The sequence below is a fragment of the Chiloscyllium plagiosum genome, unplaced genomic scaffold (assembly GCF_037043375.1).
Source record: "Chiloscyllium plagiosum isolate Xiang-an unplaced genomic scaffold, Cpla_swu_hap1 HiC_scaffold_45, whole genome shotgun sequence".
Classification (NCBI taxonomy): domain Eukaryota; kingdom Metazoa; phylum Chordata; class Chondrichthyes; order Orectolobiformes; family Hemiscylliidae; genus Chiloscyllium; species Chiloscyllium plagiosum.
The window spans coordinates 103,921,222-103,993,310 of NW_028270183.1; the positions used below are offsets into that span (position 1 = coordinate 103,921,222).

Sequence of the window (72,089 nt, forward strand, 5' to 3'; positions counted from 1 at the left end):
CATTGGATAGGGTCCGAAGAAGGTTTAAAAGAATGATCCTGGGGGCAAGAAATGCTTGTCATAAAATGTTGAAAACTCGGGGGCTGTACTTGATGCAGTTTAGAAGTTTGAGGAGAATCTGATTGAAACTTAAACAATAAAGAGAGGGGCAATTAAAGTGGCTGTGGAGAAGTTTTTTAACTAGCACGAGAGACCAGGAGCCGACTGCACAGTATAGAGAGAAAGGATGACCATTTTGAAGTGAGATGCGGAGGAATGTCTTCAGCAAGAGGCGAGTCATCCTTTGGAACTCTGCCGTAGAGGGCTTAGTGGTCAAGTCATTGCAATTTTTCAAGACAGACATAGATAGGTCCCTGATTGATAAGAGGATCAACAGTTACAGAAGATGGTAGGAAGCCGAAGAATGAGGTTGAGAAACATATCAACCATGACCAAATATTGGAGAGGTCTCGATGGGTTGAATGGCCGAATGCTGCTCCTTTATCTTGTGGCCTTCTCGCTATTGCGTGTGACTTCAACCTGCCCATAGACTGAGCAAGTCAGATCAGTAACAATACTATGGAGGAGACTTACGTGGTGTATGTATGAGATTGTTTTCTGAGTCGGTACATTAAGGACACAAATGGAGGACAGAGCATCCTTGATTACGTACTGTTTAATGGCTATTGGTGAGCTAGCTTAGTTGGCTGGTCGACGAGATTTCGATGAAGAATGACAGCAGCAGCATGTGCACAGTTCTCGTACTGGTCTCATGAAGTCCCCACATTTTCACCTTGTGCCTGAGGCACAACTACTCTCAGGTTCAAGCACCAACAGTCAAATCGCGCGATCTCTCTCTCTCTCTCTCTTTCTCTCTCTCTCTCTGTCTCTAATGAGTCAGTAGGCCTGGGAATATGTCAACTTTGATTTCAAAGCTTTATTTGTATATATGTCAAGGAATAATTGACAATCTATCTCTATGCTGTCCCTCAGGAAGAGTGAATAAGTCAGTGAGAGAACTCTTCATTCAGGTGGAGAGTGATAGAGCTGACTCAGATTATGAGCCGAAATCTAAATAGAAGAAATGATACTGATATGAAGCGTGAGCAGGGTACAACGAATTGGGGAACAGAACTTAAAGGGATGACAAGCACTTCAAAAACATTTGCAGGAACTGCAACTGCTTCTCACTCCTGTCTGACACAAAGAAACCGGGAAACGTGGCCATGTCATGGCTAACAAGCGATATTAGGCATAGTATTGCACTCAAGGAGCCTTACAAATTGGCTGAAAATAGCAGCAAACATCAGACATCAGCAGACGATGAAGAAAGAATTAATACAGAACGAAAATTTCGTTTAACAGTAAGCATATAATGAATTGTTAAACTCCTGAAGGTATATGAATTGAGAAAACAAAAAACGATTATTGAAAACAAATCCCTTACAATGAGAAACAGAGGATGTTATAATGCGGGATATATATATAGCACACCAAATAAACATGTATATTGGTTCTGTCATCACAGATGATAAAAGTAATATTACTAAAGTGCTGGGAAGAAAAGGAGAGAGAGGAACTGAAAGAAATCAATATTATCAGGGAGATAGTGTTGTGGAAATTGATGAGATTAAAGACAGTAAATTCCACCAACTGCGAATCAAACAGCAATGTACATGAAGTCACCCTAAATGCAGTGAATGCGTTCTGTAAATAGAGTGTGGAGTCTACATAGAGTAAATTAATTGTCATATTTCAATATTCTATCGACTCTGAAACAATATCTAGGGCTTGGAGGTCAGTTAATGTGACGCCACGATTTATAAAAGGAAGTAGCGAGAAAACATGGAATGACAGAAAAGTTAGCCTAACACTGGAAAACAGTAATTGGATGGGACAGAGCCAGCATGAATTTACGAAACTAAAATAGGAAAGGCGATCTCGTCTTCTTGTACACAAATCGCTGAACGTAAGCATGCAGGAGCAGCAGCAGGTGAGGAAGCCAAACGGGGTGTTTGCCTTTGTACTGAGAGGATTTGAACACAGGAGCAGGGAAGACTTGCTGAAATTGTGCAGGGTCTTGTTGACAGCACAACCGAGAGTGCAGTTTAGTGATCCTTATCTAATAAAGGATGTTCTGCATTCGGAGATGGCACAATAAACGTTTACCAGACTAATTCATGGGATGACAGGACTGACGTATGAGGATTCGTTTGGATGAAAATCACTCAAGTTTAGAATGAAGAAGTAGGATGTCACCGAAACGAGTAAAATTCTAAAAGGTACGTACAAGGTAAATGCAGGAAGGATGCTTTCAATGACCAGGGCGTCCAAAACATAGAGGGTTGGGAGGTGGCGTCATTTCTAAGAATATGGGTAGCCCATTTAAGACTGAGATGACGATTTTATTCATTAATCAAAGACTGGTCACTAAGTGAAATTTGATGCCACGGAACGTAATTGAAGCCAGAATGTGGAATGTTGACAAGATGAAGATATCTAAAGTGGTTGAGGCAAGAGGGATCATAAGGTGTAGGCCTAAAGAAGGAGCAGGTTACTGTGCGGAATGATCATATAAGATCATATTGAATTATAGAGAAGGATCAAACATCACAACAAGCCAGGCCAGTTCTAATATTTCATATTTCCATTCTGTTAAAGGTGGGATATGAAAACCAATTGTTTTAACTGACACGGATATCAGTAACATATTGTCTAGATTTAAAAAAAATAATTCTGTAAGTACTTATCAAACAGTAATCGGGGAGCAATTTTAGCATACGAACTTTAGCAATTCGAGGAGGTGCAAAGTAACTTTTGAGATTCGTACACTGGCTGTTCTATATCTCAATTTCAATTCAGTTCTCAAATTGCTGAATGTTCTGACAAAAGCGAGACAGAATGTAAGAATTAAGTAAACGTCTTTAAAATGTTGCTAATGCTGGGTGGAGGGAGTGGTAGGAAAGTATGGGGAAGGGGAGCAGTGAGAAAAACAATGGGTCGGGTTTTTGTTGAGGGATTGGCCACGGATGACCCCAAATTCCAAAACTCCCGCGACCCGCTATCCTGCTCAGGAGTCTTGTCTCTCCACTTCCTGCTCCATTCTTTCCGTCTCTGACAAATTTACAGCAAGGTCAGTGATAGAGGTGTTCATGGGGTACACTTTCCCACCAATTCCAGTCACTAATACACTCCCAAGCGTCTCCCAACAACATTACATCCTCATGGACCACCGCAATCATTTCAAACAATATCACTTATTTTCAGCTCTTCACACTAAAGATAGATCAACCCACCGTAACCTGATAAATTTTTAAAAATAAAACTGAAACAGGAATAGCGGTCGCTGACGGGGGCCTGTTTCTGAGAAGAAGACTCATGCTCTCTGTGGCTTAATTGGCGATCCCAGATAAACTATGTTTGGTTCCAGAATCATTTCATGACCAAACCTGTAACCTCTAACTGGGCTATAGCATCTGGCGCTTCCCTCCCCTTTAGCCTTAATTAACGATTGTCGATTGGAGACAACAAGATTTCGTTCCATTGAGCACTCGCCGCGAGCATGCTCACAGTTCATGTTAACCCTATGCATCCTGCAGGATCCATCCCAAGTGATGACGTTTAATGTTCAACAGCGAAGAAGAGGCAGTCCTACAGGACCAAGCTGGAGACACTGGTCCTCCAACCAATCAGAGAATCTCATGGGCTCGCTGGGCGGTCTGATAAATCAGAGAATGCTGTTTGTCTAAAATAATCTAACCAGAACTTCCACACACCAATGCTCAATCAAAGTTCGCTTGAAAAATTCTTCCAGTTCAAAACACAATTGTTAATGATGACTCTGTTCCCTTTCCCGCAGACGAAAGTGAGGACTGCAAATGCTAGAGATCAGAGTCAGCATTAGAGTCGTGCTCAGAAAGCACAGCAGGTCACGCAGCATCCGAGGATCATGAAAATCGAAGTTTCAGGCAGGCACCCTTCATCAGTAACCTTTCACGCAGCCAATTTATGATCAATATTGCTACTATCCCTTCTATTCCTTCATCCCCAGGTTTCATTCACAGCGGTCTCAAAGACAAAAAAGAACTTTTGTCTTTTGTTTTGCAAATCTACATTTATCTGATCGCTTTGGATTAGCATCATCAAGACTTCTTCTTGTCTCATCAAAAAAATCGACAGAACGTTCACCACAATTTTCCATGAACTATTCTATTTTAACTTTCCTGAATGAAACACATATTTCTTCACGGGGCACCTCATCTTGTCTGATATTACCGTTTGCAACATCTTTCATACAGCTTTAAATGGTTATCCTGTCAGTACTGAATTAATTGACAACACGTTTCTCATGGTAAACTGAAAGCGTGCATACATTTTAAAGATGAAGAAATGTGTCTGAATGAGTTGTGACTTGGACATTAGTTATCGTGAATACAAAGTAATGACAATCAGGTTGTGATGGTGTTAACCTCTACCACACTTTCAGAAGCTGCCAGACAAGCTGAATACTTCCAGCATTTTCTGTGTTTTTTAAAAATATATATCAGATTGCCAGTATTTGGATTCTGCACTTGAACTTGGGACAAAAGGGATGAAAAGTGGGTCGGAAGCAGGAGCAGTCACCTCCTTCAGTCATGTAACTCCCAGCTCTTCCTCTGGTTTTGTAGTTTTGTGACAACACTAACTGGCTTGAATACTGGATATTAATGATCATCTAAGTATTTACATGTTACACTTTTAGCCCAAACATGGAAGAAAAAAAACATCAATTTATATCAATTTCACAATTTATTTGTGCATGTCCAGGTCATAATTCTACTTTTAAGGGGAAGGCAGCATTTCATATTGGTAACAATAAATGCTAACGATTCGCAGGCCATGGCTGTGAGAGCACGGAATCCAAATGACTGGACCTCCAGGGACAGTCGCTGTTTCTATCAACATGGACCCTGTCTGATTCGGCATTACAGTCTCCCATCCTTCTGCTCATGATGCCTTCAGTTCTGTCTTGGTTTTTTTCCGACTGGGTTCTAATGCACGGGCTATCCAATCATCTATTATGTTGCTTTTTCTAAAGAGTGAGGATCCTTCTCTCAGAGCACACTGCCTCCGTAGTTCACTGTTTAGATAGGGGAGGAACACGGACAGGGGAATGGCTGAATGCTTCCTTTCTTTGCTGCAACCAACCTCTGGTGTTGAAATTTGAAATGGGACAAAATAAGCCAATTGAGTGCAATCCTATTTTCTGGCTGATCTCTCCTGAGGCCACAGTCATTTCGCCAGAATGTGTCTGTGTGTTTGCCTCTGTAAGTGAAATGGGGTTTAGATCACCGAGGGGGTGTAAACACAGGTTATCCATCTTAAACTTCAGTCGGATACATTGCAAAACGTGCCTGGATGATAGTATTACGACGAGTGCTTGAAACATTTGAGAACACAACGGGAGAGGCCAAGAGCTGAAAACTTGGATGATGGGCCTCTTTCCATTCTGTAACCAGTCGATGACTTGCTCAAACTTATGTACTGATAAATTAAACGCCATATGCTTTGGCATTAAAAAGCAGTTCAACAGCTTGCAAGAAGCACTGGCGGTGTATTGGTTAACAGTTGGTGTTTTGTTCACTGCGGGCAGGGTTGGGTGCCTGGTCAGGGAATCAGGTTATATTGTTGCTGAGAGTGACAACAACGACAGTGGAGCAGCTCTGATGGGAATGCTTCAATAACTCAGATCAGTTCATGCCTCGAGAACATCAGAGTTCATGTCCCTGCTCCTTCAAAGTCTCTGCTCATTCGGTCAGTTCATCCTTCATTCCCCTAAAGATTCACAGAGTTGAAACGGGGCTCTTTTTAATTGTTTCCTTAAAACTCCCACGGGTTGCAGGTATTGGATAGATTTGAAATTGATAATGTGCACAAGAGCAGCGTGCGAGACGCTCCTATCTTCCCCTCCTCTGACAGCGCTGTGAGGTTGACTCTGATATTCTCGGTTGCATTCATCGATCGGAGACATTAATCGGTATATTAAAAAGTGCCACAAATAATTCAAACAGAATGAAATTCTTTCAAATGTTCTGGCTACAAAGTATTCAGTAACAGCTCATTTTTGAGAGATATTTAGGAAAACCGAGTTTAAGAAGATAAACAACTTGCTTTGCAAGATGCTTCCAATGAAGACGTCAATTCTTTTGAACGATTCGGTGGAATTTTAATTCTTTCTATTACCACAGACACATCTTGCGAGAGTGACAAATGCGTCAGTAGTGTCCGACTTTCAGAAAATTAGGAATTTAACCATTTGGCTACTTCTTCCTTCACTTTAGACTTGAAAACCAGAGCCTGTTTATGTAAGCAAAGATGTAAACAGGCAGCAGGCTTCCATTCGAGGACAGGCCAACCCGTTTAGAATTGATACACGCTGAACGTATCCCTCCTGAGGCAGCCTGGCTTCTTGTAATCTCCCATCATCGTGCCTGTTTACTTTGGATTCCTCTAGTTTGTTGTTGTTACATAGGAAGAGAAGCATTAAGCCGCTTCCCGTAAGTCTCGTCCCCAACTCTTTCCCCGTTACTCTATGGCTTCTACTCTCTCATGTTGCTCTTCCTGCCAAACTGGAGCATTTTTCGCGTCAGCTGCTTGTTATCCACATGTCCCTCGAAGGAGAAACACAGAAGTGGAATTTCAAACTCAAACAGCTCAGCCCTGGAGAAAACTACTTCACGCTTTTTCATCAGAAATAATTACCACCCTATCTAACCCTATGATTATCTTATATGTCTCTATTAAGTCACCACTCAACCTTCTTCTCGCCTACGTAAACAGCGTCAAGTCCCTCAGCCTTTCCTCGTAAGATCTTCCCTTCATACCAGGCAACATCCGAGGAAATCGGCACGCTTTCCAAAGTTTCCACACCCTTCTTATAATGTGGTGAACAGAACTGTACACGATACTCCAAGTGCGGCCGCACCAGAGTTTTGTACAGCTGTCGCATAACCTCATGGTTCCGAAACTCGATCCCTCTATTAATGAAAGATAAAACACTGTCTGCCTTTTTAACAACCCTGTCAACCTGGGTAGCAAATTTCAAGGATCTCTGTTCCTGAACATCTCCACTTCCAAGAAACTTACCATTAGCACAATACTTTGCACTCCGGTTACTCTGACCAATAAGAATCACCTCACACTTTTCCGCATTAAACTCTATTTGCCACCTCTCAGCCCAGCTCTGTAGCTTATCACTGTCTCTCTGTAAACTACAACATCCGTCGTCACTATCCACAACTCCAGCGACCTTAGTGTCGTCTACAAATTTACTAACCCACCCTTCTATGCCCTCATCCAGGTCGTTTATTAAAATGAAGAGCAGCAGTGGACCCAACACCGACCCTTGCGGTACACCACTCGGTACTGGTGCCTAGGATTAACATTTCCCATCAACCACCGCCTTCTGTCTTCTTTCGGCAAGCCAATTACTGATCCAAACTGTTATATCTCCCATAATCCCATTCCCCCGCATTTTGTAAAACACCCTACTCTGGGGAATCTTATCGAACGTCTTGCTGAAAACCAGATACACTAAGTGAACCGGTTTACTCTCATCTACCTGTTTGGTCATCCTCTCAAAGATCTCAATAAAAGTTGCGAGGCACGACCTACCCTTCACAAAACTGTGCTGACTATCCCTAATCAAATTAATATTTTCCAGATGATTATAACTCCTGTCTCTTATAACCTTTTCCAACATTTTACGAGCAACTGAAGTAAGGCTCACTGGTCTGTAATTACCAGGGTTGTCTCTACTCCCCTTCCTGAACAGGTGAACCACATTTGCTATCCTCCAGTTTCCGGCACTCTTCCTGTGGACAATGACGATTTAAAGATCAATGTCAAAGGCTCGACAATCTCCTCTCTGGCTCCCCAGAGGATCCTAGGATAAATCCCATCCGGCCCAGGGGACTTATCTACATTCACACTCTGCAGGATTTCTAATACCTCTTCCTTGTGAACCTCAATCCCACCTAGTCTAGTAGTCTGTATCTCAATATTCTCCTCGACAACATGGCCGTTTTCGAGGAGATTAATGTCGAAAGATATTCATTTAGTGCTTCCCCTGTGCCCTCTTCTCCACACACATCTTCCCATTACTATCATTGATTGGCGCTAATCTTTCTCTTATGTTTAACATGCAGGTTCTGCTGGCCGTTAGGAGAGTAAATGCAATGTTGGCATTCATTCAAGCGAGTTAAGAACCAACTGCAGAGGTTTGCAACTGACGCGAGAAGAGGCTCCCGTCAGACGCATTTGGATTGTCTGGAATAGCTTTTGCCCTCATGTCTAAGGGGAGATACATTATGAGTGGTGGATAGGAGGTTTACAATGGCTGACACAATGGTGGCACTGCTGTCTTCCAGCCTCAGCAACGCTGGTTCAATTTCTTCATCGGGCGACTCTCTGCAGTTTGCACGTTCTTTCCGTGTCTCCGTGAGTTTTCTCCACAGAAGGAAAATACGTCGTTGATGTCATTTGGCCATGGGAAATGCAGAGTTACAGGAATCGGGTAGAGGTGTGAGCTTATGTGCAATGATCTTCGAATGTTTCATGGGTTCTTCTTGGGCTGATTTGCTTTTTCGCATATTGTCAGGATTCTATTAGAACAACGTTGATCACAGGGATGAAGGACTTGTCGTCGAAGAATTTATTATTTTAAAAAATCACAGTTTCCATGTAAACATGCGATCTCAAGTCAATCTCTTGAACAATATGAGGAGTGGAGGGGCATTCTTCAAAGGAAATCATGAAGGCAAAGCGAGCATATTAGATAGCCTTAGCACATAAATTTAAGGATAAAGTAAAGATATTTTATAAGTACATTCAGTGCTCGAGACCAAATCGGATCCCAGGAAGATGCAAGAGCTAACATTTGTCTTGTACCTCAGCAGATGGGAGAGACACTAAATGTTCATTTCACGTTAGTGAACGAAATGGAGGCTACAAACATTTATGTTTTGAAAGTAGTTTACATTGAAAAGAGGAAGTTCCGGAAGACTTGGAAAATATAAAGTTGGATATTTCTCTGGGATCTGATCTCGTGCAGCAAGGGCTTTGTAGGAAAACAGGGAAATAAACTGTTGGGCCCTTGGTAGAAATATTTGCATCACCTATTACTGCGAGTGATGTGCCCAATAAATAGAGTGTAGTTTTGTTGAGGAAGGGATGAATGGAGAAAACTGAAAATGATATACTTGTGACGCTTGCTAAGGTCGTGGGTAAGTTGTTGGAAGCAATTCTGAGCAATCGGATTTATATGTATTTTGAGAGACGAGTAATGAATAGGGCTAATCAGTTTGGTTTTGTGCGAGGGAATTTCTGTCCCAGAAACATGGTTGGGTTATTTGAGGACGTAACCAAGACTATTGATGATGACTAAGTGGTAAGCACTGTTCAGTTGGAATTTAATAAATCCTTTTAAAAGGTTCCACAAGGTTGATTAATTTTTAACATAGAATTCAACGTAAGCTTTACAATTAGATATAAAATTAATTTAATGGTAGAAGGCATGAACGGGGATGGAAGGTAGTGTTCTGACTGGAGGACTGTTACCAGCTGTGTTCCACAGGGTTCAATACTGAGCCCACTTTCGTTTTTCATTCATACAAATGATTTAGATAAAAATGTATAAAACATGGTCAGTGAGTTTGCAGATGAGATCAAGATTGGTAGTAGAGTGGACAGTACAAAAGATTTGGTCAGATTGTAACAGTAGATTCTCAGTAAAAACTACAGAAGTAATTTATTTGATTTATTTGATTTCCTCTTGCTAATCAAATGTTGGACCCGGCAGCTCGAACGAAATCAGAAGCACTGTGGTCAAAGCAAACGTTCACACTTGAGGAAATACCCGGGAATCAGGGTGATGTTACTGAGCAATTGCCTGTGTGTGATGACATCACCCACATGAATACACAGCATTTGGGCTTGCGCAAACAGGTGATCTCGACAAAGAATGTGAATGTCTGTGGAGAAATCGAAAAGGAGATTTATCAGAACAGTCAAAGAAATACGGAATATTATATCTAAGTTCAGGGTGGAGGAGTTGAAGTTGTTCTAAAGAGATCAAAAACGATTCAAATGTGATTTGTTCAATATACCAAGGTTTTAATACGTTTAGGAATTTAGAGGAAGAGCAGCTGTTCCCGTTTCATGGGAAACAAATTTATGATATTGTGCAAGAATTACTGCGAGTCAGAAGGTAAAACTTCCATGTTGCTTTTGTCTTAGCAAATAAAGTGGCATGATTTAATCTTGATACATAATTTGATTTCCGTGTTCGAATCTGTAAATCCTCCCCTGACATGGTGTAAAATAATTTTGCAAAGGTCATCTTAGTCCGGGACTGAAGTTCAGAAAAGAAGAAATATTTCTGTTTTTTTTGGAGCTTGCTGTGTTTACATTCTCCCTGCCTCACTCTGTGTAGAAGGACTTATACACTCCATTCCTGTCAGTGCAGGTGAGACATTCACAAAACCAGCAAATATTATCACCCACAATGCTTGACTTCAATTGTCACCACTTTGTGACGCGGTACGTTTCGTTGGCAAAGAAAGCACATTTATCCCCATGAAGTTTCCTTTCACCCTTTGTCTGCCCGTCCACTCAATTTGATCACTGCTGTTCTGATAAATTTCACCTCTACTCTCCCGTTGTTCGACGGGACCTCGAACGGAAACCTAACTTCATGCTAATTTCTGGTTGTTTATTTTACATCAATGACCAGACCAGATCAAGCTTGCAGGAAATTGAATAACACAAAAAAAATTTAAAAATATCCTTCCAGAAAATTAACCGACTGCAGTGTCAGAATATGAGAAATGTCAGAGTGCAATGATATTTAGTCCATTTCATAATGCACAGATTCTCCCACACGAGCTGAGTCTTTGCAAAATGTTTATTTACAGTTGTGACAATTCCCTGGGGAAGATCCTCCCTCAATCCACAAAAATGTATGCTGCCGAAAACTATTTCAGTTCAGATTGAAATGGCTCAGGGTACTTTCCATCAACCCAATGTTTCCTGCACCATGTCAATTGAAGTGTATCCAGATGAGGTTAGAACTCCCAGCCTCTTCTCCCAATGCTCCCTATTCCATGTCAACAGAAGTTGCTCCAGCCGAGTTTGGAGCTCCCAGCCTGTGCGTTTCACGCGCCTCTCTGCCTTCATAGAAGGAATGCATGCTCACGGACTTTGTCACTTGCAGATGGAGGAGAGATCCATGCGTTCATTCCACTCCCAATTTCCGATCGGATCCTCGCCACTGCGCCACTAAATTTCTCTGATTCCAGACCTGGGAACCGGTGTGATGTGAGTGTTCAACAGTTGTTACTACGTTGTACCGCTGCACTGATAAAGTAACGATGTGAAACTTCGTTGTTTTTGAGACTTACATTTCAACAATTTGTGTACTATCGCCTGTACATTTAATCTTTGCTAGAAATCTATTGAACTCAGTCTTCAACATTCTCAATGATGGAATCTCCACAGCCAATGAGGGCATCGAAGATGACGATTCATTCCAATCTCAGTTCGTTGTCCTCTTGTGTATGTGGTGCGGTTCCTCGCCAATCTCAGCCATTGCATTTATTGCTTTTACTGTTGAGCTTTTCATGTGATCGTATAGTGGCTCGTCCTCTGCATTGTGGCCGAAGCAACCTCCATTCAAATCCGAGTATCAGTAAAGCGCATTTGTTCCATGTTACTTCACATAACCATTGCAAAACAAACGCAGAAAAGAAACAATCAATTTTAATGTGAAAATACTCTCTAAGGTGATGATTTATTTGCTTCAAACTTTATCTGCATCGAATCTCGGAGAATTTTCTCCCTTTCACAATCACTATTCTTCCTTTCCATCCCTCCTCCCATGTCTCTGGGGCATTGCACAAATTGACATTCACTTTCACATTGATACCGGTAGGTTAGTGTTGCAGCTGTCACTCTTGTTAGGTGAACATGTCCGAATACCACCATGAGGACCTTTAAGCCACTTTATGCAATCGGATAATGTGGTTGGTTATCAGTGCTCATGTACAGTGTTTGATTTGCATGGACCAGAGTTCATTGGAGCACTGGGTTCATGAAAGGACACAGAACAATTTCGAGGGAAAGAGACTTTATTGGAAAATACCCATGTTTGTGAATTCCCCATATTTATTTCAAGTCTTTATTCGTCTCTCACTAGAGTATTATATACAATGCTGCAATTCACATAAAAGATGCGATATGACAGCTGTGGAAACGGTGCAGAAGTGATTTGCCAATATATTGTCTGGATTGAAGAACTTCAGCTATGATAGAGTTCATTTAGACTGGCCTTGCTTTTCTGCGAGCTGTAGAGGTTGAGAGGAGACAGTATTGAGATGTAGGAAATAATGAGTGGAATGGGTTGGGTACACTTAACGAAAACTTTCCCTATGATGCAGCGATCAATCAAACGGTAGCCATAGATTTAAGATAAGAGTCATAAATGTTCGAGTAGCTGTACATAGAAAACTTTATCAGCTGGGGAGTGGTTGGAATCTGGACATCACTGTTTGTATGTGTCAAAGCGGCAGAAATTCTCACAATTTTTAGAGATACTTAACTGTGAATTTGTAATGCTTAAGGCACACAACGTTAAATGATGGAAAATGGGATGAGGATAATCAAGCAGGTGTTATTGACAAGAGCATGCACAAGTAGCTTGCAGGCTCAGTTAGCTCTGACATCCACCGTGTGGCGTTTGGTAACCTCCGTTGTCACGTGGGAGGCCAGGATTCATTTTCCCGCTGGGGTGGCTCTGACTGTTTCAGGTTTTCAAGGTTTGTGTAAAGATCTGCAGTTCCAGTGAAGGATGCAGATGGTGTGGGAATGTGTGGTCGATTTGGGAAGTTGGTTTGCAGCCGTTTCCTTCCCTTTCTCGGTGATATCCTCAATGCAGATGAAACTCGTATGAAGCGCTGCTGTCCTGAAGCGTTTCGAATTGGTTTGATTTCCTTCCCACAGCGTTCAGTTCCTGGTTCTTGTCGTCCTTTGCATGTCCCAGTATGTTGGGTCCAGATCAACTGTTTTTTGATGGAGTCATTGGATGAGTCTCGTCATTATAGAAGTTCTCTGGCTGCACTTTATTTAGCTTGTCCTATTATTTTTGTGTTGATCCAGTCGAATTTGCTGTCCTCGTCATCGCTGTGCATTGCTACTCGGAACAGCTGGTTGTGTTGTTTACTGGATCCTCCAGAAATACTTTGCAACAGTAGATATTGCCGCAGATCCCTTACCAAAATCAACGCGAGGAGGACATGCCATGACCCAACACACCAGTCACTCTACATTATAGGTTAAAATGTCTCGGCACGTACAGGCAGACACCTCTGACCACTCGGATTTATGAGACAACATAAACCGAAAGCCACGTTTGACAACAATTCACCAAAAAATGGACCCATCATCCGCAGGACACATTTGGACAAACAATGTTGCACGTAGTAACTACAGGAAACATTATAAAGAACAGACAACTCACGATACGCATTCATGAAGATCAACTTGACACAAAACACCACTGCCAGGTGTCCTCAGTAGGTTGACTGATGACACTGAGTGTCGCTGATTCCGTGGCTCGAAGCTCGGATTGGGTGATAGTCTGCAGAAATGGAGAGTGCGTTGCTGAAAAAGTACAGCAGGTTAGGCAGCATCCAAGAAGCAGGAGAATGGACGTTTCTGACAAGAGTACTTCATCAGGCATTCGGCCAAAACGTCGATTATCATGCTTCTCAGATGCTGCCTGACCTTCTGTGTTTTCCAGCACCACACTCTCGAATCTGACCTCCATTATCTACAGTCCTCAGTTTCTCCTCCGTCTGCAGCAATAATTAGTTCATTGTGAGAGGGAACTGTTGAGATCACCAATGTAAAATCCGTTTGCTGATTGAGATATACAACCAGGTACGTAACCCAAAAGAGTGTTTCTGTTGTTTTGAGTTTCCTGGCTGTACAATGTGTGCTTCTGTGATCGCACAGTTTGCAGTAGTCTGGGGAGCGGCTGCAGTTGTCTGCATTTGGAACCGAGATGCTATTGGTGCTGTTTGATTTGTTCTTGATTTGTGAAACAGTAACACAGTGACGGATCAACTGATATTGTAAGAAGGCAGACAGGCGTGGAAAGTATCCAGGTACTGGTGACATTTGATTAGAGATCACCGAAATCAAGGAGAAAAGAATTTTGAATTCTTTCGGGTCGTGATGAAGAACAACCAGGGAAATAAGTCACCAGCGGGTACAGTTTACAAGGGCACTCACAGGAACCAAAATGCGAAATAAAACGTACAAAATGACGTAGACAGATGAAGGATGACAGTAATCATGGGTAACCAGACTTCCACTCCCCAGGTTCCCTAACTCCCACTCCCAGCCCCATTGGAAACAAATGTTAGCGAGCCATAAACATCGACGTCGTCCATTGGAACGATCCAAGTCTTTTCTAAATTTTCGATTAGGCTATTAGTTTCAATTATTTTTCTTTCCTGGGAAACAATCTTTTTCATTGTCAGCATTCGGAAAGGAAGCCATCCTTTTTGTCAGGGAAAGAATATGATACTAAACTTTGTGCCGTGTATAATATTCTTCTGCGTCACATGTTTCTTCTACTTTCTCTCGATTTTAATAGTAATCTGTCTTTTGACTCTTCCGACCAAAGTGCATGACCTCATAATCCGGACATGAAACTGCACCTGAGTAGTCTGTCCGCACTCACCCAACCTATCTATATGCCTATGCATATTGCCATGATCTTATCATAACATGCGCTCCCACGAGTGTGTATTGTCAGCAAATGTGGACACATTTCACACTGCCACTTGCTCCATGCTATTAACAGAGAGATAATTGAAGCCTTGAACATACTCAGTCTTGACAGGCCTTGGCTGTGATTACTTCTACATACTTGCTACACACTGAATGTGAGAACATCCTCCTCATTTGTTTCTTAAGAGGGTAACGCCTTCCCCTGAGATTGGGATCACTGGTCCTGCACAATTCTGGATATAAACAAGAGCAGGACAAACTTTTAAAGTAAAACATAATCTCACTGGCGTTTCCAGTGCCAGTTCTGAGTTTTCTTTTTTGACCTCTGTTTGAACAAACTGCCCTGATGAGCACATTATTATTGACAATGACACATCTGCTTCAAAGGTGCTTCAGTGCCTGTGATTAAAGTGGAGCTGAAAAGCGCGATAAAAATGCATCTTTATTCCTCGAACATTGCCGTGTTATTAATCTCTCTGCTCATGAAAAGGGATCCTTCATATTCATTCTATTTCTCATCAATACCGAGCATGTTTCCCTCACAGTTGATTTTAAATGTTTTCTTGTTGGAAGAGTTATCGCTGCAACTCCAGAAAACCCGCCGAAACAACTCGATATGTTCTCAGGTCTACTCATTTCTGGACATGCAGGAAACTTGCGTTCTGAACAAGAAACGGACCTGATTCAAAACGGACCTGTTTCTCTATCCACAGATGATAAAAAAACGCATGGGACATATGTAGGTTTCACTGAGTTTATTTGAAACAAGTCGTCTTTTTCCATTAAACGTCTTCACTCCTCGTTCTCTGGTCAATTACCCTGGTCAGAGGCAGCAGTTCCTCCTGACCATTAAACCGCCCATCCACAGCTCTTTCTCGCACATCATTATAAACGTCCCCAAGAAATTTCACATTAATCTTCTTTGCTCCAAACAAAACATTCCCAGGGTCGTGAATCGCTGTATATGGCGCAAAGCAGAGGATTGTGAAAAGATTCTGGGAAAATGTTGCCAATTGTCACGTGGAAAAACTGTCAACAAGAAAAACAGAAATCCCAGACTCGAGCTTTCGGAATCTGGGCAGAGACAGTTTAGAAATCTTTCCGTTCTTTTGGACGCCGGTACTTTGACTCTGATGTTCTCTGGACATGAAATGATCTATGATGGTGAAGGATTCTCGTTCCTGTACGTCAGGATGTCAAATCTCATCTCAGCTCCAGGGCAATTCGAAAACGCAGGACACTGAAAGGCTGGAAGTGAGACAATCCCAGTTGGAGGATAACTGATTCCGGTGTCATGGGTGCGTCTATAGAGGGTGGGATCAGACTATTCCCATGTCTTCAACGTCAATTTCCCTGGATTTATTTAGGAAAAATGCTAATTAAGGATGATTGTCAATATGGGAGGGGCAGGCTGCAGCTTGCATTCGGGGGTCATTGAAGCCGTTGGCTCATTAGTCAGTGCGTTCGGCTCTTCACTGACAGGTTGCTGTTCTCCTACGACCCAGGAACAGAGCGACAGCTGTTCTCACACCATCTTTTCTTTTTGTCCGCACAGTTTTGGGTTTTTACCAAGGTCAGAAAAATGTTCCTCAGAAGGCTCAAAGGGAGAAGTTCCCCGTTTTAGGAGAGCTGTTTCCCGGTGACATGTATGTATTCGCAAAGCATGAAATCAGACTGTTCCTATTGTCCAAAATGAATGCCCCAGGATTCATTTTGGAAACTTTAACCAATTGAGGACACTTTTCATTCTGCGAAGGGCAGGTGAAAGCTTGAATTCACTGACAGTCTGCTTTAGGAGACCCTGCAAGGGGCCTGCTACAAGGGACTACCAAATCTCTGTGGAGCAATTAGTCCTCTCGTTTGGCTGTTAACCGAGAAAGTGTACACACGCATGGAGCGGCCGGTGTTCTTATCCATCCGACTCATTTGCTGTGCACTTTCTGGTTTTTAATAGGGTCAGGGATATGCACCCAAACGGAAACCAAATCCAGTGAGGAACCACAAATGCGTTACTGTATTGTTGACTGGCTAGTTGTGGACACTCGGAATCTAAAACAAAAACAGAAACTGATGAAGGAACTCGGCAGGTTTGCCAGTACCTGTCGGAGAAAACAGAGTTCGGAGAAACTCCTGAAGAAGTTCTGAGTCGTTGTCTCTATTTGTCTCTCCCCAGATGCTGCCAGATCTGTTTAGTTTCTCCTGCAATCTCTACTTTTCTTTTTAACTGAATGACCATTTCAACCATCGAGATTGATTACACAGACCAAACATGTCCTGACATTTAACCCTATCGAAACTGTGGTGATTGAATTCAAACAAACCGAACAATGATTGCCTGTCCCTCAGCTCCACAGGGGGGGAGTACTGGAAACCAGTTTAGTAGCACGCTTCTGCAGATGTGGCCATGTAGTTTAGGCGATGGGCGTTAAATGCAATGTGGATTCCTCATTCTGTTTTGCATTTTGCTGACTGTGATTGAAAGCCGCGAGTGAACTTGAAGAATGCTTGTTCCCTGCTTTCTTGTTTGAAGTTCAAATCGCAGGATTAAGTGAAATGCGTAAAACTCAAATAAGGAACGTTGGGAATCTGCAACTAACTGCCTGTCAGGATGGAAAAGACAGAAAACTCCAGAGCAGGTAAGACCCATTTTGTTGTACACTTCCATGACTGAATACATTTGTCCCTCTGAATCAATTGACGCCAAATGAGATAAGAACAGTGGAGGGGATTGTGTTGGACTGGTGCAGACATATGGGCCAAAGGATATTATTGCGCTATACACTTCCATGGCCAGCTTCGAGGAGGTCATTTTGTCAAGTAACAGGACATTCTTTACAAAATGTCCCTCGGCGAGAAAGGGGTCGAAGCTACTCTCCCCTGATCTTTCTGTCACCAATGGTATTCATTGGGACATTTCAATTGGTAATAACTGTTGCGTTGCATATTTGTGGAATCAGTCTATATGATAATGAGGACATCGAGACCGTGATGTTTCGTTACCCAGCAGAGAGCAAGCCCTTGCAGCTTACAATGCCTGGCTCTGCTTTTGAAATAGAGATTACTTTCTCGATGTGCCTGTGTTTATATCAAACAGCTCATTGACATTGGGACTAGACGTTCAGAGGAAGCTAGAGGTGTGACAGCGACAGAAAAAGAAGAAGACGAGACATAAAAGTGTTTAGATTTTGCCGTGTGTCCGTTGTTTTTAGGGAGGAATGTCTGCTGGGCGCTAACCTGTCAGGTCCCAGGAGCCAGAGGGCTTGTTGTGGTGCGATTTGTGTTATTGAAAGTTTCACATGAGAAGCGTTTGGGACCATTTCAGCTCAGTATCCATTTCATATCGCGGCTCACAGCAACGGTGCACATTTTCTGGCGAAGTGCCTTGCCAATCAGGTGGATAGTGCTTGTAAGAAGGCCTATGGTGTATTAGCGTTCATTAGCAGAGGGATTGAATTCAAGAGTCGTGAAGTGATGTTGCAACTGTACAGGGCTTAGGTTAGGCCACATTTGGAGAACTGTGTGCAGTTCTGGTCGCCTCACTTTAGGAAAGATGTGGAAGCTTTGGAGAGGGTGCAGAAAAGATTTACCAGGATGTTGCCTGGAATGGAGAATAGGTCGTACGAGGATAGGTTGAGAGTGCTAGGCCTTTTCTCGTTGGAACGGCGAAGGATGAGGGATGACTTAATAGAGGTTTATAAGATGATCAGAGGAATAGATAGAGTAGACAGTCAGAAGCTTTTCCCCCGGGTAAAACAGAGTGTTACAAGGGGACATAAATTTAAGGTGAAGGGTGGAAGGTATGGGGAGATGTCAAGGGTGGGTTCTTTACCCAGAGAGTGGTGGGGACATGGAATGCACTGCCTGTGGGAGTGGTAGAGTCAGAATCTTTGGTGACCTTTAAGCGGCAATTGGATAGGTACATGGATGGGTGCTTAAGCTCGGACAAATGTTCGGCACAACATCGTGGGCCGAAGGGCCTGTTCTGTGCTGTATTGTTCTATGTTCTATTCCACTTAAAGCCGCCTTTCTCCGGAGATACTTGTAGACATAAAGCACATGGAATGGGTATAATCCTGAGGAATCTGTCACTCTCAGGTAATGTGCCTGCTTGACTACCTCTGTATTTGAATATGAGAATACGTTCCTCAGAGGGGTTACAACAGTGTGACCAGGTCAACGTTCAGTACCATTGTTATGTCAGATCACATAGACAATCTCATTGCTGCAAACTGGGACGAGACTAGATGGATCCCTGATAACGTACGCTTCACGATGGACGAATGGCCCTTCACAACTCCTCCCCCACACGCTTTTTAAACTCGAGGCCAGAGAGAAACTGACCTGACGAGAAAATCGCTTCACAACCTTCCAGAATCTTATTATTGTCCATTCTACTACCAATTTTGCAAACTTACTTACCATGCTTTCTATCTTCCCATCTACATCATTTATTTAAATGAAAAATAAAATGAATGTGCGCTCAGCCAATGAGATACCATTGGTAAAAGTCCTCCAGTCTGAAAATTACCTTCCACCACCATTCTCAGCATCCTGCTATCGAACTAATTTTATATCGAATTGGAATCCTTACATTTAACTTATGCGATTTAACTTTATGAATTAGTCAACCATGTGGAACAGTGTAAAAGCTTTTATTAAAGCCCAAGTGAGCAAACTCTACCACTATGTCCTCATTGATCTTCTTGGTTACGCCCTCAACAAACTCAATCAATTTTTTGCGAAACCATGCTGATTATCCCGATTCATTCCTTGTATCTAAAAATTCAAATAAATCCTATCGTTTAGAATTGCATTCAACAACTTACCCACGACCATAACAAGACACACAGGTCTATCGATCCCAGACTTCTCCATGAATTCCTTTCTAAACCAAGGCACAACATTAGCCATCCCCCAGTCATTCGGCGCCTCACTCGTAATAATACATGATAAAAATATTTCTACGAAGGGCCCAACAGTTTCATTCCCTAACTTCCCACAAGTTTCCTGGATACAGGAAATCAGATCCCAGAGAAATATCCAACTTTATATTTTCCAGGTCCTCCAGCACTTCCCCTTTTCAATGTGAACTACTTTCAAAACATCAGTATTTAGGTGTACCAGCCATTTCGTTCTCCACAGTGTAAACTGACGCGAAATGAACATTATATGTTTCTCCATCTGCTGAGGATCAAGACATAGGTGAGCTTTTTCATCTTAAAGTGGTCCTATTTGGTCTCAATTTCTTAATGTACTTGCAGAATCTCTTTAGATTATGCTTAACTTAATTATCTGAGGCTATTTAATATTCTCCATTGACCTTCATGATGTCCTCCTCAAATATGTCCCTCCACTCCTTATATCGTTCAAGACGTTCACTTAAAACCATGTATTTAAAAAGAAGGTGTCACCTCCGTTAAAAAAAAAACTTATGACAAGGCCTAAATCCCTGCGATCAACGTTGTTCTAACGGAATACCTAAAATGTGCAAACCGGACATTTGGACCAAGAAACCCCCACGAATCATGCGAAGGGAATCGCACCCAACTCACACCTCTACCCAAATCCTGTAACTCTAAATTTCCCATGACGAAAGAACGTCAGCCATACATCTTTAGTCTGGGGAGGAAACGCAGGCTGAAACGGACAGGATGTGCCAACTCCAAATTCACATTCGTCCAAAGTAGATATTGAACAAACATCGCGGAGGCTGCAAGACATTAGTACTCACCACTGAGTCAGCCATTATAAAACTCCTATCCACCACTCAAAACATACCATCACTTAGATATGGGGCCAAAACCTACTCTCAATGTTCCAAGTGCAATGGTCCAGAGCCTCCTATTGACTGAGGCCTAAACCTCTGCCCGTGCTTTTTAATTTACTTGAACTGAACGCCGACATTGTATTTGCCTTCCTAAACACCAACTGAAATTGCATGCTAAACTTAAGAGAAAATTGAACTTGGAATTCTTTCTGCTTTCAGAAAATTGTCTATGCCTCTACTCTTTCCACCAAACATATAAGCTCATATTTTCCACAAAGTATGGCAACTACAACGTTTTTCGAAGCACTCACTCCGTTCAAGTCATTCTGCAGCATGCCCGCTTCATCAATAAGATCTGGCCTTCCACCTATCATTGTGTCTTCTTCAAATGGAGCAACAACACCCTCAGTTCCTTTGAATGGACCATTCATACATAATGTGAATAGCTGTGGTGCAAACCCTGACTCATTTGAACTCCACTAGTCACGGGCTGCCATCCTGGAAGAAACCTCTTTACCCAACGGTCTGCCTTCTGACAGTCATCCAAGCCTCAATCCATGGCCTCTTATTTAGCAGTTTGCCATACTGCACCTTGACCTATGTCTATGGAAATTCAAGCCGGTCACCTCCACAGGCTTGACTTCGTCTCGCTTGCTCATTACCTCCTCAAAAATTCTAATATATTTGTCAAATGTGATTTCTCCTTGACAACCTGTGCTGATGCTTCACGTACTCTATAATCCCATCCTTCCAATGACCTTCGATACTGTGTTTAACACAAAGCTGATTTGATTGTTATCTAGAATATTAAAACTTTGCTTTCAGACCTGAATGAGAAGATCAAAGTTCAATCAGTGTTGAGATATGTAAACTCTACGCTGTCTCTTTAGGGTCGATGAGTGAGTGAATTCCCTCCCTCAGTGGGATCCCTCTCCTCTCTCAGCAGGTTCGATGAGTGACCTAACTGTTTCTCTCACATGGAGCAGGTACATGCTTGCTGACAACTGCAAAACAGATGGTGTACTGAGAGTTTAGATGAATGCTTGAACCTATTCCTGGAATAAATACACTTTAAACGTCTCTCACAATTCGAAAATATCGATGGGACATCAGTTCTACAGAGACTAGAGAGCACATCCCACAGACTACATGTTTGAAAGGTCTCCCCTCAATGTGAAGACGTTCATGATATACTGTCCCCAGGAACGTTTATTGTGATTAATGTCTATCTTCAGTGTGAACACGTTGATGACACGTTAGTATTCAGGAAATAGTGCAGCAACTCCCGCAGTCAGGGCATTTAGAAAGACCTGTTAATACTGTGTGAAAGGTGATGAGCCATCCGGTCGCTGGGACGTTACAGCACGTCCCACAGATTTGGAACTGGAGATGTCTCTCCTCCGGGTGAGCACGTGGATCACACGTCAGGTCTCTATGATTCTTAATGGACTCTTATTTAGGTGAGCATATTTCTCAAAGATGAAGCACATAGAGGGTTGATAACATTTTCCAAAATTCGGAGAGATAAAAGGTTCCTCATTAGTATGAGCGAGGTGTTCGGTTCTCCAATCGCTGGACGTTTTAAAGCATTTTCCGCAGTTCAGACATTGAAATAGTTTCTCATCATTTTGAACGGGTAGGTGTCGCAGCAGGTCAGAGAGAGAGTGAATTCCTTCCCACACTCTGAGCAGGTGACTGGCTTGTTCCTGGTATCATTGCTTCCACGGGAATTCAGCTCAGACAGGGAGTGGATCCCCACCTTTCCCCAGTCTTTCCTCAGTATGTTTACAATTGAGGTGTGTAAGGTCTGATGACAGGTAGAAGCCTCGTCCACACACACAATAAGTGAACGATTTATTTCCTACTGCAACCAGAGCTTTTTCATTTCATGTTCGAAATCTGATCAATTTGTATTCAGGATAAACTGCGCAGCTTCATCAGATTATGGTGGAGAGGTTGGTTTGTAAATCTTCCCCTTCTAAAATCCTGCGAAACTGATGATACCCAAAAATGAAAGTGTGAAACCGTCTTTCACAAGACTCTAGATTCTGTCTGAAGATAAGGTCTGAAGGTAAGGGATTTTCGACACGAAGAATTTGAAGAGAATTTTGTCAGAATCTTTCATGCACACAGCCTCCACCACAGAGACGAGCGGGTCAGCAGGTGGATATGAACACGATCACCTCCCTGTTCCCTCCAGGTCAAACACTGTCTTGACTTGTCTGACATCCAGTCCTGACGGAGAACATTTCTTAGAATTGAATCATTGCAAAACTGAGGCATCTGACTTCTGTCCCTAACTCAAAATCCACTGCTTCGCCACTGAGTTGGAAGTGTGTTATTGGAAGAACACAGCAGGGCAGGCAGCATCCAATGAGCAAGACAATCGACGTTTCGGGCACGAGCCTTCATCAGGAAAGAGGTTTATGAAGCGAGCGGGTAGAGAGACAAATGGGAGCGTGTGTGGCTGGGACAAAGTAACTGAGAGTGTGATAGGAGGATGGAGGTGGGGGTAATGATTATAGGTCGCAGCGCAGGGTAGAGCAGATAGGTGGGAAGGAAGATGGACAGACAGGACAGTTCATGAGAGCGGCAGAAGCCCTGGACATGAATGAACTTGGCTGTGTGGGAGGGAGAGTTGACATGTTCGGCCAGGGGCCAGTGGTGTTGTTTGGTGCGGGTGTCCCAGAGAAGTTTTCCGAAGTGGTCTGTAATTAGGCTTCCGATCTCCTCAGTGTCGAGGAGACTGCAAAGGGAACAATGGATACAGTAAATGACATGCATGGAAATGCAGGTGAAACTCTGATGGACATGGAAGGGTTCTTTGGGGCCTTGGACAGAGTTGAGGGCGGACGTGTGGATGGCTGTTTTGCAAATCCCGTGTTGGAATGCGAAGTTTGCTGGGAGCAGATGGGAGGGTGGTTGGTGGGGGCGTGCACCACCAGGAAGTCGAAGAGGGAATGATATTTACAGAAAGTAGGTAGGGGTGGGGAGGGAAACACATCTTCGTTAGTGGGTTTCATTTGCAGCTGACGGAAATGCCGAAGGATGACATGATGTCTACAGAGGTTGCTGGATTTTAAAGTGATGTAGAAGGGAGTTCCGTCCTCGTCTCAGTTGGAGGGATGAGTTTTGGGAGCGGAGTTGAGGGAAGTGGATGAGATGAGCTGGAAGGCATCATCGACCAAGTCCTAGGAGAAAATGCCTCGCCACTGATTCAATCTCCTCCCTGGTAATTGTCTGAGTCTGAACAGGCACATCATAACCATGGTAACATACTTCACTTCCTGATGCGTTTTTAACCACATATCCCCAACATCACCATGTCAGCCAACTTGCACTTCATTAACATAATTAACTCTTCGACGTCTCTGCTCTTCTGCAGCTCAAACTCTAATCCATTCGTTTGGAAGTCACGGTCATAATACACTTCCATCCGTCCTTTCAAATTCCCTCCCTGTTGTTGTGGTCGTGATGCGAGGAATAGGGAGAGAGTGGAGTTGAACACGTGGCTACAGGGATGGTGCAGGAGGGAGGGTTTTGGATTCTTGGATAATTAGGGATCTTTCTGGGGTAGGTGGGACCTGTACAAGCAGGATGGTCTTCATCTGAACCAGAGGGGTACCAATATCCTGGGGGGCAATTCGCTAAGACTATTGGGGTGTGTTTAAACTAATCCAGCAGAGGGATGGGAACCAAAGTTGTAGTTCAAGTGTCGAAAAGTTTGAGAGTAGAGAGGTCCAAAACAAGTTTTAGGGTCGCAAGATTGCACCGGTAAGCAAGACATTGGTTTGGAGTATGTCTACTTCAACGCGAGGAGCATCTGGAGTAAGGTCGATGACCTTACAGGATTGGTTGGTACCTGGGAATTCGGTGTTGTGGCAATTTCGTAGACATGAATAGAACAGGGACATGAATGGTTGCTGCAGATTCCAGGATTTAGATGTTTCAGTAAGAACAGAGAAGAAGGTAAAAGAGGGGGGACCTGTGGCAGTGTTGGTCAAAGACAGTATTACAGTTGCAGAAAAGATGTTTGGGGACTCGTCAACGGACGTAACATGGGCTGAAGTTAGAAACCGGAAATGAGATGTCACCCTGTTGGTAGTTTTCTATAGGCCTCCGAATAGTTCCAGAGTTGTAGAGGAAAGGATAGCAAAGATGATTCTCGATAGCAGTGAGAATGACAGGGTAGTTGTTACGGGGGATTTCAACTTTCCAAATATTGACTGGGAACACTATAGTGCGAGTACTATAGATGGGTCAGTTTTTGTCCAATGTGTGCAGGAGGACTTTTTCACACAGTATGTAGACAGGCCAACAGGGGCGAGGCTACATTAGATTTGGTACTGGGTAATGAGCTCGGCCAGTTGTTAGACTTGGAAGTAGGTGAGCACTTTGGATAAGAGCGATCACAATTCTGTTATGTTTACTTTTGACATAGAAATGGATAGATGTATACCACTGGGCAAGAGTTACAGCTGGGGGAAAGGCAATTATGATGCGATTCGGCCAGATTTAGGAAGCACTGGATGGAGAAGGAAACTGCAGTGGATAGGCACATTAGAAATGTGGAGGTTATTCAAGGAAACGCTACTGTGTTTCCGAGATAAGTATGTACCTGTCAGGCAGAGTGAAAGCTGTCCAGAGCGGGAGCGGTGTTTTCCGATGGAAGTAGACTGTCTGGTCAATAGGAAGAAGAAGGCTTATGTTAGGATGAGAGGCGAAGGCTCAGTTAGGGCGCTTGAGGGTTACAATGTAGCCAGGAAAGACCGAAAGAGAGAGCTCAGATGATTCAGGAAGAGACATGAGAAGTTTTTGGTGGATAGGATCAGGCTAAACACTGAGGCTTTCTATTGGTATTTAAGGAATAAATGAATGACGAGAGTAAGATATTGGCCAATCAGCAATAGCAGTGCAAAGTTGTGTGTGGAGTCAGAGGAGATGGGGGAAGCACGAAATGAATACTTTTCTACAGTATTCAGTCTAGAAAATGACAATGATGTCGAGGGGATTACTGAGATACAGGCTACTACACTAGGTGGGATTGAGGTTCACAAGGAGGAGGTATTAGAAATCCTGCAGAGTGTGAAAATAGATAAGCCCCCTAGGCGGGATGAGCTTTATCCTATGATCTTCTGGGAAGCCGGGGGGAGATTGCCGAGGATTTGGCATTGAACTTTAAATCGTCATTGTCTACAGGAATAGTGCCATGAGTCCTGAGGATAGCAAATATGGTTCCCATGTTCAAGAAGGGGAGTAGGGACAATCCTGTTAATTTTAGATCAGTGAGCCTCACTTCAGTTGTTGGTAAATTGTTGGAAAAGTTTATAAGAGGTAGGCTTTATAACCATCTGGAAAGGAATCATTTGTTCAGGGATAGTCAGCATGGTTTTGTGAAGGGTAGGTCGTGCCTCACAAACCTAACTGGTTTCTTTGAGAAGGTGACCAAGCAGGTTGATTAGAGTAAACCGGGTGATGTTGTGTATATGGATTTCAGCAAGGTGTTCGATAGGGTTCCCCACAGTCGGCTATTGCACAAAATGCGGAGGAATGGGATTTTGGGAGATGTAGCAGTTTGTATCAGTTATTGGCTTGCTGAAAGAAGACAGAGGGTGGTGGTTGATGGGAAATGTTCATCCTGAAGTCCAATTGCCAGTGGTATACCGCCAGGGTCGGTGTTGGGTCCACTGCTGTTCGTTATATTTTATAAACGACCTGATTGAGGGCGTTGAAGGGTGGGTTAGTAGATTTGAAGACGATACTAAGGTCGGTGGAGTTGTGGATAGTGATGAAGGATGTTGTAGTTTACAGAGAGACATAGATAAGCTACCGAGCTGGGCTGAGAGGTGGCAAATGGAGTTTAATGCAGACAAGTGAGAGGTGATTCCTTTTGATCGGAACAACCGGAATGCAAAGTATTGTGTTAATGGTAAGTTTCTTGGTAGTGTAGGTGAGCAGAGAGATCTCGGTGTTCAGGTAGAGAGATCCTTGAAATTTGCCACCCAGGTTTACAAGTTTGTTAAGAAGGCAGACAGTGTTTTAGCTTTTATTAATTGAGGGATCGAGATCTGGAACCATGAGGTTATGCTGAACAAAACTCTAATGCGGCCGCACTTGGACTATTGTATACAGTTCTGGTCACAACATTATAAGAAGGATGATGAAGCTTTGGAAAAGGTGCAGAGGAGATTTACTCGTATGTTGCATGGTATGAAGGAAAGGTCTTACGAGGAAAGGGTGAGGGACTTCTGGTTGTTTTCGTCAGAGAGAAGAAGGTTGAGAGGTGACTTAATAGAGACATATAATATAATCAGAGGGTTTAGATAGGGTGGACAGGGAGAGCCTTCTTCCAAGAATGGTGACGGCGAGCACGAGGGGGCATAGAATTAAATTGAGGGGTGATAGATATAGGACAGATGTCAGAGATAGTTTCTTTACTCAGAGAGTAGTAAGGGTATGGAATGCTTTGCCTGCAACGGTAGTAGATTCGCCAACAGTAAGTACATTTAAGTCGTCATTGGACAAACATATGGACGTACATGGAATAGTGTAGGTTAGATGGACTTCAGATTGGGATGACAGGTTGCCGCAACATCGAGGGCCGAAGGGACTGTACTGCGCTGTAATGTTCTATGTTCTATGTTCTATGGTCTAACTCCCACTGCTTCTATTCAAAGGTGTACTTGCGTTCTGTTCACAGTTTCATTGTGCATTATCTGAATGGCATTTTTACGAACGCCCATTTTCCCAAACGTGCACTGCGGCCTTCGCAGCTTTATCTTTCCACAAGGTCTCCCACATGGTGGAAGGGAAGGAGTTGCAGGTTATTCACCCAATGATGTAATCCTGAGGTCTGACAATACCTCTCCAGCATGTGGGAGTACTCACAACACTGGTTGCTCACCCATCACCGGGTGGCAAAATTTCAAATTTTTCATCATTTTCTACAAATCTCTTGACTGTCTTCCCTCTAACTATCACTGTCGTCCTCCAGCCCACTCAAGAGCAAATAGAGCTGGTCAATAGTATTCCAACCCAGCCAGCGGACACGACACCCAAGATTATGTTTTAAAGTGCACTCTCAGATATTCTGCATTCCCTCGAATTCCAACCTCCGGAGCATGTTCGATTTGAACTGTTTCAAGTTTGGTGCCTAAAAGTCACCTACCAAGGCCATAAATTACGAATTCCTGTGGCAACGTAAATCGCACCAGGCAAAAGGAAAGGAATTACTCACCAAGTGATTAAGAAAAACTGTAATACATGCTGAAATCAAGGGTAATGAGCTGGTATCAATACTACATCGTGCCTTTTATATAAAAGAAGCTTCAAAGCTTTTACTTTGTGTGAGTTTAAACAAATGTTGATCCCTGACACATTATGAGATATTGGGAAGCTGACAAAGTGTTATATCAAACAAGTGATCAAAGAAGTGGGTTTCAAGTCGTATTTTGTCACACAAAACGAAGCTTGTATCACAAAACTGAGATGACCGAAGTTTTTCTGCTAGAGGTCATCATCTTTTGTCAGTCTCAAAACGCTTCATATGTTAGTGCTGCCATAGCTTAGTGGTTCGAGCTCGGGGTTGTAACCTCGATTCACACTACAGCCTTGCTGAATTTTCTTGCAACTATTGCAGCAAGCATCCGAAGGTGCGTTCTCCATGTTGTTAGTATTATTTTTGAAGGAATATCTGGAAGTCATTTTATAGACAGAACTCCCCCCCCCCCCAACCTCCCCGCCCCCGCCCCAGGCCCCAATTGTTTCAGTTTGGAAGTCCACATACGTGTTTTCCCTTCGAGGAACATGAGGATGACAAGCTTCTGATGCGAAGAATACCTTCGTTTGGCAGGAAGAACAACGTGATCCATGAAAAGCAGAAAAGTAACGGTGAAACAATGGGGGACGAAAACGTACAGGGATGCGATTGAATACTTCTGTTCCTTATGTAGAGACAGGAATCTGCTGGAATCCATTTAAACAGGCAGGAAGTTGGAAGACCACAGCTCGCCAGGCTGCCTCAGAATTGGAGAAGTCAACGTTTAGCAGGTACCAATTATTTCCGATTGGGACAGTCCTTGAGGGATAGACTCCCGCCTGTTTACTCCTCTGCTTATGTAAACAGAATCGGTTTTAAAGCGAGTCATGAAGAAAGAAGTGCCAAACGGGTCAATTCCTCATTTTACGGAAGTTGGGCTCTCCTGAGGCCTTTGTCACTTTCAAAAGATGTGTCTGTCTAGTTCCCTCTATGGGTCATAATGAGGTTCAGTTCTCCCGCAGTTCATGAACAAATTTGACGGTATCTGACTTCAGACTCATTCACTGGTTCATTGGAGATTAAAACTTTGCAGGGAAAGTCTCATTCAGATGAACACTTCAGACGTCAGGCTGTGGGCAATTAGTGGAAATTGGAAACGAGAATATTTGGATGTTTGATGACTGGCACTGACATAATGTATTATTCTGTGCTCTAAAAGCACGATGTCACAAACACTCTTTTTTGGAAGGAATTTCTCATCGCAGGAAAAGAAACCTATGCTGTTAAGAGAAGGCGCAATTGCAAATGCCTTCCTTCCTGGTCGACCAGTGGCTACCATAAAGCGCTTTCACCGCTGTGGTTTGGGTTAATTTCTTGGTCAGGGAATCTGGATTTATTGTTCCTGATAAGGGTAACAACACAAGTCGAGCGTCTTTGACATTTCAAACGCGTCCGAATGTGCCTTGCATAATTGTGCAGGGCCGCAAGGTGGCTCACTGGTTATCACTGCTGCCTCACAGCGCCAGAGATATGATTTGCCGACAACTGGGTCGACTGTCAGTAAGTTGCCTTATTCAGGAGCAAATGAAGAGAAAAAGGGTAAGGAATTGTTCTGTGAGGGTTAATCCCAGGAGGATTGGTGTGCATTTGTTGTATCAAATCGGTAATTTCTGAACTGTCGGCATTCCATGTTCCCTTATTTGTTGCTTTAGCACATGTTGAGACAGGCGAGAAAAGTGAGGAAAAACAGTCACGACCCAATCAGTGATTGATCCATTGTGCAACAACCAACGGATTCACTTTTGACTGAACTAGCTCCCATTTTCCCTACATTGGTAATTGTAGTATACAGCATTACAGCGGGTTTTCATGTGTTGTTTTGGCCCCAGCATCCTTTCTCAACATGGACTATACTGGGACATAAAGAGATGATAACTGAGATGGATGGCAATGACTGGAATGAAAAGACGTCAGGAAGAATGGACAGCGTTTACTTGGAAACAGAAAAATGGAAAGGAAGCCAACGATGTAGTGGGGGATAATGCCATTTGAAAAGACAAAGCAGGGTATCATGGGATGGTGGAAAAGACGAATAGATCATGTGGCGTGACACCAGGTAAACTGAGTTGTGTCCGTATAGAAGGTTTCTAGGCGATGTGAATTTGGTGAGAGTAAACAGGAGGGAAATACCCTCATTCGGATGGATCTATATCTAGAGTACAGAACTTGAAAACCAGCGATGAATGATAAAGAGAAGTTTGGAGCTCGCATTCTTTTTCTTTCTACAGCTATTGAATTCGAAAATGCTTACTTTTTCTCAGGAAAAATTATTCAGAAGCTGATTCTAAAATATTTTTAAAGATGCGTGCAGACACACAAGGAGTGAATTTCACCGGGACAGGGAGTCTGGGCGGCCAGAATGGGGACACGTTACGTGCACACTCTCTAATTGCTTAACGTTAATTGGAAAGAAGCCTCATAACACCTGCAACTGAGCACGACTAAGTGTAGAATGAGCTGATTGTGAGGAAAGCTTTAGCAGCTTGTTCTATGTGAACTTCTATAAATTGTAAAAGAACTGAGCTGTTTGTGATAGCGTAGCATTAAAGGGAAGCCGGTTAGCACCGTCTGCTGCATAACTGATTTATGATATAAAGTGATGCCAACAGTGTGGGAATAATTCGCGCAATGTCTCAGCATACCTTCAGGATCCTGATCTCCCCATTCAGCTAATACTTTAGGAGATGGCGAGAATCAAAGTGAAACTACACTATCGTGAGTTGAAACTGACCTGCCGATGTGTTGCACCTTTGTTCTTTCATCTGTTGCATTAGAAAATTTGACTGCAATCACAGAGAAGGGAGTGAGTTCATTTGATGCTCACTCATCTCCCGCAACCATATCTAGTGACAAGACACGAAAATAATTCCTGTTTGAATTCTGTAATCTTCATTGCAGTACTTAAAAACAGCTTTGTCATTTCTATTCCAGTTTTTCTGATAACAGGCAAAATGTCCAATGAGATAAACCTAATAACTTTTGGATTGCTTTAATGGACTGTGCGAGTTTGCAGCAAAATTAGTAATATGATACGAGCTAAACGTCCTTTCCAGAATTTAACACAGCGCAGGATCAGCGACATTGCAAACGTCATCGACTTCAAAAATCACCTCTGTATCTCTAGTGAGTGATGGATATTCACTCAGGGAGTCTATGGCTGGTCTTAAGTAACTGAGGTATTTCCCAAGGACAGAACACTCCACAAAATCAGATATTTTTTTGAATAAATACTGTTTTACTCAATGTTCTTTTGCAACTTTTAAATATATATGCATACAAACACATACATGCACGCCCACACACATTGAAACATATGTGTACATACACATATGTATATACATATAGCTCGCACATTCGACGGGAAGAACATTCGACGAGGAGGTTGAACAGTTCAACCACTTTACAAGGAGGTTGAACAGTTCAACCACTTTATATCGGAGCTGCCTCGTGCTCCCACCAGGAGGTTAAACAGTTCATCCACTTTATATCGGCGCTGCCTCGTGCTCCCACGAGGAGGTTGAACAGTTCTTCCACTTGACCAACACCTTCCACCCCGATCTCAAATTCACCTGGACCGTCTCAGACTCCTCCCTCCCCTTCCTAGACCTTTCCATTTCTATCTCGGGTGACCGAATCGACACGGACATTTACTCTAAACCGACCGACTCCCACCCTGCCCCCTGTAAAAACGCCATCCCATATTCCCAATTCCTTCGTCTCCGGCGCATCTGCTCCCAGGAGGACCAGTTCCAAAACCATACAACCCAGATGGCCTCCTTCTTCAAGGACCGCAATTTCCAGCCAGACGTAGTCGACGATGCCCTCCACCGCATCTCTTCCACTTCCCGCTCCTCCGCCCTTGAGCCCCGCCCCTCCAACCGCCACTAGGACAGAACCCCACTGGTCCTCACCTACCACCCCACCAACCTCCATGTACAACGTTTCATCCGTCGTTATTTCCGCCACCTCCAAACGGACCCCACCACCAGGGATATATTTCCCTCCCATCCCCTATCAGCGATCCGAAAAGACCACTCCCTCCATGACTCCCTCGTCAGGTCCACAACCCACACCAACCCAACCTCCACTCCCGGCACCTTCCCCTGCAACCGCAAGAAATGCAAAATTTGCGCCCACACCTCCCCCCTTACTTCCCTCCAAGGCCCCAAGGGACATTTCCATATCCACCCCAAATTCACCTGCACCTCCACACACATCATCTATTGCATCCCCTACACCCGATGTGGCCTCCTCTATATTGGGGAGACAGGCCACCTACTTGCGGAAGGTTTCAGAGAACACATCTGGGACACCCGGAACAACCAACCCAACCACCCATAGCCCAACACTTTAACTCCCCCTCCCACTCCACCAAGGACATGCAGGTGCTTGAACTCCTCCATCGCCAGACCATGGCAACACGACGGTTGGAGGAAGAGCGCCTCATCTTCTGCTTGGGAACCCTCCAAACACAAGGGATGAACTCATGTTTCTCCAGTTTACTCATTTCCCCTCCCCCCACCTTGTCTCAGTCAAATCCCTCGAACTCAGCACCGCCTTCCTCACCTGCAATATTCTTCCTGACCTCTCCTCCCCCACCGCACTCCTGCCTATCACCCTCACCTTGACCTCCCTCCACCTATCGCATTTCCAACGCCCCTCACCCAAGTCCCTCCTCCTTACCTTTTATCTTAGCCTGCTGGACACACCTTCCTCATTCCTGAAGAAGGGCTTATGCCCGAAACGTCGATTCTCCTGTTCCTTGGATGCTGCCTGACCTGATGCGCTTTTCCAGCAACACATTTTCAGCTCTGACCTCCAGCATCTCCAGTCCTCAATTTCTCCTAGCACATTCAAATGGCCGACCAACCAATTCCAAATATTCTGAATTCACGCACGTGTGTGTGTGTGTGTGTGTGTGTGTGTGTGTGTGTGAATTCAGAACTTTAGAAATTGATGGTCGGCCATTTGAATGTTCTTCCTGTAGAACGTGAGAGCTTAGAGTTTACTGTAATGTCCCTGACATTTGAATCTATGGGAATTGCACCCAACTCCATCTCCCTGGCAACAGCTTTAGGGATCTGGAGCTGAACATTGGAACTTTGGGTAGTCTGAGGTGAATTGAGAGGACTTATATGGAGGCAGTTACACTTCAGGTACAAGAAAAAGGTCGATGGTATACAGTCGGGAGACGAAAAGGGAACAGGCAGCCAGTGCAGGCATCCACTTTGGCTATGCCCATCTGTAATAAGCATACCGTATTTGTTACTTTTTGGGGGGATGTCTTACGAGGGGTAAGCTATGGGGTACAGATCTCTGGCACAGTGTTTGTCCCTGTGATCAGAAGGGTAGGGGAGAGGGGAGGAGCGCAATAGTTATTGGGGACTACATGGTGAGGGGGACAGATTGCAGTTTCTGTGGGTACAGGGCAGGCTCATGATTGATGTGATACCTCCACGTTACCAAGGTTTGTGATGTCTCGCAGCGTGTTTTCATGGGTTGTTAGCTGGGACTTCAATATTGTGGCCATTTCAGAGACATGAATGGAGCACTGAAATGAATGGTTGTTCCTTGCACCTCAGTTTCGATTTTTCAGTAAGAACAGGGAAGTCGTTAAAGAGGGAAGATGTGGCATTTTTAGTCAAAGACAGTGTTATGGTAGCAGAAAGGATATTTGGTGAGGTCCCGACTCAATCTGCTGAACTAGAATGGGCTGAGATTAAAATCAGGCAAGTGGAGGTCACCATCAAAATGTTCTAGAGATATGGAGGAAAAGATTGCAAAGATGATTCTGGATAGGAACGGAAGTAACAAGGTAGTTGTAGTGGGGAAGTTTAACTTTCCAAATATTGATTGGAAATGTTATTGTTTGAGGAGCTCTGATTGGTCAGTCTTTGTCCAATGTGTGCAGGAGGGTTTCGTGGCGCAGCATGTAGACAGGCCAACAAGAATCAAAAACATATTGGATTTGGTACTGCACATTGAAGCAAGTCAACTGTTCGATTTGGAGATAATTGAGCACTTTGGTGATAGTGACCACAATTCGGTATGTTTATTTAGTGATGGATAGGAATATATATATATATATCGCAGAGCATGAGGGCTGGGAGAAAGGCCAGTATGATGCGATCAGCAAGAGTTAGGATGCACCAGATGGGAAAGTAAACGCAGGGGTTTTGCAAACCTGAAATATGGAGCTTGTTCAGGTAAGCGCTCATGCATGTCCTTGATAAGTGTGTGTGCGTCATGCAGGGAATATGAGGTTGAGACAGGGAGCCATTTTTACTCAAAAAGTTGAATTTCTTGTCAAGATGGAGAAGGCGGTGCATGTAAACATGTAATATGAAAGCTACGTTAGGGCACTTGAAAATTAAAAGCTAGCAAGTAATGGCCAAAAGAGAGAGCTACTAAGAGCAAAGAGGGGGCATTAAAAGTCTTTAGCTAGCAGGGTCATTTAAAACTCGAAAGCTTTCTCTTGTCATTTCAAGAATAAAAGAATATCTAGGATATGATTCGGGCCTGCCAAGAACAGTAGGAGGACGTCGTCAACAGAGTCCGAGGATAGGAGAGGCGCCGAATGTATATTTTTAATCATATCTCAAATGAAAAAGACAATGCTGTCGAAGAGAATTTTGAGATGCAATCTGTTAGAATAAACGAAATTGATATTCATAAAGACGAGTTGTTAGCAATTCTTGAAAGCCTGAGAATAGATTTGTCCCCTGGGCTTGATGGGATGTATCATAGGATTCTCTGGGAATCGTGGGAGGAGATTGCAGAACTTTTGACAACCAACTTTATTTCGTCAGTGTCTATGTGATTAGTGCGAGAAGACTCGAGTTCAGCAAATAGTGTCCCCTTCTTCACGAAGAGTAGTAGGAAGAACGCTGGAAATTATAGAACAGTGAGCCGTATTTCCTTGAATGTGAAGTTTTGGGAAAGGTTATGAGAGATATGATTTATGATCACCTCAGCAGGAAGAAGTTGATTCGCTACAGTCAACACGATTTTGCGAATAGCAGGTTGTGGCTCACAAACTTTATTGAGCTCTTTGAAAAGGTCAACAAACAAGTGGATGAGAGTAAAGTGGTTAACATGGTGGATATCATTTTCACGAATGCACGGTTGGCCGTTGCATAAAATACAGAGACGTGGGATTGAGGGTGATTTCGCGGTTTAGATCAGTAATTGGCTCGCTGAAAGAACACAGAGTGTGGTAGTTAATGGAAAATATTCATCCTGGAGTTCAGTTATTCATGGTGTACCAAAAGGTTCCTTTTAGGGTCCACTGCTGTTTGTCACCTTTATAAATGACCTGGGTTCGAGCATGGGATGATGGATGAGTAAACTCGCAGAACACACTAAGTCGATGGAGTTGTCAACAGTGCCGAAGTCTGCTGCAGGTTACAGACGGACATGAATAATCTGCAGATCGGGGCTCAGAGGTGGCATATGGAGGTTATTGTGGAAAAGTGTGAGGTGATTTACTTTGGAATGAACAACAAGAATAAAATGTTCTGGGCTAATTGTAATATTCTTGGAAGTTTAGATGAGCAGAGCGATCTCGGCGTCTATGTATATAAAACTCTGAAAGTTAACACACACGTTGATGGATTTGTTTGCAATGAGCACAGTGTGTTAGTTTTTATTGGGAGAGGGATTGAATTTCAGGGCCAAACGATCTCTTTGCAGCTCCAGAAATTTGTCTGGTATGGCCAAACTTGTCGAGTTCTGGTCGCCACATTATAGGACGGATGTGAAAGCATTGGAAAGGTTGTAGACGAAATTTCCTCGGATGTTGCCTTCTGTGAAGGGAAGGTCTTACGACGAAAGGCTGAGGGACTTGAGGCTGTTTTTGATAGAGATAAGAAGTTTGAGAAGTGAATTAATAGAGACATAAAAGATGATCAGAGTTTGCCGTAAGGTGGACAGTGAAGGCATTTTCTTCAAATGGCGATGGTTGGCACAAGGGCATATCGATGTAATTTGAGGGTGATAGATGCCGAGGTAGCTGCCTTTCTCAGAGAGTAGTAAGAGTGCATAACGCCTTGTCTTCAACAGTCGTAGACACACCAACCTTCAGGGCAAATAAATGATCATTGGATAAACTTACGGTTTATAATGTCAAAATACTGGTCAGATGGACTTCAGACTGGTCTTACAGGTCATTGCAACATTAGTGCCAAAAGCACTTTATTGCAATGTCATATTCCGGGTTTAAACTGTTCTTCAGCTTGAAGTTGCAATCATCTCTGGTCAGTATCAGTAAAACAAACACCTGGCGAGAATCCAATGCACAACTTTGGCAGTTCATGTGCTGCCATTCTGTCATGCAAGTACAGCAAGTTAACTAACTGCACCACTGGATCTGCCGTCTAAAGGTGACGAACGGCTCCTGATCTTACCACTGGGCCCCTCAACCCAATTACTCATTTTTTTTTTCTGTGTATCTGAAATGAAACGCAGTGCAGAGGTGGTTATACTCATAATGGATCATCGATTATGAAGCATCAGCTTCAGGAAAATGGCATAGATAAATGTGGTGAAAATCGGTTTTATTGAATACTGCGTACATTTACCTTGGCTTCCTGCGTTGGTCACAGGCAATGTTATGTGGCCATTGTCCTGGGATTTTCCTTCTATCGGCTTCAATTCATCAGACAATTCGATTCACTGATATTTCACCAACTTCCTTTGGCATGTACATTTGAGACATCGACCCACACTGCACACAATATCAACAATGTTCAACATACTATGTGCACGAGCATGTGGCATGGTTTTTATGCACAGTGAAGATTAAATAATGTTCTGCAAGGGCAAATTAAATTCAGTTTAATTCGTAAAGTCGCAAGAATCCAGAGTAAGATTCAAAATGTCAGAAATTCACATTCATTATCTTGGCCAGAATTCCATCCCAGCAAAGGGGAAATCTGCCCCTGAATCCCCTGAATCCATGCAATTGCTTGCTCCATGTGTCCACTTGGAAACCTATATGAAGGAACATTCAGCCTGAAGGAGAACTTGTGAGAATCTTCCGCTGTATGATCTAAAGCTGAAACAAGAGCTGTCTATTCCAGCTGGGAGGGAAGCGAAGTGGAGATGAGACCAAAATATTATTTGGCGTTTAATTCATATTGTCCTCATTGTGATTATTTAAAAACCTTGGCCAGAAATGGCACAGACACAAAGGAGCAGAAGGAGGCCATTCTTAACACCGATCCTGTCCTGCCACGTAATTTGATATCATCATGGCTCACAGAACAATTTTATGTCTTTTTCCAGTCCATCCACAACATCGTACTGGCTAACAGGTATTTATCGGTCTCTACCATAAATAGACATCGATAATGTAAAACTGTGGGAGGAAAATGTTCCGTTTCGAGACAGTTAGGTTTATGCACGAATATTACTGGTTTCTGGTCTGACCACTTTGCAAAACATAAATTAAAACTCGACTCTGATGGGATTCGAACCCACAACCTTTGAATAGCAACCTGAATAGAGATGTAAAAGTCCAACGCGCTTTCCATTGCGCCACAGAGCCGCGCCAGCCGTTACCTTTAAGCACACTAGTTTGCCTTTGACGCATTGCATTCAGGACACCCATCTCGCGCCTTTCTGTCCTCGTCACACTTTCTGGTCCTTATCCACTCGTGCTCTGGCTCATCAAGTGTTTGGCTACAGACTGCTGAAACGTTCTCATGACACTTACCTTTCCCACATATTCAGATAATGATTTCCAGATAATTAATACTCTATAGGTGAAAGTATTCTTCCTAAATCTCCTTCTTGTCTCCTGTCTTTCATTTATGTTACTCTGTTCCTTCCCAATACAGGCTTATCCCTGTCACACATATCTATCCTCTTCATAAAATGAGCACGTTAATCGGTTTCTTATTCAGCCTTCTCTGCACTTAGAGCAACATCCCCAGCCTAGCTCGCGTACCTTCACAATGGGAGTGGTCAAACCCTTTCCATTCTTTTCATCTCCTGTGAAATTCTCCTCCTGCATTCAGACGCTTCCAGTATCTGGCGATTACAACAGAAAAACAAAGTTCTCAGAAGAAAACCCAAAAGGTCTGAACAAAATCAGCAGCTCTTGTCTATCTCTGATGAGGAAGGAAAGTTAACGCTTCGAGTCCAACGAACCGTCTTCAGAACTAATGGGATGGGAGGGTAGGTGAAGAATGTGTAAGAGGGCGGACGGTTTCTAAAATGATTGAACTTGATGTTTGGTCCTAAAGTTTTCATGGTCTGTCAGTAGAAAATGAGTTGCGTGTCTTCCAGCTTGTGTTGTGTCTTGAAGGAGCACTGCAGCAAACCAGAGACTGAAATGATGGCCTGGGAACACGGTGTCTAGATTTGAGTGGTGCTGGAAAAGCACAGCAGTTCAGGCAGCATCCGAGAAGCAGTGAAATCGACGTTTCGGGCAACAGCCCTTCATCAGGAATACAAGCAGAGAGCCTGAAGGGTGGGAACACAGTGTAATGTTGAAGTTATAGGAGACTGGAAGATCGGGATAGTTTTTCTTGATTCTGAACAGAACGTAAGTGATCTCAGCTTTGTCACAGACTTTATTTTCCTCTCTCCATTTGAGAGAGATCACATTCTGAGCAGGAAATACAGTTGCCTCGATGAACTGAAGTGCAGACAAATCTCTGGAACATGCGACCGGGAGCTCCCAGAGTGAGGAGAGATATCTGAAACCAGCAGGAAATGTAACTGACAACATCGAACGTTACGATGCAGTACAGGCACTTCGGCCCTCGCTGTTGCCGCAAGCTGTAAAATAATGTGATGTCCATTGTAATGGTAAATTAACATTTATTTCGAATCCAATAAAAGCACAGGGAAACAAATAAGTAATTAGCTGACTTTGCAGAGGCATGAGTTGCAGACAGACAGAAAAAAATGTAAAGTTAAACCGAAATAATAGCAGACATACAAGGCCAGTAAACTACCATATCAGGGACTAACAGTCAAGGAATGAGAAAAAAAAATCCTTTTGATGTGGAAGGCACCTTTCCTCACGTACCATTGGCGAAGGCATCCAGCGAGAGGTGGCAGGATTTGAGACGATGCATACTGCAGGCACAAAAAAAACGAAAGATTGTATGTTCAACGACGATGTGCGTGCCTGATTCAATGCACACATAAGGACAGATATGAAGAAACTAAATTAGCTAACTCAGGCAGATGGAGCAGTCCAGGTAACCCCCGCCAAGAGGGTAGCCTGGCGATTAGGTATGGTAGATGTCTTGGACCCAAGATTAAGAAGGGTCCCTACTGAGTGCAGGGCAAAAGGCAAACTTGATGTGGGGTTCATAGGAAGCTGTGAACCCATAAGAATAGCCCGGAAGTCTGAGTATCGTCCATGCAGAGCACGAGACCCGTTAAAACATGAGACTGCCAAAGGATACTACTTTGCATCCCTCCTGAAAGCTTTAGTGATAATTCCCTGTGGATAATCACCGGTGAGAGCCCCCATTTTTCTGGTCAAAAAGGCAAACATTCCAGGTGAATCGGGGAAGCGGAGCTTTGTTCAAGACCTGCAGGTAGTCAATTATGCTGTTGTTCTGCCCGCCCCAAATGTTCCTAATCCTTGTACTATATGAGTTCAAATTCCACCTGACAGTAAATGGTTCTCTGCTATGGATTTATCAAATGTCTTCTTTAGTGTACCGGTACACCCAGAAAGTCAATTCTGGTTCACTTTTCCACTCAAAGGTAAATCATATACATTCAAGCGACTTTGTCAAGATGACTGTGAGTCCCCCACCATACTTAATGAGGCTCGACGCTGGAGTCTGGAGATTCTTGTTTTAACCCCGGGGTCAGCGCTTCTGCAGTATGTAGACGAATGCTTAATAGCAGCACCAACAGAGGAACAATGTGAGAAAGATAGGCTTGTGTTGCTCTGCCATCTAGCCAGGAATGGGCACCAAGCTTGTTTCGCAAATCTACAATTTGTGCAACAACAGGTGAAGTTCTTTGGCCATTTCTTGTCTGAACAAGGGAAGAGCATTGGTCAAGACAAAGTTCAAGCAATCCAGCAAATTCCAAAGCCTCACACGAAGTAACAATTGCTATTCTTTTTGGTCATGCACTCCTACTGTCGGTTTTTTATCCCACATTACACAACCCTTGACGCGCCCCTAAATGAAATTTCCAATGGCTTAGAGTTGCAGAACCAGAGACCGTTGCAGTTGAATTAAAAAGGCGCTCCAAACCACACCTACACTGGGGGTCCGAATCCAAACAAGCCTTTTGTACAAACGGTAGATGCATGACATCTGAGCTGATGCAGGAGAATGTGAGAAAATTGAGGCAGGTAGCTTACATTTTGGCTAAAGCTAGACCCCGTAGCGGCAGGATTGCCTCTCTGCCTGCAAGCCGTGGCTGCAGCTGAAAAAGTTTGTTGTAGCGTCCAGGGACACAGTCAGCTTTGGAGAATTAACCCTCCTGGTCCCACATGCATCCTTACTGTTTTCCGAGCAAAACACAGCACACATGTCTGCAGCACGTTGGCTCAGAAACAATACTGTACTATTGGAGATGCCTAACATTACAATATCGAGATGTAACGTCCGTAATGCTACCAGCCTTCTCGTCACAACAGGAGACAGAGACCCACATGACTGTGTCGCTGTAACTCACCAAGACCGGACGTGCAGGATTCACAAACTCAGAATCAGGATAGTGCATTTTTTTGTGAATGGGTCCGCATTCAGGGGCAAACGGACAGGCCAGAATTGTGTTTGGTATGCTGTAGTAACTACCCACGAGGTAGTCAAAGCGGAATCACTCCCTTGTCATCTGTCAGCTCAAGCAGCAGAGCTGATTGCCTTGACTGAGGCATGTCAATTGGCTGAGTGAATGATAGTGAATATTTAAACAGACAGCAGATAAGCATTCGGGGTTGTACATAATTGTGGAAATTTGTGGAAACACAAGGGCTTCTTGATCTACACTGGAAAGCCCAAAATACACCGTGGCCTGACTTCTGACCTCCTGGAAGCGGTCCTACCGCCTAAATCATTCGTTGTCTGTAAATGTGAAGAAGGGCATGCGCCTGAAACGTCGATTCTTCTGTTCCCTTGATGCTGCCTGACCTGCTGTGCTGTTCCAGCAATAAAGTTTCAGCTTTGATCTCCAGCGTCTGCAGACCTCACTTTCTCCTTGTAAATGTGAAGCCCACACGAAAAAGTACGATTCCCTTTCTCAAGGCAATACGAATGCAAACTCACCGGGAAGGACAGCAGCCCAGCAGCCGCCAAGTGATCAGTTGACATGTGTATGTCAAATATTTGTAATCCAAAGCAGACTTATCGGAGGTCGAGTCGCAGTCCACGCCGAAGGACAAGCGGGAATGGACAATGGCAGCGAGCAGAATGAGGGAATGGGTGTGGTGTGGCCCCATTGGTAAACCCTGTCAACGCGATCATTATTCCCATTCCATGCCAATTAACACACAGCGAGGACCAGGGATCAAAAGGGGGGATGTAGCGAATAAAGTGGTATGATTTTATCTTGATATTTAATTTGGTTTCCGTGGTCGAATCTGTAAGTTCTCTTCGGACATTGTGCAAAATAATTTTCCAAATGTCATCTTAGTCAGTCCGGAACTGAGGTTCAGAAAAGAACAAATGTTCCTGTTTTTTTTTGGAGCTGGCTGTGTTTACATTCTCCCCGCCTCACTCAATGTAGAAGAACGTATAAACTTTATTTCTGTCAGTCCAGGTGACACTTTGTGACGCGGGTAGTTTCATTGGCAAAGAAAAGACACTTATCCCATGAAGCTTCCTTTCATCATCTGTCTGCCCATTCATTCAATTTGATCACTGCTGTTTTGATAAATTTCACCTCTGCTCTCCTGTTGTTCTTCCGTAATTCGAGGGAACATCGAACCGAATCCGAAAATCATATTAATGTTCGGTTGTTCATTTTACATCAATGACCAGACCAGAACAAGCTAGCAGGAAATTGAATAACACAAAAAATATTTTTAAAATTCCTTCCAGAAAATTAATCGACTGCAAAGTCAGAATATGAGAAATGTCAGAGTGCACTGATATTTAGCCCATTTCACAATGCACAGATACACCTAGACGAGTTCAGTCTTTGCGAAATTTTATTTATAATTGTGACAATTCCCTGGGGCAGATCCTCCCTGAATCCACAAAAATGTACGCTGCCAAAAACTATTTCAGTTCAGATTAAAATGGCTCAGGATACTTTCCATCAACCCAAAGGTTACTGCGCCATGTCAATTGAAGTGTATCCAGATAAGGTTAGAACTCCCAGCCTTTTCTCCCACAGCTCCCTATTCCAGTTGCTCCAGCCTAGTTTGGAGCTCCCATCCTGGGCGTTTCACGCGCCTCTCTGCCTTCATAGAAGAACTGCATGCTCACGGAATTGGTCAACTGGCAGAAAGAGTAGAGATTCACGCGTTCATTCCGCTCTCAAATTCCGATCGTATCTTCGCCACTGCGTCGCTAAATTTCTGTGATTCCAGACCTGGAAGCCAGTGTGATTGAAGTGTGCAACCTTAGTTACAACCTTGTCTCGAGGCACTGGTAAAGTAACGATGAGAAACTTCGTTGTTATTTAAACCAACATTTCAACAATTTGTTTGCTAAGCCTGCACATTTCATCTTTTCTCGAAATCTAACGAAATCAGTCTTCAACATTCTCAATGATGGACTCTCCACAGCCACTGAGGACATCGAAGATGACGATACAACCCAATCTCAGTAGGTTATCCTCTTGTGCATGTGGTGCTGTTCCTCGCCGATCTTAGCCATTGCATTAATTGCTTTTACTGTTGGTTATTTTTTCATGTGATCGTTTAGTGGCACGTACTCTGCATTTTGGCCGAAGCAACCTCCATTCAAATCCGAGTGTCAGTAATGCGCATTTGTTCCATGTTACTCCACATAACCTTTGCAAAACAAACCCAGAAAGAAAGAAATCAATTTTTACGATTAAAATGCTCTCGAAGGTGATGGTTTTTGGCTTCAAACTTTATCTGCACCTAATCTCGGAGATGTTTCTCCCTTTCCCAATCACTATTCTTCCATTCTATCCTTTATCACATGCCACTGAGGCATTGCACAAAATAACATTCACTTTCACATTGACACCGTTAAGTTAGTGCTGCAGCTGTCGCTCTTGTTAGGTGAACTTGCACCAATACCACCATGAGAAGCTTTAAGCCACTTAATGCAATCAGATAATGTGGTTGGGTTATCAATCTTCATGTAAAGTGTTTGATTTTCATGGACCAGATATCGTTGGAGCACTGGGTTCATGAAAAGGACGCAGAACACAATCGAGGAAAAGAGACTTTATTGGAAAAGACCAATGTTTGTGAATTTCCCACATTTATTTCAAGTCTTTATTCGTCTCTCGCTAGAGTGTTATGTATAATTCTGCAATTCACATAAAATAAGCAATATGACAGCTGTGGAAATGGTGCAGAAGTGATTTGCCAATATATTCTCTGGATTGAAGAACGTCAGCTATGAAAGAGTTTAGACAGACTGGCTTTGCTTTTGTGAGAGCAGGAGAGATTGAGAGGAGACAGTATTGAGATGTAGGAAATAATGAGGGGCATGGATTTGGTACACTTAACGAAAGATTTCTCGATGATGGATGGATCAATCAATCATAGATTTAAGATAAGAGTCATAAACGGTCGAGTAGCTCTACATAAAAAAAGTTTATTAGCATGCGAGTCATTGGAATCTGGACATCACTGTCCCAATGAGTCAGAGCGGCAGAAATTCTAATAATCTTCAGAGATACTTAACTGTGAATTTGTAATGCTTAAGGCACACAACGTTAAATGATGGAAATGGGATGAGGATAATCAAGCAGGTGTCATTGACAAGAGCATGCACAAGTAGCTTGCAGCCTCAGTTAGCTCCGACATCCACCGTGACAACACAAATGCATTGGGGCCAGCTAAACAGAGTGAAGCCAGAGAATTTCTAGAATGATGAGACTCATCCAATGACTCCATTAAAAAACAAGTTGATCTGGACTCAACATTCTGGGACATGCAAAGTAACGACAAGAAACAGCAACTGAAAGCAGTGGGAAATAAATCAATTCAATTCGAAACGCTGCAGGATAGCAGAGCTTCGCATGAGTTTCATCTGCTTTGAAGATATCACCGAGAAAGGGGAGGAAACGGCCGCAAACCAACTTCCCAAAGCCACCGAACTTCCCCACACCATCTGCATCTTTCACCTGAACAACAAATCTTTACACAAACCTTGAAATCCTGAAATAGTCAGAGCCGCCCCAGCGGGAAAATGAACACGAGCATCTCACGTGACAACTGAGGTTACCTCACCGAGGTGTGGGGAAGTTCGGTGGCTTTGGGAAGTTGGTTTGCGGCCGTTTCCTCCCCTTTCTCGGTGAAATCTTCAAGGCAGATGAAACGCATGTGAAGCTCTGCTATCCTGCAACGTTTCGAAATGAATTGATTTATTTCCCACTGCTTTCAGTTGCTGTTTCTTGTCGTTACTTTGCATGTCCCAGAATGTTGAGTCCAGATCAACTTGTTTTTTAATGGAGTCATTGGATGAGTCTCATCATTCTAGAAATTCTCTGGCTTCACTCTGTTTAGCTGGCCCCAATGCATTTGTGTTGTCACAGTCGAATTTGTTGTCCTCGTCATCGCTGTGCATTGCTACTCAGAAGAGCTGGTTGTGTTGTTTAGTGGATCTTCCAGAAATATTTTGCAACAATAGATATTCCCGCAGATTCATTGTCAAAACCAACGCCGGGAGGACATGCCATTACCCAACAAACCAAGCTCTCTAAATTATTGGTCAAAGTATGTCTCGGCACGTACAGCCAGACTCCTCTGACCACTCGGAGTTATGAGACAGCATAAATCGAAAGACATATTTGACAACAACTCACCAAAAAATGGACCAAATACCCATCATAGGCAAGACAAATTTGGAAAAAAAATATTGCATGTCGTGACTGCAGGAAACATTATACAGGACAGACAACTCACGATACGCATTCTTGAAGATCAACTTGACATGAAACACCACTGCCAGGTGTCCGCAGCAGGTTGACCCATGACACTGAGTGTCGCTGATTCCGTGGCTGGAATCTCGGATTGTGTGACAGTCTGCAGCAATGGAGAATGTGTTGCTGAAAAAGTACAGCAGGTTAGGCAAAATCCAAGAAACAGGAGAATGGATGTTTCTGACATGAATACTTCATCAGATATTCGGCCAAAACGTCGATTCTGCTACTCCTCAGTTGCTGCCTGATCTGCTGTGTTTTCCAGCACCGCACTCTTGACTCTGATCTCCAGTATCTACAGTCCACACTTTATCCTCCGTCTGCAACATTAGTTAGTTCCTTGTGTGAGGGAACTGTTGATATTACCAATGTAAAATTCGATTGCTGATTGAGAAAAAAAAAACAGGTCCGCAGCCCAAAAGAGTGTTTCTGTTGTTTTGAGTTTCCTGGCTGTAAAATGTATGCTTCTGTGATCGCACAGTTGGCAGTACTCTGGGGAGCGGCTGCAGTTATCTGCATTTACATCCGAGATGCTATTGGTGCGGTTTGATTTGTTCTTGATTTGTGCAACAGTAACACAGTGACGGATCAATTAATATTTCAAGAAGGCAGACCGACGTGGAAAATGTCGAGGTGCTGGTGACATGTGATCAGAGATTATCGAGATCGAGGAGAAACGAATGTTGATTTCTTTCGGGTCGTGATGAAGAACAACCAGGGAAATAAGTCACCAGCGGGTACAGTTTACAAGGGCACTCATAGGAAGCAAAATGCGAAATAAAACGTACAAAATGACGAAGACAGATGAAGGATGACAGTAATCATGGGTAATCTGACTTCCACTCCGCAGCTCCCCTAATTCCCACACCCAGCCCCATTGTAAACAAATGTTAGAGAACCATAAACATCAACGTCGTCCATTGGAACGATCCAAGTCTTTTCGAAATTTTCGATTCGGCTATTAGTTTCAGTTATTTTTTTCTTTCCTGGGAATTCATCTCTTTCATTGTTAGCAATCGTAAAGGGAGCCATCCTTTTTGTCATGGAAATAATATGATACTAAACTTTGTTTGTGGCGTGTATAAGACTCCACTGTGTCACACGTTTCTTCTACTTTCTCTCGATTTTAATGGTACTCTGTCTTTTGAATCTTCCGCCCAACGTGCATGACCTCATAATCTGGACATGTAACTGCATCTGACAAGTTTTTGCCCACTCACCCAATCTATTTATATGCCAATTCATATTGCCACGATCTCATCATAACATGCTCTCCCAAGCGTGTGTATTGTCAGCAAATTTGGACACATTTCACACTGCCCCTTTCTCCATGCTATTAACAGAGAGATAATTGAAGCCTTGAATATACCCAGTCTTGAAAGGCCTCTGCTGTAAATGTTTCTACATACTTGCTACCCTCTGAATGTGAGAAAATCCGCCTCATTTATTTCTTATGTGGGTAACCCCTTCCCCTGAGATTGGGATCTCCGGTCCTTCACTATTCTGGATATGAATTAGAACAGAACAAACTTTTATAGTAAAACACAATCTCACTGCTGTCTCCAGTGCCAGTTCTGATTTTTTAACCTCTGCTTGAACAAACTGCCCTGATGAGCACATTATTACTGACAATGACACATCTGCTTCACAGGTGCTTCAGTGTCTGTGATTGGAGTGAAGCTGAAAGGCGCGATAAAAGTGCATCTTTTTTCACTCGACCATTGCCATATTATTAATCTCTCTGCTCATAAAAATGGATCCGTTGTATGCATTCAATCTCTCATCAATACCGAGCATGTTTCACTCACAGTTGATTTTAAATGATTTCTTGTTGGATGAGTTATCTCTGCAACTCCAGAAAAAACCGTCTCAACAACTCGGTATGTTCTCAGGTCTGCTCATTTCTTGACATACAGGAAACTTGCTCCAAAGAAAACCTTTCCAGAGTCGTGAATCACTCCACAAAATAAGTTTTATTTATCTCTGTACATGGTGCAAAGCAGAGGATTGTGAAAAGATTCTGGGAAAATGTTGCCAATTGTCAAGTGGGAAACCTTTCAGCAAGCAAAACAGAAATCCCAGCGTCGAGCTTTGTGAATCTTTAGATATTCCTTGGGACGCGGATTCAGTGGAAAATGAAGGGTGAACTGGCTGGCTGGGCAGAGACAGTTTAGAAATCTTTCTGTTCTTTCGGAGGCCGGTATTTTGACTCTGGTGTACTCCGGACTTGAATTGATCTGTGACATTGAAGGATTCTGTTCCTGAACGTCAGGAAGTCAAATCTCATCTCAGCTCCGGGGCAATTAGAAAATGCGGGAACAGATAGGTCACTGAAAGGCTAGAAATGAGGCGATCTCTGAAGGAGGATAACTGATTTCCGGTGTCATGCATGTGACTGTAAAGGGTGGGATCAGCCTATTCCCATGTCTTCACCGTGAATTGCCCAGGATTTATTTCGGAAACGACATACTAATTAAAGATGTTTGTCAATATGGGAGGAGCAGGCTGCAGCTTGCATTCGGGGATCATTGAAGCCATTGGCTCAACTGTCTCTGTGGCGATGTTAGTCAGTGCGTTCGGCTCTTCACTGACAGGTTGCTGTTCTCCCACGACCCAGGAACAGAGCGACAGCTGTTCTCACACAATCTGTTTTTTTTTTTGTCCGCACAGTTCCGGGATTTTACCGAGTTCAGAAAAATATTCCTCAAAAGGTTCGAAGGGAGAAGGTTCCGCTTTTAGGAGAACTGGTTCCCGGTGACATGTATGTGTCTGCAAAGTGTGAGATCAAACTGTTCCCATTGTTCATAATGAATGCTCCAGGATTAATTTTGGAAACGTCAAACCAATTGAAGACAATTTTCATTTTGCGAAGGACAGGCAAAAGCTTGAATTCACTAACAGTCTGCTTTCGGAGATCCTGCAAGGGGCCTCCTACAAGGGACTCCCCAGCCTCCGTGAAGCAATTAGTCCTATCGTTTGGCTGTTAACCGAGAGGGTGTACCCACGCATGGAGCGGTCGCTGCTCTTATCCATCCAACTCCTTTGCTGTGCACTTTCTGGTTTTTAATAGGGTCTGTAATATGTAGCCAAACGGAAACCAAATCAGTGAGGAAACACAAATGCGTTTCTGTATTGTTGAATGGCTCGTGAAGGGTTGTGGACACTCGGACTCTCAAACAAAAACCGAAACTGCTCAAGGAACTCGGCAGGTATGACATACCTGTGAGAGAAAATGGAGTTCTGAAAAACTCCTGGAAAAGCTCCGAATCGTTGTCTCTGTTTATCTCTCCCCAGATGCTGCCAGATCTGTTTAGTTTTTCCTGCAATCTCTCCCTTTCTTTTTAAATGAATGACCATTTCAACCATCGAGATTGTTTACACAGTCCAAACATGCCCTGACATTTAACCCTATCGAAACTGTAGTGATTGAATTCAAACAAATAATCTTGAAACAAGTTTAGTAGTGCGCTTCTGCAGTTGTGGCCAAGTGGTTGACGCGATGGGCGTTAATTCCACTGTGGATTCCTCATGCAGTTAAGTATTTTCTGACTGTAATTGAGAGCCGAGAGTGAACTTGGAGAGTGCTTGTTCTCTGCTTTCTTGTTTCAAATTCAAATCGCAGGATAAGGTGAAATGCGTATAACTCAGGCAAGGAACGTTAGTAATCTGCAATCAACCGCCTGTCAGGATGGAAAAGGCAGAAAACCCCAAAGCAGGTAAGATCCATTTAATTGTGCACTTCCATTACTGAATACGTTTGCCCCTCTGACAAAAGTGACGCCAAATGAGATAAGAAACGTTCAGGGGATTATGTTGGACTGGTGCAGACTTAGTGGGCCAAAGGGCATTTTTATGCTAGACACTTCCATGGCCAGCTGCGAGGTGGTCAGTTTGTGAAGTAACAGGACATCCTTTGCAAAATGTCCCTCGGCGAGGAAGAGGTCGAAGCTACTCTCCCCGATAGTTCTGACAGTCACGGTATTCATTGGCACATTTCAATTGATAATAACTATTACGGTGCATATTTGTGGAATCAGTCTATCTGATAATCAGGACGATGAGACCGTGATGTCTCATTAACCAGGCGAGAGCAAGCCCTTGCAGCTTACATTCCCTGGCTCTGCTTTTTAGATAAAGATTACTTTCTCGATGTGCCTGTGTTTATATCAAACAGCTCATTAATATCGGGACTGGACGTTCAGGGGAAAGTGGAGGTGTGACAGAGGCAGAAATAGAACAAGATGAGACGTGAAAGTGTTTAGATTTTGCCGTGGGTCCGTTGCTTTTTGTGAGGAATGTCTGCTGAGCGCTATCCTGTCAGGCCCCAGGAGCCAGACGGCTTGTTTTGGTGGGGTTTGTGTTATTGAAAGTTACACATGAGAAGCATGTTCGATTATTTCAGCTCAGTATCCATTTCCTATCGCGGCTCACCACAACAGTGCACATTTTCTGGCGAAGTGCCTTGTATTCCACTTCAAGCCGCCTTTTTCTGGAGAAACTTACAGACGTAAAGCACATGGAGTGGGGAGAATGCTGAGGACACTGTCACTGTCGGGGAATGTGCCTGTGTGACTGCTTCTGTATGTGAACATGAGAATACGCTCCTCAAAGGTGTTACAACAGTGTGACCAGGTCAACCTTCAGTACCATTGTTATGTCATTTAAGATCACAGGGAGAATGTAACTGCAGCAAACCGGGACGAGAATAGATGTATGCCTGATATCGTGAGCTTCACGATGGACGAATGACCCTTCTCCACTCCTCTCCCACACGATTTTTAAACTCGAGGTCAGAGAGAAACTGACCTGACGACAAAATCGCTTCACAACCTTCTACTACCAATTTTGCAAATTTATTTCTATCTTGCCACCTAAAACCTTTAATTAAATGTAAAGAAAATGAATGTGCGCTCAGCCAATGGGACGCCTTTGGTTACAGTCCTTCAGCCTGAAACGACCCTACACCACCATTCTCAGCAGACTGCTGTTAAACTCATTTTATATCTAAATGGAAAACTTACATTTAACTCCATGCGATCTAACTTTATGAATTAGTCAACCATGTGGAACCGTGTAAAATATTTTATTAAAGTCCAAGTGAGCAAAGTCTGTTACTTTGTCCTCATTGATCTTCTTGGTTACGCCCTCAAAAAACTCAATCAACTCTGTGCAAAACCATGCTGATTATCCCGATTCATTCCTTGTATCTAAACATTCATATAAATCCTATCGTTTAGAATTCCACCAAACAACTTACCCACGACCATAACCAGACACAATCATCTATCGCTCCCAGGCTTCTGCGTGAAGTTCTTTCTAAACAAAGGCACAATAGCCATCCCCTGTTCATTCGGCGCCCCACTCGTCATAATAGATGATAAAAATATTTCTACGAAAGTTTCAAAGGTTTCTTTCCCGAACTTCCCACAAGTTTCCGGGATACAGGAGATCAGATCCCAGAGAAATATCCAACTTTATATTTTCCAGGTCCTCCAGTCCTTCCCCTTTTCAATGTGAACGACTTTCAAAACATCAATATTTAATTGTACCCGTTATGTCGTTCTCCATGGTGTAAACTGACGCGAAGTGAACATTATATGTCTCTCCATCTGCTGAGATTCAAGACAAATGTGAGCTCTTTCATCTTAAAGTCCTATTTGGTCTCAAGTTCTTAATTATTGTAGATTCTCTTTCGACTATACTTAGCTTTATGTTCTGATGACATCTCATATCCTCGATTGACCTTTATAATATCCTCCTTAAGAATGCCCCTCCACTCTTTATATCGTTCAAGAGATTCACTTGAAACCATGTGTTTATATGGAAGCTGTCCCCTTTTTTTAAAAAAAGTCTTATGACAAGGCGTAAATCTCAGCAATCAACATTGTTCTAACGGAATACCTACAATGTGGAACCCGGCCATTCGGACCAAGAAGCCCCCACTAATCCTACGAAGGGAATCACACTCAAAGTCACACCTCTACTCAATTCCTGAAACTCTGCATTTCCCATGACCAAAGAACGTCAGCCGCACAAAGCACTCAGTTTGTTCAAGTCATTCTGCCGCATGCCCGCTTCAACAATAAGATCTGCCCTTATGCCGATAATTGTGTCTTCTTCAAATGGAGCAACAACACCCTCAATTCCTTTGAATGGATCCTTCATACATAATGTGAATAGATGTGTTGCCAACACTGACTCCTGCTGAACTCCACTAGTCACGGGCTGCCATCCTGGAGAAGACCCAACTGTCTGCCTTCTGCCAATCAGCCAAGCCTCAATCCATGTCCTCTTCTTTAGCAGTTTGCCGTACTGCACCTTGACATATGCCTGGGGAAATTCAAGCTGGTCACCTCCACCGGCTTGACTTCGTCTAACTTGCTCATTACCTACACAAAGCATTGAACACAAAACTGATTTATTTGATTGTTATCTAGAATATTCCAACTTTGATTCCAGGCCTGAATGTGAAGAACAACAATGTTCAATTGCTGTTGCGATATGTAAACACTACGCTGCCTTAGTAGGGTCGATGAGTGAGTGAATTCCTTCCCTCAGTGGGATCCTCTATTCTCTCAACAGGGTCGATGAGTGACCTAACTGTTTTGCTCACATGGAGCAGGTAAATGCTTGCGGCCAAATGCAAACCAGATGGTGTATTGAGTTGAGATGATCGCTTAAACCTATTCCTGGAATAGGTTCCTTGAAACGTCTCTCACAATTCGAAAATATCGATGTGAAATCAGTTCTACAGAGACCGGAGAGCACATCCCACATGCTACATATTTGATAGGTCTCTCCACAATGTGATGACGTTCATGATGAACTGTCCCCAGGAACGTTTATAATGATTAATGTCTTTATTCAGTGTGAACACGTTGAACACACGCAAGTATTCAGCACCTTCTACAGCACTTCCCGCATTCATGGCATTTAGAAAGACCTGTTAATATGGAGAGAAAGGTGATGAGCCATCCGGTCGCTCGGACTTTGCAGCACGGTCCCACAGATTTGGAATTGGAAAGGTCTCTATTCCGGGTGAGCACGTGGGTCAGACGTCAGGTCTCTATATATCTTAACGGACTCTTATTTATGTGGACATATTTCTCAGAGATGAAACACATAGAGGTTTGATAACATTTTCCAAAGTTCGGAGAGAGAAAAGGTTTCTCATTAGTATGAGCGTCGTGTTCGGTTCTCCAATCGCTGGACGTTTTAAAGCATTTTCCGCAGTTCATACACTGAAATCGTTTCTCATCATTTTGAACAAGCAGGTGTCGCAGCAGGTCAGAGACAGAGTGAATCCCTTCCCACTCTCTGAGCAGGTGAATGGCTTGTTCCTGGTATCATTGCGTCCATGGGAATTCAGCTCAGACAGGGAAATGAATCCCTAGATTTCCACAGTCATTCCTCACTATGACTGCAATTGAGGTGTGTAAGTCTGATGACAGGAAAAAACCTGGTCCACACGCACAATAAGTGAACGACTTATCTCACACTATTACCAGAGCTTTTTCCTTTCATGTTCGAAATCTGATCAAGTTGTATTTGGGATAAAATTCGTGGCTTCATCAGATTATGGTGGAGAGGTTGACTTCAAAATCTTCCCCTTCTAATATCCTGCGAAATTGATGTGATCCCAAAATGAAAGCGTGAAACCATCTTTCAAAAGTCTCCAGAATCTGTCTGAAGATATGGTCTGAAGGCAAAGGATTTTCGACACTAAGAATTTGACCAGAATTTTGTCAGAATCTTTCATGCACACAACTTCCACCACAGAGAACGAGCAGGTCAGCTGGTGGATATGAACACGATCGCCTCCATGTTCCCTCCAGGTCAAACACTGTCCTGACATGTCTGACATACAGTACTGTTGGAGCAGACATTTCTTACAATTCAATCATTGCAAAATTGAGGCCTCTGACTTCAGTCCCAAAATCAAAATTCACTGCCTCGCCACTGAGTCGAAAGTGTGATGCTGGAAAAGCGCAGCAGGGCAGACAGCAACGAATGAGCTGGAGAATAGATATTTTGGACACGAGACTTCATCAGGAAAGAGGCTTGTGAACCGAGGGGGTACAGAAACAAATGGAAGCGGGTGGGGTGGGACAAGGTAGCAGAGAGTGTGATAGATTGATGGAGGTGGGGACAATGATGAAAGGTCGCAGCGCAGGCTGGAGCAGACAGGTGGGATGGAAGATGTACAGACAGGACAGTTCATGAGAGCGGCGGAGGCCCTGGACCTGAATGAATTTGGTTGTGTGGGAGGGAGAGTTGACTGTTCCGCCAGAGGCGAGTGGTGTTATTTGTTGCGGGTGTCCCGGAGGTGTTTTCCGAAGCGGTCTGTAATTAGGCATCCAATTTCTTCAATGTCGAGGAGACAGTAAAGGGAGCAATTGTTACAGTAAATGACATGCGTGGAAATGCAGGTAAAACTCTGATGGACATGCAAGTGTCTTTTGGGCCTTTGACAGAGTGGAGGACGGATGTGTGGTTGGATGTTTTCCAAACCCCGTGTAGGAGAAGGTGCTGGGAGGGGAGGGTGGTTTTGTGGAAGCGTGCACTTTGTAAGGGGTGGAAGAGGGAATGATCTTTATAGAAAATGGATAGGGGTGGGGAGGGAAGCACATCTTAATTGTTGGGGTTCATTTGCAGCTGACGGAAATACCGGAGGATGACATGATGTCTTCAGAGGCTGCTAGATTTTAAAGTATTGAAGAAGGAACTTCTGTCCTCGTCATATTTGGAGGGATGAGTTTTGGGAGTGGGGTTGAGGGAAGTGGATGAGATGAGCTGGAATGCATCATCGACGACGTGACAAGAGAAAATGCCTCGCCACTGATTCAAATTTCTCCCTGGCACTGGTTTGAGTCTGAACAGATACGTCATTACCATGGTGACATCCTTCAACTCGTGATGTGTTTTTAACCACATATCGCCATCATCACCATATCAGCCGACTTGCACCTCATTAACATCATTAACTCTTCCACGTCTCTGCCCTTCTGCAGCTCAAACGCTAAACCATTCGTTTGGACGACACGGTCATAATACACTTCGATCCGTTCTTCCAAATTTCCTCCCCGCTCTGGTGCTAGTGGAGCAATGGATATATAGAGAGAAGAGTTGAGCACGTGGCTACACGGATGGTACAGGAGTGAGGGTTTTGGATTCTTGGATAATTGGGGCTTTTTCTGGGGTCGGTGGGACCTGTACAAGCAGGATGATCTTCATCTGAACCAGAGGGGTACCAATATCTTTGGGTGGGGGCGGGAGATTCGCTAAGGCTATTGGGGTGGGTTTAAACTAATCCAGCAGGGGGATGTGAAACAAAATTGCAGTTCAAGTATAGAAATTTTTGAGAGTATGGAGGTCCAGAATCAAGCTTCAGGGGCGCAAGATGGCACCAACAAGCAAGAATTTGGTTTGGAGTGTGTCTGCTTCAATGCAAGGAGCATCCAGAATAAGGTGGATGAACTTGCAGCTTGCATTGGCACCTGGGAATTCGATGTTGTGGCCATTTCGTAGACATGAACAGAGCAGGGTCAGGAATGGTTGTTGCAGATTCCAGGATTACAATAAGAACAGAGAAGAAGGTAAAAGAGGGAGACGTGTGGCTGTGTTGGTCAAGGGCAGTATTACAGTTGCAGAAAGGATGTTTGGGTCTCGTCGACTGACGTAATATGGGCTGAAGTTAGAAACAGGAAAGGAGAGGTCACGCTTTTTGGAGTTTTCTACAGGCCTCCGAATAGTTCCAGAGATGTAGACGAAAGGATAGCAAATATGATTTTCGATAGGAATGAGGGTGAGAGGATAGTTGTCATGGGGGACTACAACTTTCCAAATATTGGCAGAAAACACGATAGTAGGATTACTATAGATGGGTCAGTTTTTGTCCACTTTGTGCAGGAGGGGTTCCTGACATATTATGTAGACAGGCCAACAAGGGGCGTGGTCACATTAGATTCGGTAATGGGTAATGAGCCCGGCCAAGTGTTAGACTGGGACGTAGGTCAGCACTTTGGTGATAGAGATCACCGTTCTGTTGAGTTTACTATTGTGATAGATATGGATAGGTGTATACCACTGGGCAAGAGTTACAGCTGGGGGAACGTCATTTATGATGCGATTAGGCAGGATTTAGGAAGCATAGGATGGAGAAGGAAACTGCAGTGTAGGCACATTAGAAATGTGGAGCTAATTCAAGGAAATGCTACTGTGTGTCCATGATAAGTATGAATCAGTCAGGCAGGGAGAAAGCTGTAGAGCGCGGGAGCCGTGGTTTACGAAGGAAGTAGATTCTCTGGTCAAGAGGAAGAAGAAGGCTGATGTTAGGATGAGATGCAAAGGCTCATTTAGGGCGCTTAATGGTTACAAGGTAGGCAGGAAAGATCTAAAGAGAGAGCTCAGATGAGCCAGGAGGCGACGTGAGAAGTTGTTGGCCGATAGGATTAGGGTTAAACCGAAGGCTTTCGATATGTATTTCAGGAATAAAAGAATGACGAGAGTAAGATTAGGGCCAATCAGGGACATTAGTGGGAAGTTGTGTGCAGGGTCAGTGGAGATATGGGAAGCACCAACTGAATACTTTTCAACAGTATTCAGTCTAGAAAACGGCAATGTTGTCGAGGAGAATACTTAGATACAGGCAACTGGACGAGGTGTGATTGAGGTTCACAAGGAGGAGGTATTAGAAATCCTGAAGAGTGTGAAAGTAGATATGTCCCCTGGGCCGGATTGAATTTATCCTAGGATCCTTTGGGAAGCCATTGGGGTGATTGCCGAGCCTTTGGCATTGATCTTTAAATCGTCATTGTCTCCACGAATAGTGCCAGAAGACTGGAGGATAGCAAATGTGGTTCCCATGTTCAACAATGGGAGTAGAGACAATTCTGTTTATTATAGACCAGTGAGCTTCACTTCAGTTGTTGGTAAAGTGTTGGAAAAGGTTATAAGAGATAGGATTTATAACAATCTAGAAATGAATAATTTGATTAGGGATAGTCAGCATAGTTTTGTGAAGATTACGTCGTGCCACAAAAACCTTATGGAGTTCTTTGAGAAGGTGACCAAGCAGGTAGATGAGATGATGTTGTGTATATGGATTTCAGCAAGGCGTTCGATAAGGTTCCCAACAGTAGGCTATTGTAAAAAATCCGGAGGAATGGGATTGTTGGAGATAAAGCAGTTTGTGTCAGTAATTGGCTTGCTGAAAGAAGACACAGGGTGGTAGTTGTTGGGAAATGTTGCTCCTGGAGTCCACTTAACAGTGCTGAGCCGCAAGGATCGCTGTTGAGTCCACTGCTGTTCGTTTTATAAACGACGTTGATGTGGGCGTAGAAGGGTGTGTTAGTACGTTTGCAGACGACGCTGAGATTGGTCGAGTCGTGGATAGTGACGAATTACGTAGAAGGTTGCAGCGAGATATAGATAAGCTGCGAGCTGGGCTGAGAGGTGGCAAATTGAATTTAATGCGGACAAGTGTGAGGTGATTCACTTTGGTCAGTGTAAGAGGAAAGCAAATTACTAGATTAATGGTAAGATTCCTGGTAGTGTAGATGAGCAGAAAGATCTCGGTGTCCAGGTACACAGATCCTTGAAAGTTGCCAGCTAGATTGACAGAGTTGTTAAGATGGCACACAGTGTTTTAGCTTTCATTAATAGAGGGATCGTGTTCTGGAACCATGAGGTTATGCTACAGATGCACAAAATTCTAGTGCGGCCACACTTGGAGTATTGTGTACAGTTCTGGTCACCGCATTATAAGAAGGATATGGAAGCTTTGGAAAGGGTGCAGAGGAGATTTACTCGGATGTAGCCTGGTATGGAGGGAAGGTCTTACGAGGAAAGGCTGCGGGACTTGTAATTTTCTCGATAGAGAGAAGAAGGTTGAAAAGTGACTTAACAGAGACATATATTATATTCAGAGGGTGAGGCAGGGTGGATAGGGAGAGCCTTCTTCCAAGAATGGCGACAACCAGCACGAGGGGGCATAGCTTTAAAGTGAGCAATGATAGATAGAGGACAGGTGTCAGAGATAGTTTATTTACTCAGAGAGTAGTAAGGGTATGGAACGCTTTGCCTGCAGCGGTAGTTGATTCCCGAACTTTAAATACATTTAAGTTGTCATTGGACAAGCATATGGACGTACATGGAATAATGTAGGTAAGGTGGGCTTCAGATTGGGACACAGGTCGGCGCAACATCGAGGGCTGAAGGGACGGTACTGCACTGTAATGTTCTATGTTCTATGGTCTAACTCCCTCAGCTTCTGTTCAAGGGTGTACTTGCGTTCTGTTCACTGTTTCATTGTGCATTATCTGAATGACATTTTTACCAACGCCCATTTTCCCAAACGTGCAATGCGGCCTTCGCAGCTTTATCTTTCCACACGGGCTCCCTCATGGTGGAAGGGAAGGAGTTGCAGGTTATTCACCCAATGATGTAATCCTGATGTCTTCCAATACCTCCTCTGCATGTGGGTGTACTCACAACAAAGGTTGCTCAGCCATCACTGGGCAGCTAATTTTCAAAGGTTTCATCATTTTCTATATACCTCTTGACTGTCTTCCCTCTATGTATCACTGTCATGTCGTCCAGCCCACTCAAGAGCAAACAGAGCTGGTCAATAGCATGCCAACCCAGCCAGCGGACACGACACCCGAGATTATGTTTTAAAGTGCTCTTTCAGATATGTGCATTCCCTCGAATTCCAACCTCCAGAGCATGTTCGATTTGAACTCTTTCATGTTTGGTGCCTAAACGTCATCTGCCAAAAGCATAAATTATGAAATCCCATCGCTATGTAAATCGCACAGGGCGAGAGGAAAGGAATTGCTCACCAAGTGATGAAGAAAAACTGTAACACATGCTGAAATTAAGGACAATTAATTGGTATTAACACTACAACGTGCCTTTTTCATAATAGAAACTTCAAAACTTTTCCTCTGTATGAGTTTAAACAAATGTTAATCCCTGTCACATTATGAGATATTGGGAAGTTGACAAAGTGTTATAACAAACAAGTTATCAAAGAAGTGGGTTTCAAGTCGTATTTTGTCACACAAAACGACGCTTGTATCACAAAACTGATTTGACAGAATTTGTTCTGCTCAAGAACATAATCTTTTGTCAGTCTCAAGACGTTAGTGCTTCCTTAACTCAGTGGTTCGAGCCCTGGTTTTGTAAACCAGGAGTTGTAGCCTCCATTCTCACGGCAGTCTTTCTGAATTTTCTTACAACTATTGCAGCAAGCATCCGAAGGTGCGTTCTATATGTTGTTAGGAAATATTTTTGAAGGAACAGCTGGAAGTCATTTTTTTACGCAGATCAGGCCGCATCTGTTTCAGTTTGGAAGTCCACATCCGTGTTTTTCTTTCGAGGAATATGAGAATGACAAGCTTCTGATGCGAAGAATGCCTTTGTTTGGCAGGAAGAACAACGTGACTCAGTAGGAGCAGTAAAGTAATGGTGAAACAGTGCAGGACGAAAACGTACAGTGATGCGGCTGTGTGCTTCCGTTCCTTATGTAGAAACAGGAATGTGCTGGAATCCAAATTAAACAGATAGGAGGCTGGAAGAGCATAGCTACTCAGGCTGCCCCAGAGGTGGAGAAATCAACGTTTAGCAGGTTCCAAATATTCACGATTGGGGCAGTCTTAGAAGGACAGCCTCCTGCCAGTTTACCGATGTAAACAGAAACGGGTTTTAAAGCTAATAGTGAACAAAGAAGAGGCCAGACGGTTCAATTCTTCATTTTATGGAAATTGGGCTCTCCTGAGTTCTTCGTCGCTATCAAAAGATGTGTCTGTATAGTTCCCTCTATGGGTCAAAATGAGGTTCAGTTCTCCCGCAGGTCAGGAACAAATGTGACGGTATCTGACTTCAGTCTCTATCGCTGGTTCATTTGAGATTAAAACTTTGCATGTAAAGTCTCATTGAAATGAACACTTCAGACGTCAGGCTGTGGGCCAAGTATTGGTATCTGGAAACGAGAATGGATGGATGTTTAATGACTGGCACTGACATAATGTATTATTCTGTGCTGTAAAAGAACGGTGTCACGAACATTCTTTTTTGATAGAAATTTCTCATCGCTGGAAAAGAAGCTGTGCTGCTGAGAGAAGATACAACTGCACATGCTGTCCTTCCTGGTCGGCTAATGGTTACGATGTAGCGCTTTCACCGCTGTGGTTTGGGTTCATTTCTTGGTCAGGGAATCAGGATTTATTGTTCCTAATAAGGGCAACAACAAAAGTCGAGCATCTTTGACAGGAATCGCATTTCAAACGCGTCCGCATGTGCCTTGCAATATTGTACAGGGCCGCAAGTTGGCTCACTGGTTATCACTGCTGCCTCACTGCGCCAGAGATATGATTTGCCTACAACTGGGTCGACTGTCAGTAAGGTGCCTTATTCAGGAGCTAATGAAGAGAAAAAGGGTAAAGTATTGCTCTGTGAGGGTTAATCCCTGGAGGATTGGTGTGCATTTCTTGCAGCGAATAGTCAGTTTCTGAACATTAGGCTTTCTATGTTCCCTTACTGTGTTGCTTTAGCAAATGTTCAGAAAGGAGAGAAGAGTGAGGAAAAACAGTCACTTCCCAGTCAGGGATTGATACATAATGCGACAACTAACGGATTCACTTTTGAAAGAATTTGCTTCCATTTTCACTACGTTGGTCATGGCAGTATACACATTAGAGCGGGCTTTAATTTGTTGCATTGGACCCAGCATCCTTTCTCAACATGAACAATACTGGAATATAAAGAGATAATAAAATACATGGATAGCGATGACTGGAATGAAAAGTCGTCAGGAAGAATGGACAGAGTTTACTTGGAAAGAAAAAAATGGAAAGGAATCCATCGATGTAGTGAGGGATAATGACATTTGAAAAGACAAGGCGGGGTTTCATGGCGTGGTGGAAAAGACGAATAGATCATGTGGTGTGACACCAGGTAAAACTGAGTTGTGCCCATATGGAAGGGTTCCAGGCGATGTCAGTTTGGTGGGAGTTAACAGGAGGGAAATTCCCTCATTCGTATGGATCTATATCTAGAGTTTAGAACTTCAAAACCAGGGATGAATGATAAAGGGAAGTTTGGAGCACGTTTTATTTTTCCTTCTACAGCGATTGCATTTGACAGACAGACAAGTTCGGGAATTAGTGGTGCGCTGTGACACCAGAGCATCAGCTTCTTCCCTGTCTTTGAACCAAGCCGCCTGCGCAAGGAATGCAAATGCGGCCCTTCTTTTCGTGGAAGGATCAGAAGGCGGTAACTACACTCTCAAACAGAATGGCATATGATCAGAACCAGGTTGGAGAAAAACTTTACAATGCTTTGCACTGTAATTAAATGGAATTGCATTACATTTCACTACGAGAACAGATTTGTTCAAGCAAATTCGAAGGCAACTTTGCAGGTGGGAAAGCAAGTAAGAAAGATGCATACTTGCCCATGTGAAAGGCTGCAGTTTCGGCCCAGTTTCGAACTGGGGACTTTTCGCGTGTGAGACGAACGTGATGACCACTACTCTACCGAAACAAGCTCCACCGACCGTGGCGGCGGCTCTGTGGCATCCAGCACTGAAAGTTGAAGCCATTCTTCGTTTCTCCTTTCTGTTTCCAAGCGCTCGTTGTTGTCCAGCGTAACTGACATCTTGAAAACCTAAAAAAAAGACACGTGAAATTGATTAAAAAAATGCAGACAAGGATGTCGTCAATGTTTGCACCGTAGGGCGAGGTGGAATAGGCTGGGTGGAATAGCTAGCGTAACGCCTGCTAATGATCTTGTGGAAGGGTTGTAAACTTTGTATTTACGTGTTTTACCCAAGTTGGGGTGAGTTGAAAACTCGAGGGCATAGGTTTAAGGTGAGTGGGCTGAAATTGACAAAGGACCTGAGGCACATTTCCCACACAGAAGGTTGTGCGTGTTTGGAATGATCTACCAGAGGAAGTGGAGGAGGCTATTACACTCAGAAAATTGCAAAGGTAATCAGGTGAGTTTCTGGATAGGATGCATTTATAGGGATTGGGGCCAAATGCGAGGGAACGGGACTTGTTTAATTTTGGCTATTGGGTGAGCATGGAGGAGATACCCCGCAGTATCTGTTTCCACGCGGTGTACCCCAATAATGTCGTGTTGCTTACACCGGCTTTAAAGGATTACTTTTTAGCGGAGTTTGCCGTCGCAGACCGTGGCACAATCATTTAGTCTGTTCGACTGCTCACGGGAAAGGTCGTATTGTGATACACTGCAGAAACGAATGACTTCCTTACTTTAGCTCCGACTGACCATACTCTGTGAAATTTTCCCAGATCCTCAGTTGATGATATTTGCTGCTGGAAGTGACCTCAGAAATGTATTGAGCGAATCGCAAAACAGAAAGCATTTAACACGGAACACAAACAAAACTGGCATGCCTCATGCATTTTCAGACACTGAGATGCATGAATGCTAAATGTGAGACAGTCCGAGGGTATGAGTCATAAAGTAATCTCACAACAAACAACAGGGCAATTCCAAACTACTCTTACAAACATACTGCAGCCTGAGTGCACCACCATTTTCCAGACAATGCTGAAAAGAGAGAAAGAAAGAACATAATAAGAATTGGCCATAAAAAGTGAATTTCACCAATCACAGTCTCGATTCGATTCCCTTTCCCTTCCAATGTCTCCAGGGCGGAAATGAAGGAAATGGGAGAAATTCAATAACGTATGACATCGAAATTCATTGGAACGATTTTCCCATTAGCCAGAAAGCCAAATAACAACGAGTAGAGTCACCGTAGGACTTTGTTTCACAACAGCGATGAAATAACAGTCTCCATTCGGTTCCAGTAAAAGCACAACTTGCCTGGAACGGCGAACTGTTTGCGATTTACCCCACGGGAGGCGAACACGATCATGACAGCAGAGACATTTTGAAATATTTGGCACTATCCCACACCACTGTTAATTCTCTGGGAAGCAAACGCATCTCACTTTTGTTTTCAACATCAATATACAATGGGGACCGAAACAGCATTTTAACAAGCTGCAGCATTGGAGTTGATAAGCTGTAATGGCAGGGGTGGGATTCGAATTCAAGGCCTTTTCAAGGCCTGGAATCTGGATCTAGCGCCTTAGACAGCTCGGCCACACAACGAGCTGGGCCTGCACCCCATTTTCTTGCATTTCCAATTTCCAGTTGTGATCCTGCATAACAACAGATGCACAGTCACATGAAAAGGGTTCCATGATTCCTCTCCGACTCGCACAGCTGCTGGGATGTGCCCGGCTACAATGTCAATTCTGCAGCAGATATTGATAGCCCATCAATACAGACAAAAATCAATGGTAAGCTGAGTCTATCTTCTCAGACTCTTTTCAACTATAAATGTATCTGTGAGTGCGTGATTTGGTCAAATAACCATGAGCTGCTTGACATTACTGCAATTTCGATTCTTGCTTTGCTAAATGATTTCACCCATTGCTCGAAACAGGACACCTTTCACGTTTACACGGAACACGAAACACACTGGACGACAGGGAAAATGCACAAAGCTGAGCAGGCCGTGTTCCACATCATACCGTGCAGCATAGTTTCAGTCACTGTGTCTGTTTTTCAGAATAAGAGTCCCAAAGAATGTTCTCCACCCTAAAACCGGAATTCGCATTACAATTAGAGAACGACAGATCACATTGTGAGGATGCTCTTACCTCGGAGCCAATTCGAGATGCCACTTTGCTTGCCTTTTACCTTAACCGTGCAATTTGCTGCAGAGATGTTCACTCCTGGACATGAGCCACATGGATACCAACTGAGTTGGAAACATGTGTGGGAATCGACGAGAAGCGACTCAATAAATTTTGCTAAATTGCATGGTGCTTTTTAGAAATGCAGTTTCTGTTCACCTCAATCTAAAAGGCAGTTTCTGAACATAGTAACAGAAGTCAAAAGGTAATTACCTCACCCTACCCCCACTCCAGAAGAGGTGCTAACTGCCCTTGAGTGCTTTTTGTTCTCGATGTGAAGAGCTCTCACGCCTGAGTCACCTTCACATCTCTGGCTGCTGAGTGAATCACAAAGAAGGAATTTCACCAGAGCTGCAACTGCCTCACTTCTCCACTCGCCTTCCACGTTTACATTTTCCTGCTCGCCAGTGATTTAGAGAAAACCAAATGGCTCCGACAAACCGTGGTGCAATTGCCCCTTATCTGCCATGCTCGGGGTAAACTGTGCAGGGCACTTCAAAACAGAGAATGCTCAACCGTTTGCCCATTGGCCTTTTAAAGATGGCACCACTGCCAGGTACCACGGAATATCCAGGGATATACGGGTGATGCTGAGTACCTACAGCCATGATGGGTGGGAGAATCGGGCTGGCATTGAATGAGTGGGATACCATGGGGTGAGATGGGTAGATAATTAGTTAACTTAGATAACCATCAGGAAACTAGTTCAGCTTCGTGCAGAAAATCCCATGTCACACTCAATGAAAATGTCACTTAGACAAATTATTGTTAGATTCAACCCAATGATTCGAAGACTCTGCTGACCCCAATCCCAGTTACAACGCTGCAGCAGTTTGACCAATGCTCTGAATCACAGGGAAGGAGTTTAACGTCACCTTACCCTTGGGACATAAGGCACTGTGGAGGGGGTGGTTTTGGTATCAGTGGCGGAGCACTTTATGGGAAGTCATTATAATTCTATTAGTTTTAAAATATAGATGGAAAAGGATTAACTAAGTCTAAAACTTAAAGTTCTAAATTTTTGAAAACCAATTTTGATGATATTAACTATGAATTCGATTGGGACAGATATTCTCAGAAAAGGGGGTCAGTTGGGAAGCATATATCATGTATACACAGCGGGAATTGAGGTTTTTTTTCTTAATTCATTCACGGGATGAAGGCGTCCCTCGCTAGGCAAGCATCTATTACCCATCCCTAATTGGCCAGAGGGCAGTTAGCCGTCAACCAATTGCTGTGAGTCTGGAGTCACTTGTAGGGCAGACCAGGTGAGCATGGCAGTTTGTTTCCTTAAAGGGTGTCAGTGAACCAGATGGATTTTTCCGACAATCGAAATGGTCATCATTAGCCTCTTAATTCCTGATTTAAAGTGAATCACTAGACGAGTCTGAAGGCAACAAGAGTATACTTAAGAGGGAAATTCGGAGCATAAAAAGGGGGCATGTGATAGCTTTGGAAAACAGAGTTAAGGAGAATCCAAAGGATTTCTACAAATACGTCAAGAATGAAGAGTAACTGTGGAGAGAATAGGACATCCTTAAAAATCAGCAAGGTTGCCCATGTGCAGAATCACAGGAAATGGGGGAGGTACTGAACGAATATTTTGTATCAGTATTTACTGGGCAGGAGGACATGGAAGCTAGAGAACTTGGGAAATAGGTAGTGACATCTAGGAAAGTGTCTGTATTACAGTGGAGCTGCTGGACGTCTTGAAAGATGCAAACGAAGGAAAATGTCCTGGCTTTTATTAGATGGCCGCTAGACCTCTGTGGGAAGCTAGAGAAGTGATTGCTGGGCCCCTTGCTATCATCAATAGCCACAGGTAAATTGTCAGAAGACTGGAGGTTGGCTACGTGGTGCAACTACTTAAAGGGTTTAAGAAGGGTAATAAGGAAAAGCTAGTGAGCCAGATGTCAGTGGTGGATAAGTTGTTGGAGGTGATTATGAGTCATCGGATTTTCAAGCATTTTGAAAGGTAACGACTGATTAGGGATAGTCAACATGGCTTTGTGTAAGCAATATTGTGTCTCACTGACTTGACTGAGATTTTTTTGAAGAAGTGACTAATAAGATTAATTGAGATAGAGTGGTATACATTGTCGATGTGGACTTCAGTAAGGCGTTGAATAACATTGTGCATGGTCATCTGTTTAACAAGGTTGGTTTATATGAAAGCCATTTGGATACAAAACTGGCTTCAATGTAGGAGGCAGAGGATGGTGGTAGAGGTTTGCAATATCCTGACAAAGGTTTGCAATGTTCCTCATGCTGTGCAGATAGTCCAGTTTAAGGAGTAGGCCACGAGCACAGCCTGCACAGCTCTCCATTTTAGCCGTTATCTTACCCCAGTTTATGGTGTCTGGGCTGGTTCTGTGAGGCAGATTCAGAATTTGAGGCAATGGACCATTCTAGCGGACCTGGTAATGTTTCCATTCAATATTTGCTTTCTTGGGATTGGATTCTCCCTTATCCCGTTATTCTAATCCGCCCATCTCCCTTTCTATATTTTCAGCAAGTTATCAGTTAATAAATTATTTGGGTTTTTTTTTCCTGTATCTTCCTCTGACCTTAGTTTTTGACTCCCTCGTGCATTGAGTGCTGGCATGGTGAAGCTCAGAAACATTGAAATGGTGTGTGTCAAGCTGTTGTTCACTTCCCGATGCATCCCATGTTGTGCTTCATGGACAGGAGTGTTCCAGCAGCTGTGACTCACGTGTTTGAAACTTGGTATGCGCCTGCCCACGGAACGTCTTTGTTTGTCTCTCTCAGTTGATCGTGCGGTCAGTAACACTAGGAAAATCCTCGAGTATAATTATTAAGGAACAGATATCTAACTTGTAGCAAAGCGGCTTCTGACTGACTCCTGTTATTGAAAAGTTAGTGGAGGGGCAGGGGGTGGTTTGCTGGAGGTTGTGCTGTGAACTGCCTCAGGGAGACCTGAGGATTTGCTGACCCAACTCTGGATGGAGCATGGGGACCGTAGTTTCAGTATCTGGGTCTGTAACATGAACAGCAAATGGGGCAGATGCTGCAGAGAGGTGAAGCTCTGAAACCATGGAATGAGTGTGTGTGGGGAAGGGATGTGCTGTATCTGTCCGTGTTTTAGCCTGGACAAGGACATACTCTCACTCTCCCCGTTACATACACTGAAGGACACTCTTCCTATCGGCTACACACACACTCTCCCTTATTCTCTCTCACATGCGCACACGCGCACTCCACTCTGTCACATGCACGCATGCACGCACAGCCTCTGTCTCTAACTCTCGCACTCACACACACAATATCCCTTACTCTCTCTCACGTATACACAGAGTCTCTCTCTCTCTCTCCCCTTTACACAGACACGCCCCTCTCTCCCACATACGCACACACACACGTATGCACATATAAGCTTGAGGGGAGAATTTGCATTTGACCATTTGTATTTGCAGATGCATTTTATTTTGTTCCAAAAACATGCCATTTGTATTCAGTCAGTCAATGTGATATTTTATGAACTCCTACTTTGTAAATAAAACCAGTCTGACTCCAGGTGAAGACAGACAGCGTCCAAACAAGTTCTCACTCTGAGAATACATTGTCTGACCGCAAGTGTTACGTCATTTACTTGAAGGTATCTCAAGGCAGTGACTTGAAATAAATTCTGCAATTTGCATATTAATCAATCAAACTTGAACTTACATTCGAACTGATTAAGTATTTAAGAACCATCTTAGGTGTGTACAATTTATGTGGATAAGTTGTATAACCCTTTGATCTTTTCCTTAAACCTTCTGTGTTTAAGGTTTTCCTCTCTCTCTAACACCTGATGAAGGAGCAGCACAGTGAAACCTTGTGTTTACAAATAAACCCATTGGGATCTAACCTGGTGTCGGTTTGATTTTTGACCTTGTCCAACATAGTCCAAAACGAGCGACTCCATATCATGGTTTTTACCGGTTAGCTAATCCTCTCCCCCAACAAGTAAATTATTCCTAACCTCATGTGTTCTTGTCTTGCATAATAATCTTTTGCGAGGCACGTTATGCACTGATGTCTGGAAGTCCAGGTATAATACATCTATAGGATCCCCATTATCCACCTTTCTTGTTACGTTTATGTTTTCAAGAAAGTTAGTCAGATCATTCAAACATGATTTATCCTTCATAAAACTATGTTGACTGTGCTGGATTGTGGCTTGACTTTGGAAATTTTCTGTTATTAATTCCTTCTTAACGGAGTCTAAAAATTTATCTTCAATCCCAATAGTTTTCTCGTTACTTTTCATTCCCGAGTGAAGCTGATTAATCTGTAAAAGATCTGCTCCAATTGCTGTGTAAGAGGCATGAGTAGCTGACTGGACTCATTATGTTCCTACTTTACACACTCTCTGGGCTCAATGTCCTCCTGGCGTTCCTACATTATAGTCTCAGTGGACTTGCATGTTCTGCTCGTATCTCTGAAGAAGCGCTCAAGATCTTAATGTCCACCTCCTGTTGCTCAATGATATATCTGGGGTCTTATGGAATCTCCCTGTTCAAATGTCACTTTTCATGGGCTAAAATGTGCAGACAAGTTGTGTTGCCCACACTGGGTAGCTCAGTGGTTAGCACTGCTGCTTCACTGCACCAGTGATCCCAGTTCACTTTCCGTCTCCAGTTTCCTCCCACAATCGCAATATGTGCAGGTAAGGTGGATTGGCCACGCTAAACTATCCAAAATGTCCGGGGATGTGGAGGCTAGGTGCATCAGCCATGGAAAATGCCAGGTTATAAAGATTGGGTGGGGTAGGTGGTGGGGATTGAATGGGATGATCTTTGGATGATCAGTGTGGAGTCGATGGGTCAAATGGCCTGCTTCCACACTGCAGGGATTCTATAATTAACACCTTTGTTGCAGAAATCAGTTCTGGGAACGATCTTTGCATTCATTCCAACATCCTTTCCTCAGTGAGGAGATTAAATCTGTATGTACTACTCCAGATGTGATCTCTCTAAGACCGTGTACAGTAGCAGGAACACTTTATCAGCCTGCTGGAAGGTTCCCACCCAGGTTAGAGCACTCTCAGCTGTTTGGGGGAATACACAGCATAGCTGAATGTTTATTGTCCATCTTTACTCCACCAGCATAACGCGACATCTGGTGATAATGTCACAACGACACGTGATAGAACAGGTAAGGTGTGGCGAGATGATATCAATTTTGAGATATGCCTCGCCAAAATTTCGCCTGAATCTACCATTAACCTCGCCAGACCCCATGTCACTCAGAATCTGGTAAGGTGGAGCTTAGAAACAGCAAGGAGAAGCAAACATTGATGAGAGTTACATATCAAAGTCAAATTGCGATAGAAATGTTTATGGTCCAAAACAGGAAATTAGACATACAAGTTTGTGGATATTGCGGTAATAATGGACAGCTTCTAGTTAAATCTTAAGAGTTGTTAATCTAAGTGAATGTTAATGCTGGGAAAATGGATTACATGAGCGTCTATGAGATGTGTTGCTTTAATGATATGTTGCGCACCAAGTAGAGATCAGGCTGTTCTGGAATTGGTGATGTGTGATCAGAACAGCTAATTGAAGACTTTGTTGTAAAGAAGCTTTTGGGAATAGTGATTTTTATATTTTGAAATTACATGACATCTGAACACAAAGCAGTTATTTCGTTATATTACTGGCACATACCTGGGTCATGCAAGCCATTAAGATACGAGGATAAAGTTGGCTTCAGTGAATTTGAAAAGTACATTAAAATGATTGAATGAAACGCAGGAAATGTCTGTTATTTATACAAAAACTGTAAGGTCTGAAAGGATATTCTCGAGATTAATCCCTCAGATGTTAAGATTGTCTGATGAGGGTACTCCGTCTGTGTTCCAGAGAGTTTCAGAGAATGAGAGATGATCGAAATGAAACTTAAAAAAAAAAATCACACAGAGAGGAGTGACGAACATGGGCATTGACAAGTGAGAGCAATATTAGCGAGATCCCAAGATATTGCACAAGAACATCAAGCAGAACAGAATAGCCAGGGTATAATTAGGGCCCATTAGACATCGAGGGGGAAATCTGTGTGTGAAGCTGGAGAAGATTGATAGATTGTGACATGAGAGCTTCACATCCGTTTTACCTGGGAGAAAAAAGAGGCAGGTGCATATTTCAAGAAGACCGGACTGGAAAGCTTTTGAACAGATTGATATAAAATGCGAGCAGGAAATAATGATTTTGGTTGGAGTAAAATTGGACTAGTCTCCAGGTCTGGAAGAGATGTATCACAAGCTGCAGTGGGAGACAAGGGAGGAAATGCCTTGACTCAAACGTTTAAGTTGAATCTGGTCAAAGAGTAGTTGCCAGAGTAATGGAGAACACCCTTTACAGAAAGGATTGGTGCAGGTAGACCAAGAAACAATAGACCAGTGAGTATCAGATATGTTTCAGCGAAACTATTGGGGAAAACAGGGAAGGAGACAATTGATCTTCATTGAGAGAGACAATGTTTGATCAAGGATCATCAGCATGAAGTTATCAGAGGGTAGTCAAGCCGAATGAATTTAATTGATTTTTTTTTCAAGGAAGTCGCTTGTATGTTTTCGTTTTCAGCAACACCTTAGACAAAGCCTCACATGATAAAGAAAGTAAAATCTCACTGTATCAACGGTAACTTGGTAAATTACATTCAAATGGTCTTAGAGGAAGGAGAAAGAGGATGGTGGGAGAAGGATGTTTGTGTGTCTGGAGACCAGTGTCCCTGGTGTATCCCAGGGATCAGTGCTGTGTCCCTTATTCTTTGTGGTATTCATAAATGATGTAGATGTGAATGTGGAGAGGGTGGCGAGTGTTTGATTAGTAAGTGCATCTTTGACACAAAAATTGGCCAGGTGTTTGACAGTGAGGGGGAAGGCCTTATGTTACAGGAAGATACAGATGGAATGGTCAGATTTACAGATCAACGGCAGATGGAATGTAACCATGATAAATATGAGGTGATGCACTTTGGTTGAAGGAAGCAGACAGGGGAGTATTCAATGAATGATAGCACACTAAGTAGCTCAGAGGGTGCTTCTCCACACATCCCTGAATGTGACTGAACATAGTAATAAGTTAGTTCAGAAGGCATTGAGAGTAGTAAATAACCTTTACTCATCGGGACATAGATTATAAGAGCTATACAGGACTTTGGTTCGGCCAAGATAGAATACTGTGTGGAGTTCTGGGAGCCAACTTACAGGAAGGATGTGATTGTACTGGAGAGGGTGCAGAGGAAATTCACCAGGATGTTCCCTGGGATGGAGCATATCAGCTATGGAGAGAGGCTGGATAAGCTCGGGTTGTTTACTTTGGAGCAGAGAAGGCTGAGGGGGACATGATTCAGAAGGATAAGATTATGAGGGGCATGGACAGGGTGGATAAATTGCAGCTGTTCCTTTTAGTCAATGGGGAACAAACACGGGTGCACACTTTTAAAGTGAAAGGTTTGAGGATTAGAGAGGATTTGCAGATTGTTTTTCACCCAGAGGGTGTTGGGGTCTGGAATGTACTTCCTGAGAGGGGAGTTGTTATGGTAATCACAAAACAGCTAAACAGGACTTGGACGAGCTCTTGACGTGTTATAACATGCCATGCTACAGGTCTCATGTAGGAGAGTGGGACTACTGTAGGCTGCGCTGTATTTCTGAAGGTACAAATACTATGCTCCTATGATTGTATGGTGTGGACATGATTGATGTGCTTCTGAAAAGAATATTAACAAGAATTATTAAGGTGAGCTGTCAATGGAAAAGGTATGAGAAAACAATTGCAGCTTCGTTGCAGTCTGAACCTAGAGGAAGGAGAATAGAGAACAAAGCAATAGCAGAACTATGAAGCAATTACTTCAGTTATGTCTTCACAGAAGAAAACAAATCAAATCTTTCCAGCAAGACTGGAAAGCCTAAGTCTCGAGCGAAAAACAATGAAATTAATAAATAAATGCTTTGGGAGAAATTATTGGGACTGGAAGTTTGGTTGAATTTAGAATAGAGATGGAAGGTGAGAAGGTAAAGTCCAATAACAGGGCCCCGTGCTTAAATAAAGTAGACAACAATAGGATGAGGGAAGAGTTGGCTAATGTTAACTGGAAGCAAATACTTTACGGTAGAACTGTTTATGAACAGTGGATGGCTTTCAACGCAATTTCTCCAAGTGCTCCGCAGCAGCATATAACAGTGAAATGAAAGGACTGTAGGAGAAAGGGCAAGCTGCCAAGGATATCTCAGTAAATAAGGGAGGCTATCAAATTTAAATAAATGGCTTGAATAATGGCAAAGACTAGTGCGAAACTAAAAGATTGGGAAAACGTTAGAGGTCAAAAGAGCAACAAAAAATCTATCAAGAAACATAAGATAGATTATGACAGTAAACTACCACAGAATATAAAGACAGATAGCAAAAGATTCTATAAATATATAAAACGAAAAGAGTGGCTCAGGTGAGCATTGGTCTTTTAGAGGGTGAGAAAAGGGATTCAGTAATGGGATATGAGGAAATTGCCGAGGAATGGAACAGATATTTATTCTGCCTCCACAGTGAAGGACACGAATAACATGCCAGTAATTGTCAAAGGGAGGAAGGTAGGTGAGGACCTGGAAATAACCATTCCCACGAGAGAGATTGTGTTGGGAAAGGTAATGGATCTAAAGGTAGGTAAGTCTCCAGGACCTGATGCAATGCATCCCAGGGTACGAACAGAATGGTGAGAGAAATAGCAAATGCATTTGTGGAAACATTTCTGAATTCACTGGAGTCTGATGCAGTTCCAGCATATTGGAAAACAGGAAATCAGACACCACTGTTTAAAAAGGTAAGTAGGAAAAAATTGGCGAATTATAGACTGGTTAGCCTAACATGGACAGTGGGGAAAATACGTCAATCTGTAAGCAAGGAATAAATAGCATGCATCTAGATAGAAATTGTCCCGTTGGACAGACACAACATTAGTTCATGAAAGACAGTTTATGCTTAACTAGTTTACTCGAAATCTATGAAGACATTATGACCACGGAGACACAGTAGATGTGGTGTACCACGATTTACAAAAGGCATTCGACACAGTGCCGCCAAAAAGGTTGCTGCATCAGGTAAAGGTGCATGGCATATGGGTAATGTATTAGCATGGATAGACGATTGGTTAACTAACAGGAAGCAATGAGTGGGAATAAATGAGTGATTTTCTAGTTACTGATCAGTGACTAGTGGTGTGCCTCTGGGATCAGTGCTGGGACCGCAATTATTCACAGCTGACATAGATGTTTTGGAGTTGGGGATCACGTGTACTGTCTCAACGGTAGCAGATTATACTAAAATGAGTGGCAGAGCAAAGTGTGCAGAAGACTGATAAACTTTACCACGGGACATAAATATTATAAGTGAGTGGG

The 72,089-nt window shown here is 43.3% G+C and overlaps 1 non-coding gene across 1 annotated transcript; it reads right to left on the bottom strand.

Moving 5' to 3' along the window:
• Window positions 1-37,351: 37,351 nt before the first annotated feature.
• Window positions 37,352-37,443, bottom strand: trnak-uuu (transfer RNA lysine (anticodon UUU)). Its single transcript is given in 2 exon segments — window positions 37,352-37,387; window positions 37,407-37,443. It is a non-coding gene; the product is annotated as a tRNA-Lys (tRNA).
• Between the last annotated feature and the right edge of the window lie 34,646 nt (window positions 37,444-72,089).